The 72089-nt window shown below is 38.9% G+C and overlaps 2 protein-coding genes, 1 long non-coding RNA gene and 1 other non-coding gene across 6 annotated transcripts; 2 read left to right on the forward strand and 2 right to left on the reverse strand.

Annotated features, from left to right (window-relative positions):
- Positions 1-2383: 2383 nt before the first annotated feature.
- On the reverse strand, positions 2384-2490 carry LOC118492787. Its single transcript, XR_004894789.1, has one exon. It is a non-coding gene; the product is annotated as a small nucleolar RNA R71 (small nucleolar RNA).
- An 18344-nt stretch (positions 2491-20834) lies between these two features.
- LOC118492567 lies at positions 20835-23300 on the reverse strand. Its single transcript, XR_004894534.1, has 2 exons — positions 23151-23300; positions 20835-22420 (listed from the first exon to the last, which is right to left on the reverse strand). It is a non-coding gene; the product is annotated as an uncharacterized LOC118492567 (long non-coding RNA).
- A 5267-nt stretch (positions 23301-28567) lies between these two features.
- LOC110941428 (fatty alcohol:caffeoyl-CoA acyltransferase) lies at positions 28568-35028 on the forward strand. Its single transcript, XM_022183061.2, has 2 exons — positions 28568-29211; positions 33954-35028. Exons 1-2 carry the CDS (start codon positions 28759-28761, stop codon positions 34842-34844), a joined length of 1344 nt encoding a protein of 447 aa, XP_022038753.1. The 5' UTR covers positions 28568-28758; the 3' UTR covers positions 34845-35028.
- A 790-nt stretch (positions 35029-35818) lies between these two features.
- Positions 35819-47489, forward strand: LOC110941430. Of its 3 annotated transcripts, none has more exons than XM_035990755.1 (4): positions 35819-36651; positions 44476-44968; positions 45072-45193; positions 46725-47489. In XM_035990755.1, the coding sequence occupies exons 1-4, from the start codon at positions 36647-36649 to the stop codon at positions 47467-47469; spliced, it is 1365 nt and encodes a 454-aa protein (XP_035846648.1). In that variant the 5' UTR covers positions 35819-36646; the 3' UTR covers positions 47470-47489. The 3 variants fall into 3 exon arrangements, with proteins under 3 accessions (XP_035846648.1, XP_035846649.1, XP_022038757.1); XM_035990756.1 differs by lacking the exons at positions 35819-36651; positions 44476-44968; positions 45072-45193 and adding exons at positions 37818-38831; positions 38914-39354; positions 39437-40198 and having other exon boundaries at positions 46725-46795; XM_022183065.2 differs by lacking the exon at positions 35819-36651 and adding an exon at positions 41431-41543.
- The last annotated feature ends 24600 nt before the right edge of the window (positions 47490-72089 follow it).

The following is a 72089-nucleotide window of genomic DNA, read 5'->3' on the forward strand; positions in this document are numbered from 1 at the left end:
CCTCAACGGTACCTCCCAAAGCAAAGGAGAAGAAACAGAGTCTGAACACGCCCCGTGTCCAGCGAACACGGGGGCGTGCCCAGGAAGCAGCAGAAAAGACAAACCAGTAGAAGCTTCCATTGCCCACCACGGGGCCGTGTCCAGCGGGCACGGGGGCGTGGTGAAAGTACAGCAGGCGCATTAATTGTAATTCGCAATTACAATTAATGAAGAGAGAGAATGTCAGACGGGCACGGGGCCGTGTCCAGCGGACACGGGGCCGTGTCCAGCCTTCTGTTCAGCCTATAAATAGAGGAGCTTGGTTTCATTCTCTCTCATCCCTTGGCACACCACCTCTCTCACACTTCATCCACCACCCACCACCACCATAACACCATCATCCACCACCATCATCCATTGTCCATCGTAGAGTGTGTGAGTCGTCTCGGGATCCAAGATTGATCGTAAGAGTTCTTGACAATCAAGGCCATGTTTGCCTAAGTCTCTTATATCACTTGGTGAAGACAAATGTTTAGTATAATACTTTTTATTTTTAATCTTTTGCACTTTTTATTTGGTTTTGTATTAATGACTTTAATAACTAGTTACTTATGTTGAAGGTGATCTTTCCTTATCGTTTGTCCGTGGTGTCTTGGCATTATTTTACTGTCTATATAAAATAAAATATTTTCACCATTCATATCTCCACGGTCTATATGGAGGTATGTTGGCTACCTGGTCGGGGGTTAAGGGAACGGTTTGGTAAGGGTCTTGCCCTTGTTCAGCGTTTAGAGGTCCTGCTTGGGACCTGGGTCAAATTTAGTAGGATCTCCTTCAATGCCCATAGGTATTGGATGGCGGGGGTCCAAACTCTTTGACCCCCTCATAAGTTAACTACTATTAATACTATAACCCGGCTATTTAGGACTGTATCCTTGCTGACTCAGACTACTTAGCCGAGGGTAACGTCACCGCCAAAAGCGGGGCCTACCACAATTTGCATTAATAACTTAATTCATTATCTTTCAATAATCCGACCCTTTAGGATTGTATCCTTGCTGACTCAAACTACTGGGTTGAGGGTAACGTCGCCTTCAAAAGAGGGGCCTACTACAATAACTAAGATAATCTCTTAAACAAGTGCAAAAGTGCAAAAATAATCAAAGGTTATACTAATACACGTGTCGGATCCAAGTGATTCATCTTGTCTATCTGTTTTTATTTTATTTTTATTTTCAGCATTTAGTTAGTTTTTATTTTTCTTAGTTTAAAACATTTTTCTAACTTTTTGATTTGATTAGACGTTGAGGATAAACCGGTATTAAAAGCTCTTGTGTCCTTGGACGACCTCGGTATCTTACCAACACTATACTACGTCCACGATGGGTGCACTTGCCTATATGTGTGTTTAGTGTTAGTGAATATCGTGTTTTATAAATTTAAAACTTGGCTAAAAGTGTAAAAAAGGGGCTTAAATACTCATCAAAAATATAACACACTTCACGCACATCAAGTTTTTGGCGCCGTTGCCGGGGACACAAGGATTTTAAGAAAGTTAGGAATCAGCGGCCTAATCATATTTTTATTTTTCTTTAATTTTTTAGGATTTTTTTTAGTTTTTCATCTTCTGCAGAGCTCAGCACGGGGCCGTGCCTGGTTGGACACGGGCCGTGCTCAGCATCGTTACTGGCAGTTTTTGTTTTTCAAGTTACAGAAGGCTGACCACGGGGCCGTGCCGGTGCAACACGGGGCCGTGTCCAACTTCCAGTAACTGGGATCTGAAAAACAATCACTGTAATTCCGACCACGGGGCCGTGTTCGCTCAACACGGGGCCGTGGTGAACCTTCTGACCAACATTCTTTTCTGTTTTTATTGCAGGACTTGGAACCCGACGCCAACCTCACGTAGTGTATGAACTCCAGTTCCAATAAAGACATAAAAGAACCATTAGAAGAACCCGAACGCTTTCTCAGAAAAAGGTTAAAAGCCAAAAACCAAGAGAAGGTTTCGGGTGATCCACCTCCAATGGCGGACCAACGTACCCTTATGGATTATCTACGGCCCACCGTAGGTAATCTAGGCGCCGCTATCAATGCTCCGAATGTCGAAGCCAATAACTTCGAGCTTCGACCGCATTTGATACAAATGCTCCAAAACTCCGCAACCTTCCACGGGCTTGCGGACGAGGATCCCCATCTACATATAACTAATTTCTTAGAAATATGTGATACCTTTCGGATCAATGGAGCATCAAACGACGCCATCCGCCTCCGTATGTTTCCATTCTCACTAAAAGACCGAGCGAAAGCTTGGCTCAACGCCCTCCCAGCTGGTTCGGTAAACACCTGGGATGAACTAGCCCAAAAATTTCTATATAAGTATTTCCCTCCTGCTAAAACTGCTAAATTAATGACTGAAATTAATACATACTCACAAGAGGACGGGGAATCCTTATATGAAACTTGGGAAAGGTTCAAGGAGCTATTACGCAAGTGTCCCCATCACGGCCTCGCAATATGGCAACAAGTATCCACTTTCTACAATGGATTGTTGCCACACACTAGGCAGACACTTGATTCTAGCTCCGGGGGACTTTTAGGTAACCGACGCCCACATGAAATATATAATCAGATTGAGGAAATTGCTCAAACCAATTTTCAATGGCACACCCCCCGGGGAAATAAGTCTATCGCCCCAGGCGCCCATAAGGTCGACGAAAGCACTTCTTTACAAGCCCAAATCGAGGCCCTTTCTTCAAAAATAAAAAAATTAGAAATGACAAAAATCGTCTCGGTTATGGCTTGTGAAGGGTGTGGTGGGTCACATGAAAATTGGAGTTGCATGAAAGAAACGGATGATCAACAAGAAATGGTAAACTACATTGATAATAGACCTAGGCCGTCAGGTCCTCCAACGGGAACTTACAACCAAGGATGGCGAAACCACCCAAACCTTGGTTGGAGGGAACCCGGCAATAGTAGTAACCAACAAACCCAACGAACAAACTTTCAGCAATCAAGAAATGAGTCACAAAATTTCACTCAACAACAAGGTGGACGAGAAAGGCTCGAAGATACTATATCTCGCCTCGTCTCTGACACTGATAAGAAAAACTCGGAAAGATTTCTACAATTAGAGTCTAATTTTAGGAATCAACAAGCTAGCATTAAAAACATAGAAAAACAAATAAATCAAATAGCTCAAAACTTTTCCGAGAGACCGCAAGGCGCATTACCTAGCAATACCGAAACAAACCCAAAGGCGCAAGTTCACCTCATCACACTACGAAACCGCACCGTAGGGCCTGCAGAAGTACCGCCACCTACGGAAGAAACGATGCCAACACCTCTGCAGGAAAAGAACTCTCCTCCATCACCAGAGCCTACCAAGGCTCCTCAAGTTCCGTACCCCGGTAGGTTAATTCGTCAAAAGACCAATGAGCAATTCGCAAAATTCGAAAGTCTGTTAAAACAGTTGCATGTCAATATTCCTTTTATCGAAGTCCTAACCCAAATGCCCAAATACTCTAAATTTATGAGGGACTTCCTTACCCATAAAAAGAAAATTGAAAATTTGCAATTAGTTAATTTAGGCGAAGAATGCTCTGCCCTCGTACTCAATAAACTACCCCAAAAGAAAATCGATCCCGGAAGTTTCACGATTCCATGCTCAATAGGGGAATCACCCGTTCGCAATGCCTTGGCCGACCTAGGGGCTAGCATTAACCTCATGCCCTCATCAATGTTCAAAAGGCTTGGCTTGGGAACCACGAGCCCTACAAAAATAAGCATACAACTCGCTGATCGATCCGTCAAGTTCCCACAAGGTGTCATCGAGAATGTCTTGGTAAGGGTAAGCAGATTCGTTTATCCAGTTGACTTTGTCATACTCGATATGGAGGAAGACACCGAGGTCCCCCTTATACTAGGGAGACCCTTCCTTGCCACGGCACAAGCAGTGGTAGACATGAATGACGGGACACTCACTTTGAGGTATGGGGATGATGAGGTGAAGTTCGGAGTTGGGAAGAGAATAGAGGACGACGACCCAGTCAATTACATGAAGGTTATTGATTCGAGCCTGGATGCCGCTCTCCGACGGTGTAACATGGGAAGCTAGGCATCCCACTCAGAAGATATATAACCTCGACTCGGGTCTAGCCAAGGACCCTTATAAACGTGGCGCACCACGGAGGCATTCCGCGGAACTATCCTTAGTTTAGTTTAATCTTTTAGTTTTTGCAGAATAAAACACACTCATGGTGGTAATGGATCAAAAAGGGAACGAGAAAAATGGAACCATGCAAGAAGAACAGAGCAACCCGACAAAAATCTCCATCACAGAAGGCTCAACACGGGCCGTGCCCAACCAACACGGCCCCGTGCTGAGCCCCCTGCAGAAAATCACCCAGTTCAGGTAACTGGACACGGGCCGTGTTCAGCGGACACGCCCCCGTGTCCAGGCTTCTGTTTCAATTCTCTAATTTTTGTTACTGGCACTTGACCACGGGGCCGTGCCCGGTCAACACGGGGCCGTGTCCAGGATACCAGTAACACAAAACTTTGCTTTTAAACCCACTTTTACACATTCTAATCAACCAAAAACTTTATTTTTGGACACATTGAGGACAATGTGTAATTTAAGTGTGGGGGGGATGCTAAAACCTTGAAATTTTGCAAAATCCTAAACACAAGCCTTACACAAAACTCTATTGGAACCGCTAAACACTCCAAATTTTTTCAAAAACTTTTTCAATTTTTTTTGTTATTTACTTGTCTTAGTTTAAGTTGGGAATAACAAGTTCTAAAAAGGTTATATTTTTACAAGTTTACAACCGATAGCGTCGTGATAAAAAAAGAACCAACATAAGAAAATTATGAAACGGCATAACAAGTCTAGTTAAAAATTTGATTATATATACTTGGTCACATTAAAAAACCCATTCCCACAAAAGTGAGTTTTGAGCCTTTATTGAGCACAAAAATATACATATTTAGACTAAATGCTCATTTTTCGTTTCTTGTGTGAATAGCCGCTCGGTTCTTACAAATCTAGAACTTGCCACGACAATACATTCCCGGTCCTTACCAACTTAAACCCAAGTAAGTAAATGATGGAGGCATTAGGACTAACCATTTTCTTTCAAAACCATTATTTTTCATTTTTTATCACCTACCCAAAAATCCCCCTAGATAGCCCCTTTGAGCCTAAACCTTTCATTTCATTACCCCAAAAACCCTTTTTACCCACCAAAACCCCTTTTATTTTTCACCCTTTATTTTAGTAACAAGCTCGGTTTTTCGTAAACTCGCCTTTTCATGTGAAAAAAAAAATGATGATGAAGTCAAAAACAAACAAAAGCTATAAAAAAAAGCTTGTTTGGAGAAATACTTCAAAATAAAAAGTCACTAAAAACAAGGTATTTTACGAAAACCGACGCTTTTTACGATTTTCGCCCTTTTTACTAACCACTAACCCAACCACCCACCTTTAACCCAAGCCTAACCCTTCACCCAAAAGTCCTCTTGATATTTACAAAGGTAAAAAGTTAAAAAGGAGGAGGATTGATTGCTTGGCAAGCCTATGGAAGGCGTAAGTTTCGTGCCGCTCTCGAGTGATTCACTAAAATATACACCTTCGGCCGAGTGTTGAGTGATCTCCCATGAGGTATGTGAACTTGTATATAAATGGAATTTTAATAAGGCATGCTATGCCCAAATAAGTAATTTATCTTATGAAACGTTCAAAATAAATCATAACGAATAGGATTGTAAATAAATAAAAATAAAACTTACAAAGACCTTGGATTCCCGACACTCTAGGACAAGCTAAAAACTTCTCTTCTACCTATTCCATTTTGGAGTGTAAGCCACATTTAAAGAGTTTTGCTTGAGGACAAGCAAAAGTTCAAGTGTGGGGGTATTTGATGTGTGTAAAATGCAACATATAAATCACATCAATTAAGGCATAAAACTAACCCTTTTTGAGTACTAATGTTGGAAAAATAGTGTTTTTGTCTTCCTTTTGTATTTTCAGGATTAAATGAGCTCAAAATCACAAAAGAAGCAAAAAGACAACTAATTCTACCATAAATACAAGAAAAGGAACAAAAGTAGACTGCCCGGACCCTCAACGGTACCTCCCAAAGCAAAGGAGAAGAAACAGAGTCTGAACACGCCCCGTGTCCAGCGAACACGGGGGCGTGCCCAGGAAGCAGCAGAAAAGACAAACCAGTAGAAGCTTCCATTGCCCACCACGGGGCCGTGTCCAGCGGGCACGGGGGCGTGGTGAAAGTACAGCAGGCGCATTAATTGTAATTCGCAATTACAATTAATGAAGAGAGAGAATGTCAGACGGGCACGGGGCCGTGTCCAGCGGACACGGGGCCGTGTCCAGCCTTCTGTTCAGCCTATAAATAGAGGAGCTTGGTTTCATTCTCTCTCATCCCTTGGCACACCACCTCTCTCACACTTCATCCACCACCCACCACCACCATAACACCATCATCCACCACCATCATCCATTGTCCATCGTAGAGTGTGTGAGTCGTCTCGGGATCCAAGATTGATCGTAAGAGTTCTTGACAATCAAGGCCATGTTTGCCTAAGTCTCTTACATCACTTGGTGAAGACAAGTGTTTAGTATAATACTTTTTATTTTTAATCTTTTGCACTTTTTATTTGGTTTTGTATTAATGACTTTAATAACTAGTTACTTATGTTGAAGGTGATCTTTCCTTATCGTTTGTCCGTGGTGTCTTGGCATTATTTTACTGTCTATATAAAATAAAAGATTTTCACCATTCATATCTCCACGGTCTATATGGAGGTATGTTGGCTACCTGGTCGGGGGTTAAGGGAACGGTTTGGTAAGGGTCTTGCCCTTGTTCAGCGTTTAGAGGTCCTGCTTGGGACCTGGGTCAAATTTAGTAGGATCTCCTTCAATGCCCATATGTATTGGATGGCGGGGATCCAAACTCTTTGACCCCCTCATCAGTTAACTACTATTAATACTATAACCCGGCTATTTAGGACTGTATCCTTGCTGACTCAGACTACTTAGCCGAGGGTAACGTCACCGCCAAAAGCGGGGCCTACCACAATTTGCATTAATAACTTAATTCATTATCTTTCAATAATCCGACCCTTTAGGATTGTATCCTTGCTGACTCAAACTACTGGGTTGAGGGTAACGTCGCCTTCAAAAGAGGGGCCTACTACAATAACTAAGATAATCTCTTAAACAAGTGCAAAAGTGCAAAAATAATCAAAGGTTATACTAAAACACGTGTCGGATCCAAGTGATTCATCTTGTCTATCTGTTTTTATTTTATTTTTATTTTCAGCATTTAGTTAGTTTTTATTTTTCTTAGTTTAAAACATTTTTCTAACTTTTTGATTTGATTAGACGTTGAGGATAAACCGGTATTAAAAGCTCTTGTGTCCTTGGACGACCTCGGTATCTTACCAACACTATACTACGTCCACGATGGGTGCACTTGCCCATATGTGTGTTTAGTGTTAGTGAATATCGTGTTTTATAAATTTAAAACTTGGCTAAAAGTGTAAAAAGGGGCTTAAATACTCATAAAAAATATAACACACTTCACGCACATCAGTAACCCATTGGTTGTTTTTATGGCTCTCATCTCCCACCTAAATCACACTTAATACCCTCTTAACACCACAACCCATTTCCTTAGTTCCCGAGACATGTGAATGCTTTAATAACCAAAACCTCCACAACCATTATACATATCCTGTTCTACACCCTTACAACACCCCTCACGAACACACCTACTGTTTAAGCAACCAAGAAGCCGGAACCGTTCTGTCACTCTCGAAAACTCTCACCCACTCCCTCGTTAATTTACGGCTGCCGGAGATCGGAGTTCCAGAAACCTTGAGTCGCCGGAACCTTCAAGACTTCGCCGGAGAACGGAGAAGACGACCGGAGACCCACGGCGTTCCTTTATGTGTTCGTGTGTTCGACATTGAAGACCTTCACCGGAACCGGGTCGCACCGGGCTTAATTGTTTGGCCACGTTTCGCGTCTCTCTCTTTTCCACTCAATAAACGTTACACCTACAAGACGAAGCCGAGGCCGGAACTCGTACCGTCACCGGAGACTCACTCGCTTTGTGTTTGGTATATATTCGTTACCTTGTCGATTCATATTGATTATATACATAAGACAACAACTGTGAATTAAGAAAAACGAGTTATATAGATGATTCAAAATACTGTATTTAGTTTTCGTTCCATGTTCCTGTTCATTGGGTGTTATAATTCAAAGAAGAAGATGAACCTTTTTATTTTCTTTTCGTTCTAATTTTTAACATCCGCAAATGAATAAAAGAGCAACTATAGAATGTATTATGAAAACATGAACTGCACATTAAAATGAAGAAAATAAATTATAGTTGTAGAGTTCCCTGTTGATTTGTTTCTAATAGTGAAGATGATAATTATTAACAGTGGATGAGATAGATGTTTGTCAAGATCAAATAAAAAAAAGAAAGCATAACTGTCGGCTGGGTCTCGTCTGTTTCGACTGGGTATTCAAAAGAGACGAAACCAGTTTTTGTTTAAATTAAATAAACTCACGGTTACAACACAAATAGATAGGGGCAGTCCAGCGGTTCTTATTTTTTTAAACCAAAATCATTTCCTTTATATAACAAGGCTGTGTAATAACTTTATAATCTGATTATTATTTTCTTATTGTGAAATCTTAAATTTGTTTTACAGGCCGACCATCAGAACAACCAAAAGTTAGACGAACAGGCCGACCAGGTCAGGATGCTGACCGATCGGACAGGCTGTTCGAACGAACAGCCCAACCAATCGGACATGTCAGCCGATCGACCAGGCCAGCCGATCGGCTAGCACATGGCCCCCACACTTTAACAATTTCATGAAGTCTAGTATTGAAAGAAAAGCTGTTCGATAGGACTACGGGTTGGGTTGAATTACTCTTCGGATCCTGAGATACTATGCTTCAACACTTAATCGATTTTTCAACTCGTTCGACGTATTGGAGTGCCACCCAATCGAACATGCCATCGGATCAGGTGACATCCTGCTGAGGACTCACTACTGAAGTACCTAGCCGATCGGTTAAGCCGGCCGATCGAACGACCCGTTCGATCGATCGATCTGAAAGGTAAGGACACATCAATGTTCTCAAATACTATAACGAAAACTTCAAAAGGACAAGCCATCATACACAAACACATCCTACTAAAAGGAAGGAACAATCCACTCGAACAGGCCAACCGATCGAGCCTACCGGCCGACCGAACAGGCTGTCCGAACGGACTGTCAAACCGAACGAACAACCCGTCCGATCGATCGACCAGGCTGTTCGACCCATCAACACTTGTAATCGTTTTACGCGTTACTCATCGTTATACTATCGAACTATTCAGGCTAACCCTACTCTCAAACGCTCCCTTCAATCCATCAATCGCTGTGAGAATACTCGAACCCTTTTTGCTTTAGTACTTTTGGGTGTTACAAACGTTACTTATCTAAATCACAATCGAACACACTACTCAATCATTTAAACGCTAACCGTTCTGCATGTATTACGTAACTAAATGAATGCTTGTTGTTATGTTTACACGTGGAATGTTGTCTACCTGCCTTAACGACGATAGTACTATAGTTTGGACTCAGCACCCGTTCACACGGGGGTTGTTAAGGACAATAACTTGCATGGATTACGGTGGTAATCATGTATTGCAAACTGCTTCGGGCAGTCAACTCGCAGTCATTGGTATCGATAGTTCCATGTCAATAATTAACATGCTTCGTTTTCCTCTGTGTACATGCTGGTTATGCGTAAACTATTTCGAACTCTATATGCTATATCAAACTTGTATGCTTACCTTTACATTTTATGTATTGACTTTATTTTAACGTATGTGACAGGCAATTAGGATGCTTATCTGCTAGGAAGGCGAGCTTAGAATAAGCGTCTAGAGCATAGTTGTCTGTAGATCTTGCAGATCGAGTCTCTAGAAGCCCTTGAACAATTTCTATATTTATATTTGAATCTGAGTTGTCGGAACAGAACATTTGACTAGTTGTTATCTATAATAATTTGTTTTACTATTTGGGATACGGTATGGGACGTATTATTTAAACTGAATGGTAATGATAGTTGTTGTGGAAACTTCTGGACAATCTGTTTCGCTCAGTGCCATGCCCCGATGATTCCGCCATCGGCTGGGGTGTGCCAGATTGGTATCAGAGCCATAACTATAGGGAATTAGGCTAGACACGACCTAGTCCGGGTCGCTGTCTTAGAGACCTAGACTATAGTTAGGAACCAACAGACCAAGCTTATGTACTATATTCTATTATTCTCCGCTACCACTGCACTCGAAATTTTCAAATAGAGTCAAGCGATTTAGTCGAGATTAGGTGTGAAAACCGAAAACTCTCGACTAAATTACTTGGTCAATGCTGATTTTATCAATTTACCAATGATTTCCTCATTACTTTTAATAACGAACGAGGAGAATTATACCAAATCAGGAGTGAAATCTATATTTTGATGAATAATCTCCTCAAATTTTTGCGAAAGCAAGGAAGAAGTTGCTAAGCTAGGGGTGAAACCCTAACCTTGACAACTTGCTCCGAATTTTTATTTTATCTCACCAAGGCCTCGACGGACTCCAACGACCTGAACTCACGAGTATGACCTAGGGAATGCGTGATGAATGCCCAGGAAACGAGGCAGAGACACGATCCCGAAAGTCGAAATGTGACGACAAGTCTATTGTGAAAAGTCGAATCGCCTTGGGTAGTCAACGTCTACTAGCCACAGACAATCTATTTCTCGATTTTATGTGTTTTGATTCTAAGCCCGCAACTGCTTACTCTGATGATTCGTCGATTTTATGTGCTTTATGTGTAATTACCTGTTTATGTATTTGAATTTTTGGAGAATTATTCGATTTTGCTATCACTTCGATCGACACTCACAACTCGCATTATTCTTCTATCTCAATACGCTAACAAGTCGCTACAAATCTAAATAACATTATGCTACGATATACGCTTATACTATACTCGACATGCTATACTATGCCACTCGATATGCTATACGCAATCACTATGCACGAACGACACGCGAACTTTGAATGATAGGATCTTGAGGCAGTCAGAATGCTATATGTGCTTATAGGAGAACCACGTACTTAGTGCCTCTGTGATAAAAAAATAGGAATGTGCTTCTATGTTTATGTGTCTCTGTGTTCTACGTGCTTATGTGCTTCTGTGACTACGTGAATCTGTGACTATGTGCTTATGTGTTTATGTGATACATGTTTCGACGTGTTCCTGAGCTTTAGTAAGTAGTAGACGTGTGAGGTGAGATTCGATTTTGATGTGTCTGAGACCTACGACGATGTCTGTTGCAGACCATGTCGTCATCTGAACACCGAACCCCCCTTACCCGCCAAGAAAAGAGAGACCGTCGTCTTGCTGCAATCATCGCCAAGCAGGTGGCAAAGGCTGTGAGCGACGTGTATGAAAACGTCAGCAAATCTTCTGAGGAGTCGAGAACTGAAGCTCCAAAGGATGCTAATAAGGCTGTCTTTAGCTTCAAACAGTTCAAGGCATACGGACCAAAAGAATTCACCGGCGAAGATGGCCCAACAGCTATGTTTTAATGGTTCGATTCTATCGAAGTCACTCTGCGCCAAAGCGGCTGTCCTGAAAATCTCCGTACCCTAAATGCGACCGGCGTCTTCCAGTATCGAGCCCTAGACTGGTGGACGGCCGAACGAAACAAACGCGGGAATGATGCAGCTTATGAGCTGACTTGGGAAGAGCTGAAAGCCATCATGATGGACGAATTCTGCCTTCCCCATGAACGCCAAAAGCTGGAGGACGAGTTTTGGAACATCAAGCAGAAGGACGGAGACAACGCTGCCTTGACTGCTCGCTTCAAGCAGCTTAGCATTATCTGTCCCGATCAAGTCAAGACGCCAGACATGGCCATCAAGAAGAAAATTCGAGCTCTACCCGATTGCGTTGCCGATTTTGTTCACGCCGCGAAAACCTCATCGATCGAGGAAACTTACTTGCTTGCCGCTGAGATCAATGACAAGCGAGTAAAAGCTGGTTTTTGGGATAAGCCCTCCAAGTCTCTACATCAAGCTACTACTGCACCAACCGCTGACACCACCACTGCTCAACCATCCAAGTCATCACGCCGAAAGAAGAAGCACAACAACAACAGCTCCAGCAACAAGAACTGTGCTGTCACAACCATTGCTGCTCCTCTGCAAGCCGTACTGGCTCAGCAGCAGTCTCATCATCGACCATCACCAGTGACCAATGCACCGCCAGCAAAGCGCGCTTACACAGGTCCCCACCCGCTCTGCCCGACATGCTCATATCATCATCCGGTGGGACTTGCCTGTCGTTTATGTGCTCATTGCAATCTTTACGGTCATTTCACTGCCAACTGTCGCTATGGTCCTCGTCAAGCCCCAGTTCAAGCCACTGCTCATCAAGCTCTACTCCCAGCCCCTTAAGGCCAACACGCAGCTCAAGCGCCCGCGGTCAATGCTTGAGTCTGCTTTGCATGTGGTGACCCTAACCATTTTGCAAACATGTGCCCAAACAGGGTTGTGAAACAAGAGCCTCAGCAACAGCAACAAGCAGCCCGTGCCAGAACCTTCAACATCAATGCTCGTCAAGCCCAGGCTGACAACAACGTGGTTAATGGTACGTTCCTTGTGAATGGTATTTATGCATCATGTTTGTTTGATACTAGAGCCGATAACAGCTTTGTGTAGTTTGAACTCGAGAAGCTCCTTAGTCGTAAGTGTTCTTATCTCCCCTCGTCATTCGAAGTTGAAGTCGCTATAGGAAGAACTGTCGCCGTTAATTCTGTTCTCCGTGATTGTACTCTCGAGCTCAACAATCACATCTTCCCAATCGACCTCATTCCGATGCAACTCGGAAGTTTTGACATCATAGTAGGCATGGACTTTCTTCGCGAAAACCATGCTGAAGTTGTGTGCTTCGATAAAATGATTCGATTCTCGCTCGCGAATCGTGATTTATTATGTGTGTACGGTGAAACCGCTTCAAAAGGTCTCAAGCTCATGTCGTGTGTCCAAGCTAGCAAGTATCTCCGCAAGGAATACAGAGCTTGCTTGGCCAACATTGTAGTAGCGGAGAAAGAAAAGGAAAAGAAGGCCGAAGTCAAAGACGTCCCAGTGGTCCGTGAATTTCCTCAGGTGTTCCCTGATGATTTACCTGGACTACCGCCAAGTCGTGATATCGACTTTCGTATCGACCTCATTCCTGGAGCTAACCTCGTTGCCAAAGCTCCTTATCGACCCGCGCCATCCGAAATGAGTGAACTTTCGAACCAACTCTAGAAGTTACTCGAAAAAGGCTTTATTCGCCCAAGCACCTCTCCTTGGGGCGCGCCAGTCCTTTTCGTTAAAAAGAAGGATGGGTCGTTCAGGATGTGCATCGACTATCGGGAATTGAATAAGCTAACCATCAAGAACCGTTACCCTCTCCCTCGCATTGACGATTTGTTTGATTAGCTACAAGGTGCTAAGTGTTTCTCGAAGATCGATCTACGTTCAGGCTATCATCAATTGGGCATTCAAGAGGAGGACATCCCCAAAACCGCATTTCGAACTCGTTATGGTCATTATGAATTCGTTGTTATGCCTTTTGGTTTAACCAACACACCCGCGGTTTTCATGGATCTGATGAATCGCGTGTGTAAGCCATTTCTAGACCGTTTCGTCATCGTGTTCATCGACGATGTCTTGATTTATTCCAAATCGAAAGCCGAACACGCGCAACATCTATGTTTGGTTCTCGAGCTACTCCAGGGGAATCAACTCTATGCCAAGTTCTCCAAGTGTGAATTCTGGCTAGAGGAGGTTCAGTTTCTGGGTCACATCGTTAATAGTCAAGGTATTCATGTCGATCCCGCGAAGATTGAAGCAGTTAAGAGTTGGATTACGCCCAAGAACCCGTCTGAAGTACGTTCTTTTCTCGGACTAGCGGGCTATTATCGACGATTTATCGAAGGATTTTCTAAAATCGCTGTGCCGCTTACCGCCCTTACTCATAAAGACAAGCCTTTTGTTTGGGGAACTGAACAAGAGTCTGCCTTTCAAACCGTCAAGCATATGCTTTGCAATGCTCCTATTCTTATGTTGCCCGACGGAAGCAACGATTTCATTGTCTATTGTGATGCTTCCAACCTTGGTCTTGGTTGCGTTCTCATGCAGCGGGACAAGGTTATAGCTTACGCATCTCGTCAGCTCAAAATCCACGAGAAGAACTATACGACCCATGACCTCGAGCTAGGCGCAGTTGTTTTTGCATTGAAGATTTGGCGACACTACATGTATGGTACCAAGTGTATACGATCTTCACTGATCACAGGAGTTTACAACACATCTTTATTCAGAAAGAACTTAACATGCGTCAACGCCGATGGGTAGAACTTCTTAACGATTACGACTGTGAGATTCGTTATCACCCAGGCAAGGCAAATGTTGTCGCCGACGCGCTCAGCAGACGGAGTTATTTGATCAGTATTCGCAATACTCAAGCCCAGCATGACCTCGAAACCCTTATCCGCGAAGCCCAACATGCTTGTTTCAATGAACGCACCTTGAAGAAGGAGAGAATCTATCATGATGGAGCTCAGCTTGTGAGCAAATCAGATGGGATCTTCTATTATCTAGACCGAATTTGGATCCCTAAGCGGACCGATTTGCGAAAGATTCAAATGGATGAAGCCCACAAATCCCGATATTCTATTCATCCCGGCGGACAAAATGTACCAGGACCTTCGCTACAAGTACTGGTGGCCGGGCATGAAACGGGATATCGCTCTCTATATTGGAAGTTGCCTGACTTGTGCGAGAGTTAAGGCTGGACATCAACGACCTTCTGGCCTACTCGAACAACAGCCAATTCCGATATCAAAGTGGGAGAGTATAGCTATGGATTTCATAACCAAACTTCCGCCCACGCCATCAGGTCACGACAGCATTTGAGTTATAGTTGATCGTTTGACCAAATCGGCCCACTTTTTGCCAATACGGGAAGACTACAAGGTAGAACGACTAGCCCGAATCTACACCGACGAGATCATTTGTAATCATGGTATGCCTCGTGACATCATCTCTAACCGTGATGCTCGGTTTACCTCGCGATTGTGGGAAACGTTTCAAGCAGCGCTCGATACGTCGCTTAACCTAAGTACCGCATTCCATCCTCAAACCGACGGACAGACTGAAAGAACAATCCGTACTCTTGAAGACATGCTCCGTGCGTGTGTCATAGACTTTGGTGGTAGTTGGAACAAATACCTGCCGTTAGTCGAATTCTCGTACAACAACAGCTATCATGCCAGCATACAAATGGCACCATTCGAGGCCCTATATGGAAGAAGATGTCGATCGCCTATTGTATGGCACGAGATCGGTCACTCGCAATTAACCGGACCGGAGCTATTATAAGAAACGACTGACAAAATCCTCCAGATTCGAGACAACTTGTCGAAAGCCCGAGATAGACAGAAAAGTTACGCCGATAGAAGACGCAAGCCCCTTAAATTTGACGTTGGCGACTACGTACTCCTAAAGGTATCACCTTGGAAGGGTGTGGTTAGATTCAGCAAGAAAGGGAAACTAGCGCCTCGATATGTTGGACCTTTTAGGATTCTGGAAAGGATCGGAAAAGTCGCCTACAGACTCGAGCTACCGTAGGAACTTAGCAACGTCCACCCAACTTTCCATGTGTCGAACCTCCGAAAGTGTCTAGCTGACCATGATCTGATTGTACCTCTCGATGACCTTCAGGTCAACGAAACGCTACACTTCGTGGAAAAGCATGTCGAAATCATGGACCGCCAAACTAAGCAACTCAGGCGCTCGCGCATACCTATCGTGAAAGTCCGATGGGAAGGCAAACGAGGCGCAGAGTTCACTTGGGAATTCGAAAGCGACATGAAGGCAAAGTACCCGCAGTTGTTCAAATGAGGGTCTAGAGAGAGAAAGTAGCAAAAGGTGATTCGAGGTGCAGTGCAGCTTTCAGCCTAATTTTTGGACGAAATTCCCTAAACAAGGGGAGGCTGTAACACCCCGTGTTACCGAATGTCAAAGTCAAAGTCAAAGTCAAGATTGACTTCTTTGACTATAGTTAGTCTATTTTATGTTTGCATTCTCGTTAGTTGTATTATGTGGAGTAAGTGTTATTAATCAAAGTGATCGAGTTAATCGAAGTTTACTTATCGACACGAAACACTAAACGACTGTGAATAATAGGAAGTATCAATGCGATAATCAGTCAATAATCAAGCTAATCGAATCATCTTCGAACTTGAAACTCGAATTACGCGAACTTTGGTATTGTTATACGTGTGTGTGTGCCTTATGTGTTACTTGTGCGTGTTTACTTTATGTTATGTGTGGTGTTTAATCGAATCAAAACTCAAAACTCAATCGAACTCAATCAAAATCGAATTATGATAATTGGTGGAGAAGAGACAGTGCAAGATATAGATGCTTGTATGTAGATATAGTGGTTGGGATTAAAAGTAATTTGAATAGGAAACGCTATCGTATTCGTATCGTCTTCAATCAAAATCGAAATATCAGAAATCGTCGCACCGAACGCTCGAAACAGGCTGTTGATCGATCAGGCTCCTAGCCGATCGAACAACCCAGCCGATTGGACGGACTGTCCGATCAAGCAGGCTGTCCGATCGGGATGCCTGGCCGATCGGCCAGCCCTTTCCTCTTTGGAAAGCCTATAAATAGCCCTGTCATTGTCATTCTTTCCACTTTTGGAAACTCTCTGACCGACCAGCTCGTGCTCCTCTTCTTTTCTCAGATTTCTCTCAATCCCGGTAAGATTTCATCCTAAATCTTGTACTTTCTTGATCAATGCACGCTCCTACACCTTTCTATCTTTCAAATCTTAACTTTTAACCGTGAAATCACCAAGATTCAAGCATTCTAGGATGATGTCATCATGGTGTTCTTGAAGAACTTCATGTTTTGGCCTCAATCCACCAAGAATAGCTTAGATCTAACCGATTTCCACATAAACAAACAAAGATCTATCCTAGATCTAAACATTTACACGATGTAAAGGATTGAAAGATGGATTTTCCAACTTTCTTTCAACTCTTTTACACTCAATGCTTTCAAACCGGTAGAAACGGAGCTTGAGCCAACTCACTAATCATTCTAATAGTTGTGTGGTTCAAGATTCGGATTCTATCTACGAGGTTCACCGATTTCGGGTTAAGCTATAAACTCCGTTCCGAACCGTTCACCTGCCGGACTTGGGTGGTTCCTGTCCGAGCAGAGGAAACAGGTAAGAACGAAGGTTCCATGGTTCGACTCATTGTCAAAATACTTCGATATGACGTCAAACCATCAGAACAACCAAGAGTTAGACGAACAGGCCGACCAGGTCAGGATGCTGACCGATCGGACAGGCTGTTCGAACGAACAGCCCAACCAATCGGACATATCAGCTGATCGACCAGGCCAGCCGATCGGCTAGCACATGGCCCCCACACTTTAACAATTTCATGAAGTCTAGTATTGAACGAAGTGCTGTTCGATTGAACTACGGGTTGGGTTGAATTACTCTTCGGATCATGAGATACTATGCTTCAACACTTAATCGATTTTTCAACTCGTTCGACTTATTGGAGTGCCACCCGATGGAACATGTCGTCCGATCAGGTGACATCCTGCTAAGGACTCACTACTGAAGTACCTAGCCGATCGGTTAAGCCGGCTGATCGAACGACGCGTTCGATCCGAAAGGTAAGGACACATCAATGTTCTCAAATACTACAACGAAAACTTCAAAAGGACAAGCCATCATACACAAACACATCCTACTCAAAGGAAGGAACAATCCACTCGAACAACCCAACCGATCGAGCCTACCAGCCGACCGAACAGGCTGTCCGAACAGACTGTCAAACCGAACGAACAACCCGTCCGATCGAACCTACCGTTCAATCGACCAGGCTGTTCGACCCATCAACACTTGTAATCGTTTTACGCGTTACTCATCGTTATACTATCGAACTATTCAGGCTAACCCTACTCTCAAGCGTTCCCTTCAATCCATCAATCGCTGTGAGTATACTCGAACCCTTTTTGCTTTAGCACTTTTGGGTGTTACGTACGTTACTTATCTAAATCACAATCGAACACACTACTCAATTATTTAAACGCTAACCGTTCTGCATGTATTACGTGACTAAATGAATGCTTGTTGTTATGTTTACACGTGGAATGTTGTCTACCTGCCTTAACGACGATAGTACTATAGTTTGGACTCAGCACCCGTTCACACGGGGGTTGTTAAGGACAATTACTTGCATGGATTACGGTGGTAATCATGTATTGCGAACTGCCTCGGGCAGTCAACCCGCAGTCATTGGTATCGATAGTTCCATGTCGATAATTAACATGCTTCGTTTTCTTCTGTGTACGTGCTGGTTATGCGTAAACTATTTCGAACTCTATGCTATATCAAACTTGTATGCTCACCTTTACATTTTATGTATTGACTTTATTTTAACGTATGTGACAGGCAATTAGGATGCTTATCTGCTAGGAAGGCGAGCTTAGAATAAGCGTCTAGAGCATAGTTGTCTGTAGATCTTGCAGATCGAATCTCTAGAAGCCCTTGAACAATTTCTATATTTATATTTGAATCTGAGTTGTCGGAACAGAACATTTGACTAGTTGTTATCTGTAATAATTTGTTTTACTATTTGGGATACGGTATGGGACGTATTATTTAAACTGAATGGTAATGATAGTTGTAGTGGAAACTTCTGAACAATCTGTTTCGCTCAGTGCCATGCCCCGATGATTCCGCCATCGATTGGGGTGTGACATGAACTGCACATTAAAATGAAGAAAATAGATTATAGTTGTAGAGTTCCCTGTTGATTTGTTTCTAATAGTGAAGATGATAATTATTAACAGTGGTTGAGATAGATGTTTGTCAAGATCAAATAAAAAAAAAGAAAGCATAACTGTCGGCTGGGTCTCGTCTGTTTCGGCTGGGTATTCAAAGAGACGAAACCAGTTTTTGTTTAAATTAAATAAAATCACGGTTACAACACAAATAGATAGGGGCAGTCCAACGGTTCTTATTTTTTAAACCAAAATCATTTCCTTTATATAACAAGGTTGTGTAATAACTTTATAATCTGATTATTATTTTCTTATTGTGAAATCTTAAATTTGTTTTACAAAACTAATCATATTTTTTTTACTATGTTAGAAATATTTGTTATAAGAGAAGTTGTATATTACTATTTATATATATAAATCTCTAATTGTTTTTTGGGTAATTACTTTTTGAGTCCCTGTGTTTTAGTGGTTTTAACTAGTTGAGTCCAAAATCAAAAAGTTTAACGACCTGAGTCCCTATAAGCATTTTCTTTAACCATTTGAGTCCAAATTTCTAACATTGTTAGAATTTTTTGGTTAAGTATTGTTAAATGACCAAAATACCCTTGGACTCAAATGGTTAGAAATTTGGCTAAGTATTCTTTCTCTCTCTTGACCACAATCAACACCACCACAGCCACAACCGCCTCCGTCTCCAATCACCACCTCAACCACCACCTCCGCACAGCCACCATCCCCACCACTCAAAACAATAACCAAAAAATTTCTTAAACCTGCAAATTTCTTAAACTCTACTCTTCTTTTTCGTCTATTACTTGTCAAGTTTCCAATCAGTTGTCAATGAACAATAACAGCAAACTAATAATATCGATCATCTTTCCTTAAATTCAAAAACTTCAATGTCGATAAACACAAGTATTCGTTTCAATTCAAACCTGTTTCTCGTTCCAGATTCAATCACAAACAAAAACAATAAAACTCAGATTCCTTCTTCGTTACAACAACAACAATAACACATGTAACTTCGATAAATCTAATCAACACAAAAGAGTCCTACAACTTCAAATTCAGATCAAAGTTAACTTTTGAAGAACATTATCAAGTTTCAGCCTTTCTTATCGATGAGTTTTGATCAAGTTTCAGTAGTTAGAACAAACTGAAATCAATGAAAACTGTTCGAAATTCATCAAAACTTTATCCGAAAATCATCAAATTTGTCTGAAACTTATGTAAACTGACACGAATCTTTAGAAAATTTAACCAAATCAGTCACGGATTTGATGTAAACAGTTCAGATGGCATAAACGACACACCGAAAAGATCCAAAACTCTTGAACGAGAGAGAAACTGATTCTCAAGATCTTGAAGAACTGAAGAACTTGCACAACTGAACTCCTTGAACGACAGGATGCATGGGTGGGGAGGATAGTTCATATTATCATCATCATCAGTCGGGACTTTACAAACCCTAAGCCTGCTGATTTGTAGTTAACAATTTGGGGAAAATCAAAAATTAGGGTTTCTTTGAAATTTTGTTGGATAGGTGGAATGGGAGAGGAGACGGAGACATGGTGGTCTTGTATGCAGGCGGCAGTTGACAGTGGTGGTGGTCTCGTATGCAGGCGGTGGTTGATAGTGGTGGTTGATGGTCTGAGTTTGTGCGATGGTGGTGTAACGCCCATATTTCTTAGTCCGAAAAGTAATATTACCATACTATTATTTAAGAAAAATTCGGGCATGACCCGTTCATAATAAGAACAATTCCTTGTAGGATCGTCGTGTAAGAACTTAAAGATAACGCAGCGGAAAAATAGCTTTAAAAAATTTCTTTATGGCCTTATAACAATACACACATTCAAGAAGAAGCTTACAAAATTCACTTCCTTTTTTAATTTTAAAATTAATGCGTTACAAAATTAAGACCACGTAACCGTTCTTTCCATACAACCCTTGTTATTCGACTCGATCTATGCCCGCTTATCCTCGATAGTGGTAGAAGAAATCCATGTAGTACCTGTGGACACCACATACAACTTAACCATTAGTCATTGACAACGTCATACAACAATAATCTGATACAAATTAAAAATCATATAACATCCGACAACATAAACTTTGATTCATTCGACTATCCTCTCGGATTCCTTTGTTCCGAGTTCGGCTTCAAGGTTCGGCTTCAATTCTACAAGAGTCTGACGTTCTCATTCCTGCATTACATTTCAATCTCAAGCACATCATTAGTAACGTCCATACTCAAACGTATTGAAACCATGTATACATGCATACCTGTCCCATTCTTTTCATAGACGATAAATCCTATTTCGTGCATTCATATATTCATATGTCTGATCATACGCACCTACATATCTACATACAATCATATTTATACATACATACATACGTACATATCTGATGCATATGCTTTTGGTACGCCTAAGTGGTTAATATTTACATGTTTTAGCATCGAATTTGTATCGAGACATGTTACTTTGATGCATTTTTACATGTAGGGTAGTGGTGGAAGGTTACGTGATGATTTCGGATCATAAACCTATCACATGGAGCTTTACACACATCAAAGGAACTCAAGGAAAGTGATCTAGGCTTGTTTGGAACACCCCGACGTTCACTTTAACATGGAACCATCGTTTGACAGTGAAGCATGGGCGTTTGGGTTTCTGCCCGGCATTCCATACTCCCAAACCCGGCGTTCCATACTCCGGGTGCAGATACAAAACGCCCACTAAAACTCGCATAACTTTTAACCCGATTGTCCGTTTAACCTCACGTTTCTTCCTAGATGCTTGTAAATTCACATTCTATCATATGAACTTAAAATCCCATATCCGGATTAAGGAAATGCTTAACTTACACGCTATCGGCTTAATATTCATTTTCTAATTATTTGACCCGTTTATGTTTTCATCAAACCACTCCTTTGTTTTAACCCAAAACATACATGAACATTATATCCATAATACTCTTATATTATCTAGAGTTTCGTACTTGGGGTTTACGCAACCGATACCTGGTATTCATTAAATTCATTCATTCCATTTAAATCTACGTATCAAACTTGTTACTAAAACCTCCACTTGCGCAAATGTATATCTATTAAACCAACTCACATCTGAATCTTTTGACTATTAAACCACATCTCCGATTCCCGGATTGCGTACTTATGTGCAATTCTACCCATTAACCATTTATATTACCGTAGCCATTTCTTATACAACTTTTCGATATAATCATAAGACCTCATTTTGACCCGTTTGGTCTACTTAGAAAAATTCACCAATTTCATTCAACTAAATCCGTATTTGACATTAAACATCATGTTTAATTAATTAAAACGCTACATTACTTAAACAAACTAAGAAGTGATTACGGAATCACTTACCTCGAGTGTCCATTTCGTACATGCTTCCTCATCCCTTTTCCGTTTGCCTTCCATGCTTTCCCCTTTAAACATGATCCTAAACTTTCATACCATCAATATTACTACTTCATTAGAATAAACACACATTCTAACATTGCATTCATTTTCACATTCGTAATCTATTTTAACTTTACTCGTCAATTTCCAACAACGCAAAGTATTAACTAGAATCATATCTTTTCATTTCCTACTCACATAATAAAACACATATACAACCACAAGATCATATATGCACACAACACATATGATTTCTTCCGTACTAGTCAACTCATAATTCACGATTAACAATCATCATTAAAAATTAGCTATTTTAACCCTAATCTTGAACCCGACATCATCCTTACTAGTAACCCACAAACTTGTTCTCTTGAGCATTTCATCGAACACTTGGCGGATTTCGCATTAAAGCATAATGTACAATATATTTTCATGTTCATCTTCCTAATTTTTGTGCTCACTTGTCATTAACACCTAAATAGAAATCGCATAACTTCGCACCATACTAATTCTAACTAACAATAACCAATCACATAAATCAATACACATTCAATTTTTGCATAAGATTTGACATGGGTAGTATACCCATGTCGCCACCCTACCTATAGCAAATGGGTTTTCCCCAAATCTTCATCATAATCAAAATTTAACATACTTTGGCATCTACCCATTCATTATCACTAACATTCATGCTTAATCTTACCCTATAATCACATATTACACAAAACCCACTTGATCAAACATCATTAAAATACCAAAATTCGACTTACATGATGGTAGAAACACTAAAGTGATCGACAATCTTGGTTCATGCATTAGTTTAGCCCTTCAATCCCCCTTCAATTTGATGGATTTTGGTGAAACTAGGGTTTCACCTCACCCTCTGCCCCTGATCGATCGTATATACACACGCACACTCTATGTGTGTTTTTAATTTTTCATTCTTTTAATGTTTTAAGTTTTGCCACTTTACACATTTGGCCCCTCAAGAATAATATGTATATTATTAAGACTAAGACTATCCTTACTTGTTCATAACTAGCTTAAATTAAAATTCTCATGGAATTTGGGGTGTTACAGGTGGGGATGGTCGGGCGATGGGGAGGATGATGGTGGTGTGGTGGTGCTGATAATGGTGCGGTAGAGATGATGGCGGTGCAGTGGTGGTTCAGTGGTGGGGGTGGTGCGACGATGGTGGTAGAGAGAGATTAGAGTGTGTGTGAGAGTGGTTGCAGAGTTTCTACGTATATATAATTTATTTTTATATAGATATGTTATATATTAAAAATTGATGCATTAAAGACTTGTTTCTTATACTCTTGTGCATATAAGACTTGTACTTTGTGTGTAAATGACCAAATTGCCCTTGTAGTTAACAGACTTGATGGATGGAGTTAGAAATTTGGACTCAAATAGTTAAAGAAAATGCTTATAGGGACTCAGGTCGTTAAACTTTTTGATTTTGGACTCAACTAGTTAAAATCCATAAAACACAGGGACTCAAAAAGTACTTTACCCTTGTTTTTTTTTTATAAAACTAAGCTTATTACCATCTATCTTAGTTTGAAACTATTATAAATAAGTTCTTTCCTACGTAGAACTAAACCTATTATTGTTCTCAATAAACTTTAAAATATGAATAAATACTCAAATCATTACATCTAAATAATAAATTTGCAAACCGTAACTAATAGGAATATTGTTTAACCTATAAATAATAATGAAATTGTTATGTGATATTAAATTATCTAGGTTAACCGTTTCGTTCGTTCGGCTTTCCAATCTTACTCGTGCGTACTTACAAGAAATCGCAACGCAACCAATGTGAGTATACTTGAACCCCTTTTCCGTTTACCACTTTTTGGGGTGTAACATGTTATTTATAAACTTACACACAAACTTTATCATAATACATAAACATTTCTATTGCACGCATGCTTATTTGATTACTTGATACTTTAAACTTGGGTTGAGGACATTATGTGTTAGACTTATCATTAACTTCGTACGAGCCAAACCATGACATATATAGCGGTATAGGATTAACGACCCGCCCGTAGACTTGTGGTTATGTCATGAGCATATTGCGTTTCATTATTGGTTTGATATGTTTGACACATGCCAATTTTATAGTTTATCTCGTATCAAGAGCTTGCCACATGGAATTGTTTAAACTTATCTTTTGATACGTATGTAACAAACTTGTATACTCGCCTTTGCTTTTGCATTGAACTTTATTTTAAACATGTTACAGGTTGAGGATGATGATGCTATGAAATGAAGTAGCGTTGATGTCTAGATACACATATAGACGTTTAGGTTTAATCGTTGTATCAATTTTGATTATGTTGTATTGTATTTCCCTTGAACTTGATGTTATTTGATTTCCTTGTAATGTTGACAAATGAATTATGAAATGAAATCGGTTTATTAAATATTGTCACAAATAGCGTTATGATGTCTCTAGCAATCTTCACACTTCGTCTCATCCCCGCCATTGGTTGGGGTGTGACAAATGTCATGGATTAAGTATTCGTAAGTGTAGAATGATGTATAAACGTATGTGAAGCGTATGAAGTCATGTATAAGCGATATTTGTTTGCGAGTTTATCATATGTTTACGAGAATCACAAATACGGTATCGAGTGTATAAACGAATTAAAATGTATTAGTATGAACAAATAAGCAAAGTATAATTGTATGAAATAGTTAATTTTATTACGGTCAAAGTCTCGGATTTACAATGATGCAACGAAATACGATTACAAGAGAAACAAGTTTCCAAAAAAATAGAAATACAAGGCAAGCCTTTTAAATACAGAAAGTTACGAAAAGCGGGGCGTTACATGACCGGTCTTAAGTTTCTGAGAAAGCTCCGAATCTAAAAGCAATAGGATATTATTAAAATTCTTTGTCAAATTTAATTATTTTATTTCATTTCAATGTAACGTTTACTATAGTTTTTTGATTAAATGTCAAACTACTAAAAAATTTAATGTTTCACTTACCACGACACCTATGACGACAAATACCATTTCAAAACGACAATCTGAATCAGTCAATATGTCTGTCACTGTGCCAGGATTAGCCTTCTCCAAGTTAAACAAGTAGATAGGAAGTTCGGCAAAAGAACTTGTTGAACTTCCCTGCGAAAGTTCTAATGCGTTGCATTTTCCTCGCCACGCTTGCATGTATGATAAATTAACTTGTCTTTTATTCTAAAATCCTTTACAATCTCGGTGCAACGGTATACGCTCCCACCATCTTGTAATTGTTCTTTTAATATGCTACCCACCTCTTGTGGGTTTGCCTGACGCATGTGTGGATGTGTCTGCGTATTAGAACATGTATGTTTATTGTTAAAATGTTTAACATAGAAAACATCACAAGACTGCCGACTAGCTACCCTAAAATTCCACTCACAATTTTTGTCAACACAAGATACTTCATAACGATTGGTTGATGATCTGTCTACTTTATACGAAAAACATTCAGATAGACACATTTTTCCTAATTCAATTTTCATTTTCTACTTGTTACGGAAAGTATAACCTTCGTAAAAACGACATTTATTTTCAGACGGAAAAATATCATTATCATTTATTTCCGGTTTATCTGTTGCGCTAAATTCATTAGTGGGAAAAACACAATCATTTAAATCGGGACATTTGAAATCGTTGGAAGGAGCACAAGAAGATGAACCAACGCCATCTTCTTGCACCACATATAATTTAAACAACTCATAAGGATTTTTTCAGCAAGGGTGAAAAAAAAAATAAGATCAGAATCATCAATTATATCAATAGGATCGGTAATGGCTGACATTTTGTAAGATAATCGTGTGATGTTTCGAAAACCACATAAATCACTAACATTTAAAAAAAGTATTATAAGAAATTGTTGTAGGAGTTTCAAAGCCACGTCTAAATAAATCTGCTTGGACTACGTATTCAAGCTTCCCGTCAATGATTTCCCAATTGCCACCGGTCTAAATGACAAATCTAACAACCATACTTGAATGTAAAAGTTGAAGATAAAAGCAGTTGATAGTAAAAAATGCTGATAAATTTTGCTGGGTAGTTTTATATTACTGGGTTTTAGCTTAAAGCGTCGGGAGACTCATGGGATGCATCTGTGTACGGACAGTTGTACGGAAAGTGGCTTTATGAGTCAGCAAGGCATGGGAAGCGTCGAAAAAGGCCTTAAAAACTGACACTCTATGTGTCAGCGACGCATGGGAAGCATCAGCAAAGGCCTTCAAAAAACTGATACTCGGGAGGCGTCAACGACGCATGGGAAGCGTCGGCAAAGGCCTTTGAAAACTGGCACAGGGGATGCATCAGTGACACATCCGAAGCGTCGGCAAAAGTTTCAATGGGGGGCGTCAGCATGCTTCAGCGACGCATGGGAGACATCTGAAAAGAGGCATCGGGACTAGCGATGGGAGAGGGCTGAGCCAGGCGCTTGGCAAGGAGCCGGACGCAAGACGTTAGGAATGCATCCGGGAGACGCCTCCGATGCGTCCGGGAGACGCCTCCGATGCGTCCAGGAGACGCCTCCGATGCGTCCGCCTTCTGGAACGCCACGTGTCAATCACCTAATCAAAGACGCCACAACATGTCTTGCAGACGCATCAAGTGCATCGGGATGGCGGATGCGCTTTTCTACCGACGTAGAAGGTGGCCATTTTAGTAAATCAACTTGATTTTTGACCAATTTCGTAATTTTCCAAAATTGATGCCTATTATTGATTTTTTGTTTCACTACGCAATGATCTTATCATTGTGATGACTATTATTGGTATTTTTATTTGTCACTACCTAATGGTCATTCAGTGTGATGCCTATTATCTTTCTATTTGTCACTACACATCTTCTTTATGTAATGAAATCTCAATGATTAAGATATGCAACAAATACATTCCTACCACTACAATCGAACCTTTTTGTTTCTTGTTTTTTTAATTTACTTTCTTAAAAGATAACTTAGTTTTTTAATAGTGGCATTATTTAATATTATGGAGAATTTATATTCTACAAAGTTTCATATCGGTAATTTTCTAATAATTAAGAAATCATATCTTTAAATTTAACTTATTTGATCAAAATTCAAAAGTAATTAACATATCACAATTCTTGCACAAGCCCTCTTACCACGCCACTGTGTGGCAGTGTTAGCGAGTAACACAAAATTTCCAAACGATAAATCTACTAAACTCCTAATTGCTCATAATAATTATATTATCAACGATTACTTGATTGTCGGTACATATAATAAAATATCATGCCACCCCTTTACTCATGGGTAGGAATCTCATCCCTGTATGTATACTTTTATATACTATATAAGGTTAAAATTTAAAGATAATTAAATCAATGTTATATACTATATAAGGTTAAAATTTAAAGATATTTAAATCAATAGTGGGATCTAATCCACTACAACTAATCTTAAAAACGTATATTAAATTATTAGAGTTGAGTCGGCATGTGGAGCCGTTCAGGAAGTGGCAAAATTAACTAATTAAGACCACCCAAACTCGACCTAAGGTTGGGTTGGTACTTGGTACCTAATAACACAAAATATCTAAGTATTTAAAAAAGCTAAAAATAAAACTTAAGCCAACTATAGTATTAGTTAATTTTTATAAGTATACACCTTAGATTAGAGTGTTATTAATAAAAACAAACCAATATCACCAGTTGAAATATAAATAATTACCATTGGTTTTTGGCCTATTAATAGTCTTTTTTTTAACGGCCAATGAATCAATCAAATGAGCTACTGACGAAATTCACCCGTCTCTGAACTGGGGAAAACCTCACCTAGGGCAGAAGCCCGTGAACACTCGCTCAAAGGCACGACAGTGGGGTCTGATAAAACCCATTCAGTTCAAGGATCGAACTAACGATCGTCGCCTGCTCGTCTAGTCTCCCATCATCACCAGGTGCCGATGAAAACTAATAGGGAGAAGCAGGAATTGAACTTGTGATCTCTTGAAAACCCAAGTCTCTCCCTTACCACTCCACCACAAACTCATTGGCGGCCTAGTAGTAGTATTCTAGGTGTGTAAAATGATTTCTTTTAAGAGGTTAAGGATTCGACTCCCTACTCAGTTCCGGGGTAGATAGCGGTGTAGAATAAGAAATAGAATAAAGTGGTGCTAAAAAAATATATAAATAACTAATAAGCTGAAAGCATCATCTCAGTGGTTATAGTCTTAGTGTGTTATACATCATCCCATGTATATTTGCTCTAGATCACATCTCTAACCAATTCCAAATTCTTTACAAAACTCTCTTGCCATCAAATCTCTCTTTCTCACTCTCAACTCTTCATTTGTGTGTGTGAGAGTGAGTAACATTTGAAGCAGGAAGTATGCAAAGATCTTGGGATGAAGAGCTTCCAGATTGTTGCTATGAACAGAAGCAACCAAGCTTGATCAAACCCAGCATCCCCACCCCAAATCACATGCTTTATCTCTCCAATCTTGATGACCAAAAGTTCCTTAGATTCTCAATCAAATATCTTTATCTTTTTCAAAAGTCTGTACCCATCAATCTCCTCAAACATTCTCTCTCTAAGGTTCTTGTTCATTACTACCCATTAGCAGGGAGACTGAAAACCCTACAATCATCTCATGAACATGATGATGATGATAGGCTTCAGATTGACTGTAATGGTGAAGGTGCTGTTTTTGCAGAAGCATCTATGGATATGAGTGCTCAAGAGTTTCTTGAGGTTTCCATGAAACCAAATAAGTCATGGAGGAAGCTGCTTTTTAGGGTTGATGTTCCAACTTTTGTAGATACTCCCCCTCTGGTTGTTCAAGTAAGTGTTTTTTTTTTTTTTTTCCTTTTTTTTAGTTGTGTGATATACAGATACTGTATACCGGTACCGGTATCGAATTCTCTGAACCGATATATTTTTCGGTGTCGATTGGGTACTGACTTGTGACATTTTCGGTACCGGTTAGGCATCGGTATTTCCCGGTTTTTACATTCACATACTGGTACCGTACTGGTACCGTACCGTACCATACCGGGTATTTTCGGTATCGGTACCCACTTTTAAGGATTACCGGTATTGGTATTTTCAGTACCGGTTGGTACCGAGCTCATCCCTAGACTGTAGGAGACGATATGAGCTTGATAAGTATCCTTTTTAATTTAAAGGGGACGGGTATTATGGGCTTTTCTCACATGAACCTACTTCACCCCCGATTTTCAAACAACTGTAACTTTTTCATACGATGTTATTTTAAAAAAAACATTACACCGTTGACGATCATTTCATTCTCTTTAATTTGAGAAGACTGTTTCTATAGTTTTCTTAATTTTCAAAAATTGATTTTACAAGCTACAAAGTTACGTGATTTGTGTAACGTTATGTAATTATGTTCCAGCATGTAATTACGTACCATATGTGCAAGGCGTAACAAATGCTCAGTGTGACCCTACATCTATAATCACGTACCATATTTAACAAGTGTAATGTCATGTGATTATGCATTAGTACGTAATTACGTTATTATAGTGTTTTTTTATTGTATAATGTTTATTTTTTTACTAAAGTTATGCTTATTACGTGATTATACATTCAATATAATGAGAACTTAATTATTTATATGCTATTACGTGATTAGATAAGTAACATAAGTCGTTATATGATTATAGATGTGCTACATTGAGCATTTGTTGATACTTACACACATGATGCATGATTATTTTACATTAAGCATTTGTTATTGCTTTGCATATATGGTACGTGATTATTACATTGAGTATTTGTTACTGTTTTTGCACACATAGTATATGATTCTAGATTTAGGTATACATTTGAGTATCTGGTACGTGATTTAGGTATTCATTGATCACCTGGTACGTGATTATAGATGCAGTGTTGCATTGAGAATTTGTTGTTGCTTGCACATATGGTACATGATTTAGGTATTCATTATGTTTCAGTACGTAATTACGTACTAGAACATAATCACGTAACTTTATAGTTTGTAAAATAAAAAAAATAAAAATTAAGAAAACTATAACAATAGCATACTTGAATTAAAGAGTGAAATTTTCGTTAATACAATATTTTTTTAATATTATCGTATGAAAAGTTATAGTCGTTTTAAAATCAGGGGGTAGTTCATGGAAGAAAATACTATAATACCCATTTTCTATTTGTTTTTTCAATTGTAAGACTTTTTAAATTACGTAATTATCATTGTTTTATTTCAAGTCATTGATCTTAGTGAATCAATGGATGTGAATTTCGCGTACACTTTGTACGCCAAAATCCTCTTGTATTGTAACCTCACTCTTATATATATATGGGAGAATTCATTGCGGAACACTAAAAAAGTGAGAACCTGAGAATACTTTTAAAAATTCAACTTAACATGTTAAAAATCAACTTTTTCTAAAATAATTTCGGCGCTTTTACTTATAAATACATGTAGAAACATTTTTAATAAAAAATAAAAAAATATAAAAATGATTAAAAAACAATTTAAAAAAATATATATCTTATAAAATTAACTTAACATGTTAATTTTTTTTAATTTTTTTTTCAGTGCTTTTCCTTATAAAAATGGGTAGAAACTATTCCAATCAAAAAATCGTTTTCGTAAAAAAAAAATTAAGCCTTTTTTAACTGTTTTTTTTATATTTTTAGTTTTTTATTTTTTATTAAAAATGCTTCTAAAAGTATATATAAAGAAAAGTGCCGAAAAAAATTTAAAAAAAATTGATTTTTAACATGTTAAGTTAAACTGTTAAGAGTGTTCTCCGGTTTCCCACTTTTTTAGTGTTCCCCAATGAACCTCGCGTTATATATTACTATATAATAAAAGAAACCACTTTTGGGACACTTTTATCATATTAGGCCATCTCTTATAAATAATTATTATTTTAGTTTAATCTCTTATATATAATTATTATTTTAGTTTAATATTATTTAGTTTAATATCTTATATTATATATAACCCTTCTACTAAATATTATTAGTTTAATATCTTATAGATAATTATTATTGAGTTTAATCTCCTTCTCATTTATAATATTATTTATTTGAATTAATCATATTTGAACGTTTTGTTTAGTTTGGTATCAAATATATTTTACGAAACTTAAAATAAAAATAACTAATATTATTTATCATTTATATATTTACGGAGTTTTAAATAAAGAGTTAAATTTATTGAGAATTCGTTAACAAATTTTGCAACAACAGAATAATCTATTTTTATCACGAAAACCAAACTTTATATTAATATATTAAATATTTTTATTTTCACTATACAAAATTACATTTACTCGACCCATGTAATACATGAGGTTTTTTAAGATATAACTTTTTATTATTTGATATATAAAATTAGATTTATTGAATTCATACAATACACGGGTTTTTTAAGGATATATATTTTTTTATTATTTAGTACAGAAAATTACACTTATTCAAACCATGTAATGCCCATATTTATAAAGATGTAAATTTTTTTTATTATTTGGTAAACAATATTACATTTACTCAATCCGTGTAATACACGTGGTTTTAAAGATATAACTTTTTTATTTGGTATATAAAACTACATTTATTCAATCCGTACAATATGGCTCTCATAGATGTAACTTTTTATTATTTAATATATAAAATTATATTTATTTAACCCGTGCAATAAATGAGGTTTTTAAAGATATATTGTTTTATTATTTAGTATATAAAATTTATTTATTCAACCCGTGTAATACACGAGGTTATAACATAGTATATATACTATGTTATAAATAAATTTATTTATTACACGGGTTGAATAAATAAATATTACACGGGTTGAATAAATAAATTTTATATACTAATAATAAAACAATATATCTTTAAAAACCTCATTTATTGCACGGGTTAAATAAATATAATTTTATATATTAATTAATAAAAATTTATATCTATGAGAGCCATATTGTACGGGTTGAATAAATGTAATTTTATATAACAAATAAAAAATTTATATCTTTAAAACCACGTGTATTACATGGGTTGTATAAATGAAATTTTATATACCAAATAAAAAAATTACATCTTTAAAAATATGCGCATTACACTGTTTGAATATATGTAATTTTCTATCCTAAATAATAAGAAAATATATATCGTTAAAAAACCCCGTGTATTGTACGAATTGAATAAATCTAATTTTGTATATCAAATAATAAAAAAGTTATATCTTAAAAAACCACATGTATTACATGGGTCGAGTAAATGTAATTTTGTATAGTGAGAATAAAAAATATTTAATATATTAATACAAATTTTGGTTTTCGTGATAAAAATAGATTATCATGTTGTTGCAAAATTTGTTAACGAAGTCTCAATAAATTTAACCCTTTATTTAAAACTCCGTAAATGCATAAATGATAAATAATATTAGTTAATTTTATTTTAAGTTTCGTAAAATCTATTTGATACCAAACTAAACAAAACGTTCAAATATAATTAATTCAAATAAATAATCGAGTAAATGTAATTTTGTATAGTGAGAATAAAAAATATTTAATATATTAATACAAATTTTGGTTTTCGTGATAAAAATAGATTATCATGTTGTTGCAAAATTTGTTAATGAAGTCTCAATAAATTTAACCCTTTATTTAAAACTCCGTAAATGTATAAATGATAAATAATATTAGTTAATTTTATTTTAAGTTTCGTAAAATCTATTTGATACCAAACTAAACAAAACGTTCAAATATAATTAATTCAAATAAATAATATTATAAATGAGAAGGAGATTAAACTAAATAATAATTATCCATAAGATATTAAACTAATAATATTTAGCAGATGAGTTATCTATAATATAAGATATTAAACTAAATAATATTTAGTAGGAGAGTTATCTATAATTAATTAGAAGAGATTAAACTAAAATAATAATTATCTATAAGAGATTGTCTTATATGATGACAAGTGTCCCTAAAGTGGTTTCTTTTATTATATAGTAAAGATTAATTAGAAGATATTAAACTAAATGATAATTATTGAAAGATTTTAGATTTGATTAAATATTATTAATAATAAGAATTTGTATTAATTTTGATTAAATATTATTATTTTTAGTATTATTAATAATTTTAATCAATTAAATGAGAGAATGACAAGTGTCTCAAAACAGGTTTCTTTTATTATATAGTATAGAAGATTGATATATAAGATTATTTTTTCTAGTGAGTATGTAGAAAGTTTAACACAATAAGGGTTATTTAAATATTTGGTTTAAAGTAGGATGGTAGTAACTTTTGACGTTCAAAAACAACACGTAATATAATTTACAAAAAGTATATTATTAATATTAATATTAATATTATTATTATTATTTTAATTATTATTAATCTGAAATTTTACTTTAACTTGAGCATGCTAGCTAAATTTTAATTTTTAAACTTGGTGATATTAAAACTTTTAAACTTAGTTCTTTAGTTATGCATAATGTTCTAAGGAACCATGTAAATATATCTAAATTACCTTTCGATAATCCACTAATCAATATTCTTATTCTTTAATCATCACAGGTGACAAAACTTCGTTGTGGAGGAATGATCTTGTGTACAGCCATTAACCATTGTTTTTGTGACGGCATTGGTACATCACAGTTCCTCCATGCTTGGGCTCATCTCACCACCAAACCAACTGACAGTGTGCCCATAACCCCATTCCATTCTCGCCACGTGTTCAAGCCACATTCACCCTCTTCACACTTACCATCAGTTCATCCTGCATATACCAAAAATGCCACTAACCAAGCTATCTCCCTTAACCACTATTTACCATCTCAGCAACTAGTTCCTGTGTCATTGACCTACACTAGCTCTGATATCCTTTCACTCAAAAGTCAATGTGTGCCATCAATGAAATGCACCACGTTTGAGGTCTTAGCATCTCACACATGGTGTTCATGGGCTAGATCACTCAATCTAGCACCATCACTTGAGGTGAAGCTCCTGTTTTCCATGAACATTCGAAATAAAGTGATTCCTAAAATTCCGGAAGGGTATTATGCCAACGGGTTTGTGTTGGCGTGTGCGAAGACTAGTGTAAAAGAGTTGGTTAAGGGTGATTTGTACCATGTTGTCACACTGGTTCAAGAAGCTAAGTCAAGCCTCACCGATGATCGCGTAAGTGGGATCTTAGAGTTGTTGAATGACAAAAGTGTGAAAACTGATCTGGCTACAAGTTTAGTTATATCACAATGGTCTAAACTTGGGTTAGAGGACTTGGATTTTGGAGAAGGATTGCCTTTGTATATGGGCCCTCTTACTAGTGACATCTATTGTTTGTTTTTGCCCGTCGTAGGTGATTCTAGTGCGGTTCGAGTGCTTTTGTCGTTGCCCAAGAGCGTCGTGAGCAAATTCGAGTATTACATGAAGAAGTTTCTTGATTCAGACAACGAGGTGGCAAACTAAAATGATGAGGGTGTGACAATATTGTTCAGTGAACTTGATTGTAGCACACCATTAACAAACACATGTTAACGACTCTTATTTTCTATTTCGTGGTGATGATGCGTGTGAAGCATACGTAACCATTGGGATGCGACACATGTATTTTATGCTATAGGTACGTATGTGGAGTTTTGAGATTAGTTTAGGTTTATGGTATTTTTTTTTAAATCGATTTGGGTTATGGATGACCACAAACATAACTTTTCCGACATCAATTCATTTCCATGGCAAGCGGACTTGGCCAATCTGCTATCACGACAAGCGTGATGAAGTCTGGAGTTAGTTCCAGTGCTAAAAGGTGGGGGATGCCGATGTTAAGAAGTCCAACCACCATCTCCAACGATGGCGGATAGGGTTCCCACGGTATTTTGGCCACCCAGATTTGGCAATGCACGTTTTACTCTTGCTTAGATCAGGACACGTATAAATGGTTGTGACTTTTCTGACCACTCCAACTTTTCCGGCGAAATGGGTCAAATTGACTTGCCATGATGAGTGATTCAATTCGGAAAGTCCAAGTCTGCTTGTCGATCCAGCGGACTACCCATAAGCCGAAATGATTTATAAATAAATCCTAATAACCAAGTAGAGGTTTGTAAGCCCACCATTTCTAGAAAAAAATCATCAAACGTGACTCGCATATTTTTGGGCTGCTATAGAAATAAAATGATATGTATAGCAGTCTGATCTTACAATTCGCATTGAACGCGCGTTACATTCTATCATAAAAATAAAAGGCTCTCACTATCTGCACACCAAGTCAGGCTATCTGCACAATTAGGGTTTGCATACGCTGCGTATTGGTCAATACGCAGCGTATAGGGTTACCTGAATACGCTGCGTATTGGTCAATACGCAGCGTATATAAGTGGTAGGTGGACGACCAGACAGTCAAACCTAGTACCATGTCAAATCAGTCTTACATAGGGTGCGTATTGATCAATACGCATCGTATTGATAGACTGATTTGACCTGATACGATGTTGTCCAGGGCACGTGAATAAAGTAATACGGTGAGTAGGGATCAATACGCTGCGTATTGACATGCCAGATGAAAGTCTATTTATCCCTCCATTCATATCTGTTACCCATCACCCGACATATACTTTGCTTTCCTTTTCATCTTCTTCTTCAGTAAATTGTTAGTTTTTGGTTCAACCTTGTTAAAATGTCATCATTTTGGAAGGATAATTATTTCGGTAATCGTTATTCTAACGACACATGGGGATCAAATGCTGCCAATGAGGAGGAGGAGGTTGTGTCTGGAGTCCCTGTTAATCAAGAAACACAGTTGCCAGACTTGAACAAGACTCCCACTCCACCTGTTGATGAACCAAATTACCCGGCGCATCAAGTGTGTCCAGATTACGGATACGGGTATGAATCTCCGTACGTGCAACAAAGTGGATACGGTGTTGAGAATGCACCTGTTGATGAACCATATTACCCGTCGCAGCAATCGTATCCGGGTTATGGGGTATACGGGGATGAAGGTGGATACGGAAGTTACAGTGGATACGGTGGTGATGGTGGATACGGGGGTGAAGGTGGTTACAGTGGATATGGGGGCTACGGTGGATACGATAGATATGGGGGTGACGGTGGTTACAGTGGATACGGGGGTGAAGGTGGTTACAGTGTATACGATAGATCTAGGGATGAAGTTGGATACGGTGGATACGAAGAACATGGTGGATATGGTTATGAGTCCCGTAACACATCACTTTATGAACCATCTACCCCGGGCAATCCATTTCAAGTAAATGAGGTATCACATTAAAATAATTATTGTTATTATTATTATAATTATAATTATAATTATTATTATTATTATTATTATTATTATTATTATTGTTAAAAATAATATAATTATAATAATTATTGTTATTGTTATTATTGTTAAATACTTTAATTATAATTATAATTGTAATTATTATTATTATTATTATTATTATTATTATTGTTATTATTATTATTATTATTATTATTATTGTTGTTGTTGTTAAAAATATTATAATTATAATTATTATTATTATTAAAAATTGTATTCTTTTTATAATAATAATCTAGTTAGTCTAATTAACAAAATGGTTAGTTTAAACCTAACTTAGTTAGTTAAATCATAGTTATATCCTAACTAGGTTAGCATTTAATACAAGGGACCACTAACTGAGTTAGAGAACTCAGTTAGTCCAGTTAAGTGCCAAAAACAATATAAAGTCCCTGAAGTTTCAAATTTTACGAAAATAGTCCCTGAAGTTTTAAAAAATTGACAAAACAGTCCCTAAAGTTTTGAAAATTGACAAAAATGGTCCCTGAAGTTTCGAAAATTGACAAAAATGGTCCCTGAACTTTCGAGAATTGACAAAAATGGTCCCTGAACTTTCGAAAATTGACAAAAATGGTCCCTGAACTTTCGAAAATTGCAAAAATGGTCCCTGAACTTTTGAAAATTGACAAAAATGGTCCCTGAACTTTCGAAAATTGCAAAAATGGTCCCTGAACTTTTGAAAATTGACAAAAATGGTCCCTGAACTTTCGAAAATTGACAAAAATGGTCTCTGAAGTTTCGAAAATTGACAAAAATAGTCTTTGAAGTTTCAAAAATTGACACAAATGGTCCCTATACTGTTCAGTTAAGTATGCTAACTGAGTTAGTGTTTAAAGATGAAATCTTTATATGAAAGTTAACCTTGTTAAATCATTCTGTTAAAATAGTTTCAATAATAACCATATTAGTACCTGAAGTATGAGTTTCGATTATATTATTATTATTATTATTATTATTATTATTATTATTATTATTATTGTTATTATTATTATTAATGTCTTTTTGACACAAATGGTCCCTGAAGTTTCGATTATATTATTATTAACGTAACTTTTTTTAGCGTTTCATGTCTCTAACTGATTTGAAGAATTGGGTACAAGAAACAGGAAAGGATAATGGTTACGTAATTGTTACCCGCCGATCAAAAAATATTGGCGGTACTACTGGGATGGTATGGCTTGTGTGCGACCGTAGTGGTGAACACCGTAGTAAAGCAACAGTTAGGAAAGCTGGTAGCAAAAAAATCGGCTGCCCATTTTCATTACTCGCCATCCGGGACGTGATGAACGACACGTGGGAGTTAAAAGTGGACTGTGCGAACCATAACCACGAACCTACGACGAGTCTGTTGGGCCACGCTTTTGTGCGAAGATTTACTAAAGCCGAATACAAGCTAGTGGAGCAGCTAACTGCTCAAAACATGGAGCCACGTATCATATTTCAAACCCTAAGAAAGCAGTTCCCCGACAGCCTGCACGTTCAGAAAGACGTGCAAAATGCGGTACAAAAAATTAGAGCGACAATAATGGACGGAAAGAATCCTATTCAGGCACTGGAAAGCCTGCTGCATGACCGCCGATTCATTTACGACACCCGACAAGATCCCAAAACAGATGTCGTAACAGAGATTTTCTTTGTTCATCCTTATTCAATCACTATGTGGCGTGCATTCCCGCACGTGATGTTGATCGACGCGACCTACAAAACAAACCTCTACAACATGCCATTTGTCCAGGTTGTGGGTATGACGTCGACTGGGAAGTCTTTTTGTATCGCACATGCCGTTATTTGTAAAGAACGAAGGGGTAACTACGTGTGGGTGCTTGAGCGGATCAAGTCAATATTGCATGAATGTATGATGCCGCGTGTGATAGTCACGGATAGGGAGCTTGCCCTAATAAACGCGTGTTCTAAAGTATTCCCGAACGCAAAAAGGCTTCTATGCCACTTTCACATCCAACAAAATATAGCTAGAAAGTGCAAGTCAGGGTTCGATAAAGAAGATTGAGGGAAATTTATGTCGTACTGGCGGACATTGTGCGAATCTTCATCAGAGGCCATGTACAAGTACAACTTGGAGAAAATGTATAACCGACTCGTGGTTGCCAACCGAGAAAGTAAGTGTTCCTTCAACAAACGACTCACCCAATCTATTATATTTCACACACGCTTTTACATTTCATTATTTTATTTTTACAGGTGTCTATGATTACGTCTACGAAAACTGGCTCAAAGACTATAAAGAAATGTTCGTTTATGCGTGGACCGATAAGTGTCGCAACTTTGGTCAGCGCACCACCAACAGAGTTGAGAGCCAGCACGCAAATTTAAAAAGATACATTACGCGCGGGAGTTCATTGGAGCGAATAGCAAGATGCATCATTGATATAGTTGAAACTCAGTACGATGAAATACAAAAAAGTTTCACTGAGAGCATCGAAAAAACGATGAACCACCACAGACACCGAATGTTGGACAACCTACGTGGAAAGGTTTCCCATGAAGCACTTGATTTGCTGGAAAAAGAGCTACTGAGGAAGATGGATGTGTTGCGGAAACTTAACGCATCATGTGGTTGCCATATGTGGCTTAGCAAAGGATTGCCGTGTGCTTGTAGGCTGGAAAACTACACACGTACAGGTAAAAAATATTAAAACCACAAACCTTTTGTTATTTTGTACGATTTAGCTGTTTCTCACACCGTATTAACTTAACTGTGCAGGGCGTATAATACAACTCGACGAGATAGATGTATTCTGGCGTAAGCTTGACTTGCTCCCTTGTAAACTGGTAGACGAGGAGGTCGATATTGTAGCAGAGCTCAATAATGTGCGGCAACATTTAGAGGCGCAGTCCCCCGTTCAGCAAAAGAGTATTCTTTCAAAGATAAAAGCGGTTTTCACCCCGAAATCGTCAACCAAGAAACCACCGATCGTCCAGCAAAACACTCGCGGTCGGCCTACATCAAAGAAAGTACAAGAAAGGCTAGATGAAGCTGCGAGGTTAGACCAAGCTGCGAGATACAGCTCCTGTGGCGAGGACAGCAACGTAATTACCGCTTCCCCCAAGCATAGGTACGATTTACCCCGACACAGCTCATACGTACCGTCAGAGGGCTCTCGTGGAACTGGTTCGTTTGTGAAGTCTGAAAAACCTAAAATGCAACCAAACAGTTCAACAAGTTCTAAAAAGAAGGAGACGAGGGATGATAAGGTTTTTCCATTAATAAAGGGGGACGAGCACTTGTTATGCATTAAGAGGTTTAAGAATCAAATTCCATCAGAGTTTCGCTCTTACATATCGCGTATACAAGATGTGACCCCAGACGGTCATTGTGGGTACAGGTCTGTGGCTGTCGGGTTAGGTTTTACGGAACACGCATGGCCCAATATTCGAAGAGATTTACTACTGGAGATTGACCATAACAAACCGCGTTGGAAGCATGTATTCGAAACATATAACGAAGGAGACTTTAAACGAATACGTAAGAGTATCGAATGGCATTCAGTGAAAGGGTGCGATCAAAGTCACTGGATGGAAATGCCCCAGGTAGGGCTTCTCATAGCGCAAAGGTATAATATTGTCCTCCACGTGCTAAGCATTGAATGGAGCTCTACCATCTTCCCATTAACGGATGCCCCACTAGATCCACGACCTCAAGCGATAACGCTTATACATGTTCACGGGGGACACTTCATACATGCTAAGTTGGAAGGAGACTACCCCATGCCTTTAGTGAACCCGATGTGGTCGGCACATCGATCAATAGCTGCGAAACGGTGGGAAGAAATGTATACACCGCGGTTAGAGCACTACTACGAGTTAATGCATCCTAAATCAGACCGAGACAAAGACAGAGAACCGAGTTTAAATGTTATCGAAGATTAAGCGGAAACTTGTATTTTTGTAAATTGTAGAAATTTTTTAATTTATAAAGTTTTTATCATTTTTAATTTTTATAATTCAAATAATATCATTTTTAATTCATTTATAATTTATAATTTATAATTTATAATTTATAATTTATAATTTATAATTTATAATTTATAATTTATAATTCAAATTTTTATAAACATAATTTTTGGATTATTTTTAGTTTCTCTAAATACAAACCAAGAAAAAAAAAAAAAAAAAAAGGTCTTCTAAGGTGCGTAGGGATCCCTACGCATCGTATGTTATCCAAATGACAATAAAGCCCCTCTTTTGGCTTCCTTTAGCCTCAGAACAAGGGTAAAAAGGTAAAATGAGGCTAAACAAGGCAGCGTATTGATCAATACGCATCGTAGGTTAAAGGCGGACAATTTTCCCCCCAAATTGAAGTTTGAAAATATAAATATGTTAAATTACGATTTTGCCCTTCTTTTAGGGCTATACGAGGCTAAATATAAGGGCAAAAAGGTCATTTTCGGACCTTTATATACGCTTCGTATGGGTCTCTACGATGCGTATATAATTTTCATCATGATGACCTTTATGCCCTTCTACAGATGCTTCGTATAGGCTAAACAGAAGGGTATAAAGGTCATTGTGATGACCTCTTATATACGTATCGTAGAGATCAATACGAAGCGTATATAGAGGTGGACAATGACCTTTTTGCCCTTATACTAAGCCCCGTATAGCACTGATAGAAGGGCGAAACCGTAATTTCAGACTTGGGCATACGATGCGTATTGATCTCTACGATGCGTATAGGTTCTGATATAAATCAGGAAAACCCCTACGCAGCGTATGTTCTTCCCCAAATTACATACAAAACCTCTACGAACCCCTACGAAGGCGACTACGTATTTCCGACCGTATACACGCGAATTCGAAGTATAAACGAGGTATATACTCAACCTATTTAAGTAATTTTGATTTTTTTGGTATTTTATCCGTAAATTAGGGCTGTATCATAGGTAAATTAGGGTTTACAGTGAATTAGGGGTGTTTGTTTGATTTGTTTGCTTAGGGTTTACAGTGAATTAGGGGTATTTGTTTGATTTGTTTGATTAGGGTTTACAGTGACCATTTTTGTAAATTTATCAAACCTCAGGGACCATTTTTTGTAAACTTATCAAACCTCAGGGACCAATTTTGTAAACACATCAAACCTCAGGGACCATTTTTGTAAATTTATAATCCGTAAGGCGCGTACGGGCCAAACGGGCAACGACGGACTTAGTTTCGACGCTCGTTAGGCCCGTACGCGCCTTACGGACGACGTCGACTAAATAATAAAAAAAATATTATTTAGTCGACGTCGTCCGTAAGGCGCGTACGGGCCTAACGAGCGTCGAAACTAAGTCCGTCGTTGCTCGTTAGGCCCGTACGCGCCTTACGGACGACGTCGACTAAATAATAAAAAAAATATTAATGGCGCGTACGGGCCTAACGGGCAACGACGGACTTAGTTTCGACGCTCGTTAGGCCCGTACGCGCCTTACGGACGACGTCGACTAAATAATAAAAAAAATATTATTTAGTGTACGTCGTCCGTAAGGCGCGTACGGGCCTAACGAGCGTCGAAACTAAGTCCGTCGTTGCCCGTTAGGCCCGTACGCGCCTTACGGATGATAAATTTACAAAAATGGTCCCTGAGGTTTGATGTGTTTACAAAATTGTTTCCTGAGGTTTGATGAATTTACAAAAATGGTCCCTGGTGTTTCCAGGATTTAATAAAATGGTCCCTGGTCAATTTCTGAAACACAAGGGACCATTTTATTAAATCCTGGAAACACCAGGGACCATTTTTGTAAATCCTGGAAACACCAGGGACCATTTTTGTAAACTTATCAAACCTCAGGGACCAATTTTGTAAACACATCAAACCTCAGGGACCATTTTTGTAAATTTATCATCCGTAAGGCGCGTACGGGCCTAACGGGCAACGACGGACTTAGTTTCGACGCTCGTGAGGCCCGTACGCGCCTTACGGACGACGTCGACTAAATAATATTTTTTTTATTATTTAGTCGACGTCGTCCGTAAGGCGCGTACGGGCCTAACGAGCATCGAAACTAAGTCGGTCGTTGCCCGTTAGGCCCGTACGCGCCTTACGGATGATAAATTTACAAAAATGGTCCCTGAGGTTTGATGTGTTTACAAAATTGGCCCCTGAGGTTTGATGAATTTACAAAAATGGTCCCTGGTGTTTCCAGGATTTACAAAAATGGTCCCTGGTCACTTTCTGAAACACAAGGGACCATTTTATTAAATCCTGGAAACACCAGGGACCATTTTTGTAAATTCATCAAACCTCAGGGACCAATTTTGTAAACACATCAAACCTCAGGGACCATTTTTTTAAACATAAACTTAAATTGTTTTTTTTTATTATTTAGTCGACGTCGTCCGTAAGGCGCGTACGGGCCTAACGTGCGTCGAAACTAAGCCCGTCGTTGCCCGTTAGGCCCGTACGCGCCTTACGGATGACGTCGACTAAATAATAAAAAAAATATTATTAAGTCGACGTCGTCCGTAAGGCGCGTACGGGGCTAACGAGCGTCGAAACTAAGCCCGTCGTTAAAATTTTAACGACGGGCTTAGTTTCGACGCTCGTTAGGCCCGTACGCGCCTTACGAACGACGTCGACTAAATAATAAAAAAAATATTATTTAGTCGACGTCGTCCGTAAGGCGCGTACGGGCCTAACGAGCGTCGAAACTAAGTCCATCGTTGCCCGTTAGGCCCGTACGCGCCTTACGGATGATAAATTTACAAAAATGGTCCCTGAGGTTTGATGTGTTTACAAAATTGTCCCTGAGGTTTGATAAGTTTACAAAAATGGTCCCTGGTGTTTCCAGGATTTACAAAAATGGTCCCTGGTCAATTTCTGAAACACAAGGGACCATTTTATTAAATCCTGGAAACACCAGGGACCATTTTTGTAAATTCATCAAACCTCAGGGACCAATTTTGTAAACACATCAAACCTCAGGGACCATTTTTTTAAGCATAAACTTAAATTGTTTTTTTTTATTATTTAGTCGACGTCGTCCGTAAGGCGCGTACGGGCCTAACGAGCGTCGAAACTAAGCCCGTCGTTGCCCGTTAGGCCCGTACGCGCCATAAGGATGACGTCGACTAAATAATAAAAAAAATATTATTTAGTCGACGTCGTCCGTAAGGCGCGTACGGGCCTAACGAGCGGGACGGGCTTAGTTTCGACGCTCGTTAGGCCCGTACGCGCCTTACGGACGACGTCGACTAAATAATAAAAAAAATATTATTTAGTGTACGTCGTCCGTAAGGCGCGTACGGGCCTAACGAGCGTCGAAACTAAGTCCGTCGTTGCCCGTTAGGCCCGTACGCGCCTTACGGATGATAAATTTACAAAAATGGTCCCTAAGGTTTGATGTGTTTACAAAATTGTTTCCTGAGGTTTGATGAATTTACAAAAATGGTCCCTGGTGTTTCCAGGATTTAATAAAATGGTCCCTGGTCAATTTCTGAAACACAAGGGACCATTTTATTAAATCCTGGAAACACCAGGGACCATTTTTGTAAATTCATCAAACCTCAGGGACCAATTTTGTAAACACATCAAACCTCAGGGGCCATTTTTTAAACATAAACTTAAATTGTTTTTTTTTTTTTTTAAAACAGAAAAATATATATTTTTAAACAGAAAATATATATTTTTATGCTTTCACTTGTCTTTATGCTTTCACTTTGTAAACAGAAAATATATATTTTTAAACAGAAAATATATATTTTTAAACAGAAAATATATATTTTTTTAAACTTAAACTTAAATTGTTTTTTTTTTTAAAACAGAAAAATGGAGGAAATGGATTTCGAAGTAGATATTCCGGAGCAGCCGCAGCGGAAACGGCGGGCGCGTCCACCGCCAGATCCTCTAGAGAATCACCCGTATTTGGAGTTTCCTCTGGAGTCCGAGGCTGCGCTCCGTTGCGAGAAGCTTCGGAAGATGCATATTGGTGAACACTTTGCGGTTTCGTGGAAAACCCTCCGGAAGCTTGAGGTTGAAGATTGGGTGCGGGGGTTTGTTCCCGTTGATTCACCGTGGGATCGTCTGTTTGAGCTATCGTTTACGCCGACCTACAGGGAGATACTAGTCGAGTTTCTGTCGTCGTTCGAGTTTCATCCTCGTCGGCCAAATGAGGTTGTGGACCCCGCGCAGCCCCCTCCCCCGCCCGAGGTTTCTTTTCGCATGGCTGGCCAGGCGCGCGAAATGTCACTTGCACAGTTTGCGGTGCATAGCGGTTTGTATACGGAGGCTGAGATTGCTACGGATCTTTATACGAAGGTACGTTTAACACAAATTTTGTATTGTTATTATTATTATTTTTAATATATAACATTTAAGATTTAATATTAATTTAACGTTTAATAAACATTCGTGTAAACAGGGGCTCGTAATGATTGATAAACCCACGCTATTAGGGTTTTGGGATCTGATCGCGGACATCCGTCATTGGGACCACCACCAATCCAAGGGGAGGAGTACGCTGATTGAGGATCCGCTCTTCAGGTACGTTAGTTATTAAACAGTTTTTTTTAAACAGATTTTTTTAAAAGAAAATTTCTTTTTTTAATTATTTAGTTGATTTTTGTCAATTTTTGAAACATCAGGGACCATTTTTGTAAAAAATAGAAACTTTAGGGAACAAAGTGTAAATATATCAAACCGTCAGCCGTTTTTGTAAAAAATTGAACGACGTCTAAACCGGCAGCCGTTTGGGGCTGGGTTTGCAGCCGTAAACCGGCGTTTAAACGGCTGCAAACACAGCCCCAAAGGGCAGCGATTTCGCAGCCGTTTGGGGCTGCGTTTGCAGCCGTTTAAACGCCCGGTTACGGCTGCAAATGCCGCCGCAGACGGCAGCGAAAACGCAGCCGTTTAAACGCCCGTTTACGACTGCAAACGCAGCCGCAAACGGCAGCGAAATATCTGCCGTTTGCGGCTGCGTTTGCAGCCGTTTAAACGCCCGTTAGGGACCTACGCGACTTACGGTTCGACTTCGACTAAATAATAAAAAAATATAATTTAACGACGACGATCATAGTTTTGACGCTCGTAAGGCGCGTACGGTCCTAACGAGCGTCGAAACTAAGTTCGTCGTTAAAATATATATATTTTTTTTATTATTTAGTCGAAGTCGAACCGTAAGGCGCGTAGGTCCCTAACGAACGTCGAAACTAAGTTCGTCGTTTTATATTTTAACGACGAACTTAGTTTCGACGCTCGTTACGGACCTACGCGCCTTACGGATCGACTTCGACTAAATAATAAAAAAAGTATAATTTAACGACGATCTTAGTTTTGACGCTCGTAAAGCGCGTAGGTCCGTTCGAGCGTCGAAACTAAGTTCGTCGTTAAAATATATATTTTTTTATTATTTAGTCGAAGTCGAACCGTAAGGCCCGTAGGTCTCTAACGAGCGTCGAAACTAAGTTCGTCGTTTTATATTTTAACGACGAACTTAGTTTCGACGCTCGTTAGGGACCACTTGTGTCAATTTTTGAAACATCGGGGACCATTTTTGTAAAAAAATTGAAACTTCAGGGACCAAAGTGTAAATATATCAAAAAAGGGACCATTTGTGTCAATTTTTGAAACTCCAAGGACCGTTTAAACCAAATTTCTTTTTAAACAGGATTTTTTTTAAACATATTTTTTTTTAATTTTTTAGTCGAAGTCGAACCGTAACCGGCGTTTGAACGACGTCTAAACCGGCAGCCGTTTGGGGCTGCGTTTGCAGCCGTAAACCGGCGTTTAAACGGCTGCAAACACAGCCCCAAAGGGCAGCGATTTCGCAGCCGTTTGGGGCTGCGTTTGCAGCCCTTTAAACGCCCGGTTACGGCTGCAAATGCCGCCGCAGACGGCAGCGAAAACGCAGCCGTGTGCGGCTGCGTTTGCAGCCGTTTAAACGCTCGTTTACGACTGCAAACGCAGCCGCAAACGGCAGCCGTTTAAATGCCCGTTAGGGACCTACGCGACTTACGGTTTCCATTTAATCGACGTCGTCTGATTATTATTTACTGACTGGTTTCCATTTATGCAGGTATTTGCACAAGATGATTTCCACTTCGATCACTGCTCGAAACAAAAGCCGGGAGTGGTGTACGAGTGGTGACTTATTCTTTTTGTATTGCCTCTTATACAAGAGGCCGTGCGCTCTCGCCTACGGGTTGGCGCAGTATTTCGCCTCCGCGCATCATCGACAGGAGCGCGGAATGCTATTCGGCGGCGCTTACGTGACCAAGATAGCCCATTCGTTGGGCTATCATCCGGAGAACGACCGCGGCCGTGTAGGCCCGGCGGCACAGCCAAAGCAGATGGGGATGAACACAATAAACGGGATGCATATTACGAAAGACTTTCCATGCGGGAAGCGGTTAAAGAATCTGGACGGCACGCAATACCAGCTTAAGGAACTGCCAGAAGAGTTCCCTCTGATTTATCCCCCGCGGGATCCGGAGCCGCCGGAGCCGCATGACCCGGCCGCCGTTCTTCCGCGGCCACCACAGCCGCGTGGACCACCCGGGGCGCCCCAGTTCCCACGCCATGTTATGCCCGGTCCTGACCCGTCACATGAGCGGCTGCTTCGAAACGTTGAGAGAAACAATTATTTGTTAGAGTGGGTGGCTGCGGCGCTGCAGCAGCAGCGACAGCATGACGGGTTACCTCCACTACCCTTCATTGCGGATGCGGACTGGGATCAGCATCAGCGGCAGCAGCAGCAGCATCAGGAGCAGCAGCAGCAGCATCAGGAGCAGCAGCAGCAGCATCAGGAGCAGCAGCAGTAGTATTTTATCATTTTGTTATGTATGTACAAACTTTGTAATGTATTTTGTTATGTATATATCAAACTTCGGTGTAAACAGTTTCACATATTTTGAAATGTTATATTTTGAAATTCAGGCAGGTTATAAAAAATTCTGGCAGGTTATTTAAAGTGTTTTGTCGTTACGGACTTAGTTTCGACGCTCGTTAGGCTCGTACGCGCCTTACGGACGACGTCGACTAAATAATAAAAAAAATATTATTTAGTCGACGTCGTCCGTAAGGCGCGTACGGGCCTAACGAGCGTCGAAACTAGGTCCGTCGTTGCCCGTTAGGCCCGTACGCGCCTGACGGACGACGTCGACTAAATAATAAAAAAAATATTATTTAGTCGACGTCGTCCGTAAGGCGCGTACGGGCCTAACGAGCGTCGAAACTAAGTCCGTCGTTGCCCGTTAGGCCCGTACGCGCCTTACGGATGACGTCGACTAAATAATAAAAAAAATATTATTTAGTCGACGTCGTCCGTAAGGCGCGTACGGGCCTAACGAGCGTCGAAACTAAGTCCGTCGTTGCCCGTTAGGCCCGTACGCGCCTTACGGATGACGTCGACTAAATAATAAAAAAAATATTATTTAGTCGACGTCGTCCGTAAGGCGCGTACGGGCCTAACGAGCGTCGAAACTAAGCCCGTCGCTAAAATTTTAACGACGGGCTTAGTTTCGACGCTCGTTAGGCCCGTACGCGCCTTACGGACGACGTCGACTAAATAATAAAAAAAATATTATTTAGTCGACGTCGTCCGTAAGGCGCGTACGGGCCTAACGAGCGTCGAAACTAAGTCCGTCGTTGCCCTTTAGGCCCGTACGCGCCTTACGGATGACGTCGACTAAATAATAAAAAAAATATTATTTAGTCGACGTCGTCCGTAAGGCGCGTACGGGCCTAACGAGCGTCGAAACTAAGTCCGTCGTTAAAATTTTAACAACGGGCTTAGTTTCGACGCCCGTTAGGCCCGTACGCGCCTTACGGACGACGTCGACTAAATAAGAAAAAAAATATTATTTAGTCGACGTCGTACGTAAGGCGCGTACGGGCCTAACGGGCGTCGAAACTAAGTCCGTCGTTAAAAGTTTCGACGCCCGTTAGGCCCGTACGCGCCTTACGGACGACGTCGACTAAATAATAAAAAAAAATATTATTTAGTCGACGTCGTCCGTAAGGCGCGTACGGGCCTAACGAGCGTCGAAACTAAGTCTGTCTTATATGTAGTAACTGCGTACAGGCCTAACGAGTGTCTCTGGAATATAACAGGTTCTGTGTGAATTTAAAGTTCAGAAGGCTTTATACGCTGCGTATTGACCAATACGCAGCGTATACGAAGTGTCAGTATACGGTGCGTATAGGTCAATACGCAGCGTATTAGCAGTTACTACATATAAGAATTAAGTTCCATGTTCTAACAGCTCCGGAACGGAGGATAAACTGGTTAAGGCGTTACGGTTCTAAATGATAGGTCACGAGTTCGATACATGTTAAGGGCCGGTTCTTTAAAGAAGACCCCCATTTTATATTGATTTTATATATATTTACACTTTGGTCCCTGGTGTTTCATTTTTTATAAAAATGGTCCCTGAAGTTTCATGAAATTACAAAAATGGTCCCTAATATTTGATAATTTAGATAAATGGTCCCTGATGTTTCCAGGATTTACAATAATGGTCCCTTATGTTTCAGAAATTGACACAAAATGTTTTCAGGTATGAAGTGTCAAATTTTACTAAGTTTATATACGCTGCGTATTGGCCAATACGCAGCGTATAGAAACCTGGCAAAAATTTGACACTTCAAACCTACCAAAATGACCCCAAATGTGCATCAGTTTTGTATATGCTGCGTATTGGTCAATACGCTGCGTATAAAGCCTTCTGAACTTTAAATTCACACAGAACCTGTTATATTCCAGAGACACTCGGCCTGTACGCAGTTACTACATATAAGACGGACTTAGTTTCGACGCTCGTTAGGCCCGTACGCGCCTTACGGACGACGTCGACTAAATAATATTTTTTTTTATTATTTAGTCGACGTCGTCCGTAAGGCGCGTACGGGCCTAACGAGCGTCGAAACTAAGGCCGTTTAACGACGGGCTTAGTTTCGACGCTCGTTAGGCCCGTACGCGCCTTACGGAGGACGTCGACTAAATAATAAAAAAAATATTATTTAGTCGACGTCGTCCGTAAGGCGCGTACGGGCCTAACGGGCGTCGAAACTAAGCCCGTCGTTAAAATTTTAACGACGGGCTTAGTTTCGACGCTCGTTAGGCCCGTACGCGACTTACGGACGACGTCGACTAAATAATAAAAAAAATATTATTTAGTCGACGTCGTCCGTAAGGCGCGTACGGGCCTAACGAGCGTCGAAACTAAGTCCGTCGTTGCCCGTTAGGCCCGTACGCGCCTTACGGATGATAAATTTACAAAAATGGTCCCTGAGGTTTGATGTGTTTACAAAATTAGTCCCTGAGGTTTGATGAATTTACAAAAATGGTCCCTGGTGTTTCCAGGATTTACAAAAATGGTCCCTGGTCAATTTCTGAAACACAAGGGACCATTTTATTAAATCCTGGAAACACCAGGGACCATTTTTGTAAATTCATCAAACCTCAGGGACCATTTTTGTAAATTTATCATCCGTAAGGCGCGTACGGGCCTAACGGGCAACGACGGACTTAGTTTCGACGCTCGTTAGGCCCGTACGCGCCTTACGGACGACGTCGACTAAATAATAAAAAAAAATATTATTTAGTCGACGTCGTCCGTAAGGCGCGTACGGGCCTAACGAGCGTCGAAACTAAGTCCGTTTAACGACGGGCTTAGTTTCGACGCTCGTTAGGCCCGTACGCGCCTTACGGACGACGTCGACTAAATAATAAAAAAAATATTATTTAGTCGACGTCGTCCGTAAGGCGCGTACGGGCCTAACGAGCGTCGAAACTAAGTCCGTCGTTGCCCGTTAGGCCCGTACGCGCCTTACGGATGATAAATTTACAAAAATGGTCCCTGAGGTTTGATGTGTTTACAAAATTAGTCCCTGAGGTTTGATGAATTTACAAAAATGGTCCCTGGTGTTTCCAGGATTTACAAAAATGGTCCCTGGTCAATTTCTGAAACACAAGGGACCATTTTATTAAATCCTGGAAACACCAGGGACCATTTTTGTAAATTCATCAAACCTCAGGGACCATTTTTGTAAATTTATCATCTGTAAGGCGCGTACGGGCCTAACGGGCAACGACGGACTTAGTTTCGACGCTCGTTAGGCCCGTACGCGCCTTACGGACGACGTCGACTAAATAATAAAAAAAATATTATTTAGTCGACGTCGTCCGTAAGGCGCGTACGGGCCTAACGAGCGTCGAAACTAAGTCCGTTTAACGACGGGCTTAGTTTCGACGCTCGTTAGGCCCGTACGCGCCTTACGGACGACGTCGACTAAATAATAAAAAAAATATTATTTAGTCGACGTCGTCCGTAAGGCGCGTACGGGCCTAACGAGCGTCGAAACTAAGTCCGTCGTTGCCCGTTAGGCCCGTACGCGCCTTACGGATGATAAATTTACAAAAATGGTCCCTGAGGTTTGATGTGTTTACAAAATTAGTCCCTGAGGTTTGATGAATTTACAAAAATGGTCCCTGGTGTTTCCAGGATTTACAAAAATGGTCCCTGGTCAATTTCTGAAACACAAGGGACCATTTTATTAAATCCTGGAAACACCAGGGACCATTTTTGTAAATTCATCAAACCTCAGGGACCATTTTTGTAAATTTATCATCCGTAAGGCGCGTACGGGCCTAACGGGCAACGACGGACTTAGTTTCGACGCTCGTTAGGCCCGTACGCGCCTTACGGACGACGTCGACTAAATAATAAAAAAAAATATTATTTAGTCGACGTCGTCCGTAAGGCGCGTACGGGCCTAACGAGCGTCGAAACTAAGTCCGTTTAACGACGGGCTTAGTTTCGACGCTCGTTAGGCCCGTACGCGCCTTACGGACGACGTCGACTAAATAATAAAAAAAATATTATTTAGTCGACGTCGTCCGTAAGGCGCGTACGGGCCTAACGAGCGTCGAAACTTAGTCCGTCGTTGCCCGTTAGGCCCGTACGCGCCTTACGGATGATAAATTTACAAAAATGGTCCCTGAGGTTTGATGTGTTTACAAAATTAGTCCCTGAGGTTTGATGAATTTACAAAAATGGTCCCTGGTGTTTCCAGGATTTACAAAAATGGTCCCTGGTCAATTTCTGAAACACAAGGGACCATTTTATTAAATCCTGGAAACACCAGGGACCATTTTTGTAAATTCATCAAACCTCAGGGACCATTTTTGTAAATTTATCATCCGTAAGGCGCGTACGGGCCTAACGGGCAACGACGGACTTAGTTTCGACGCTCGTTAGGCCCGTACGCGCCTTACGGATGACGTCGACTAAATAATAAAAAAAAATATTATTTAGTCGACGTCGTCCGTAAGGCGCGTACGGGCCTAACGAGCGTCGAAACTAAGCCCGTCGTTAAAATTTTAACGACGGACTTAGTTTCGACGCTCGTTAGGCCCGTACGCGCCTTACGGACGACGTCGACTAAATAATAAAAAAAATATTATTTAGTCGACGTCGTCCGTAAGGCGCGTACGGGCCTAACGAGCGTCGAAACTAAGTCCGTCGTTGCCCGTTAGGCTCGTACGCGCCTTACGGATGATAAATTTACAAAAATGGTCCCTGAGGTTTGATGTGTTTACAAAATTGGTCCCTGAGGTTTGATGAATTTACAAAAAGGTCCCTGGTGTTTCCAGGATTTACAAAAATGGTCCCTTGTGTTTCAGAAATTGACCAGGGACCATTTGTGTAAATCCTGGAAACACCAGGGACCATTTTTGTAAATTCATCAAACCTCAGGGACCAATTTTGTAAACACATCAAACCTCAGGGACCATTTTTGTAAATTTATCATCCGTAAGGCGCGTACGGGCCTAACGGGCAACGACGGGCTTAGTTTCGACGCTCGTTAGGCCCGTACGCGCCTTACGGACGACGTCGACTAAATAATAAAAAAAATATTATTTAGTCGACGTCGTCCGTAAGGCGCGTACGGGCCTAACGAGCGTCGAAATTAAGTCCGTTTAACGACGGGCTTAGTTTCGACGCTCGTTAGGCCCGTACGCGCCTTACGGACGACGTCGACTAAATAATAAAAAAAATATAAGAATTAAGTTCCATGTTCTAACGAGTGTCTCTGGAACATAACAGGTTCTGTGTGAATTTAAAGTTTAGAAGGCTTTATACGCTGCGTATTGACCAATACGCAGCGTATACTAACTGTCAGTATACGCTGCGTATAGGTCAATACGCAGCGTATTAGTAGTCACTGCATATAAGAATTAAGTTCCATGTTCTAACAGCTCCGGAACGGAGGATAAACTGGTTAAGGCGTTACGGTTCTAAATGAAAGGTCACGAGTTCGATTCATGCTAAGGGCCGGTTCTTTAAAGAAGACCCCCTTTTATTCTGATTTTATATATATTTACACTTTGGTCCCTGGTGTTTCATTTTTTATAAAAATGGTCCCTGAAGTTTCATAAAATTACAAAAATGGTCCCTGAAGTTTCATAAAATTACAAAAATGGTCCCTGATGTTTGATAATTTAGATAAATGGTCCCTGATGTTTCCAGGATTTACAATAATGGTCCCTTATGTTTCTGAAATTGACACAAAATGTTTCCAGGTATGAAGTGTCAAATTTTACCAAGTTTATATATGCTGCGTATTGGTCAATACGCAGCGTATAGAAACCTGGCAAAAATTTGACACTTCAAACCTACCAAAATGACCCCAAATGAGCATCAGTTTTGTATACGCTGCGTATTGGTCAATACGCAGCGTATAGGGACCTTGTTTTCTGTGCAATGATTGGTAATCAGGCACTGAGATCTATGGTTTATCTACGCTGCGTATTGGTCAATACGCAGCGTCTAGGGTTTACCTTATAGGCTGCGTATTGACCAATACGCAGCGTAGATAAACCCTAACTTTTGCTAGAGTTTGGTGTGCCAATAGGCACTTTAGTGTGCCAATAGGCACACTCAAATAAAATGACATACTTCTATCCTTTTATGAACTTTCTATGTAACAGTTATTATGAAGTTACTGGCTAAATACAAAATTACACACTGGAATTATTAAGCATAAACAATATGCATTGATGACTTCGTGACATTAAAATCAAATAGTTTTGATGCTCTAAACACTCTCGTTATATGATATTTTAAGGACTTTTTAATGCTCTTGTGAGATCATGAGTCCATACAATCCTTATATTGTCAATAGAACAACAATGAACAAGAAAGGCCTTCTTATGGACACAATGGTGATTTTATCACCAATATCTATTATCTAGTCCTCATATACAACTAATTGCTTGAAAACATCATATCTTTATATACGCTAGAAACACGGAGAATGTATACTAAGAGTAGGATACATCTAGTATATTATCATATGCTAGGAACATGGAAAAGTTATACTAAGAGTAGGGTACATGCTAGTATATTATCATAGTTCTATCGTTCCTAGGTCGATTGTTATTATCTGACGACCACAGTTAATACCACGTTTCTCGCTAATAGCCATAGTACATACAACAATTTGTAAAACTAGACCAACAACCACATTGCTCCAAGTATTATAGACATTTTGGCCATTCATGCTTTGGTTCAAGGTTCCAAGAAGAGGAAAAAAGCAGTCCATGCAGTCATCCTTATTACGATATGGAGCATTCTGTAACCAGTTGGCGATTAATCAAACTCCCCCGATAATTGCGAAAGTTATTGAATAAGTAAAATCCATAGGTTTTCTGTGGATTAGATGCAGATCCAAAGAACTTTCTATTACTTGGAGAACTTTGATATCTTTGTATACTTCTTTTGTTTTGCCCGTGTCCTCTGCTGTAGGACTTTTTCTGTAGTTGGTTGCGAGATATGCGTTTGTTTTAGCTTCTTGTTAAGTTGGTGATATAATAAGATTTATATTGAGCGTTCAAAAAAAAATGTTAGCCATACATGAACTATGGTTCTCATGTTGTTGTGCATCAAAAGTCTTTCCCATGATTTCTTCATACATAAGGGTGTTGGGAATAATCTTGATCAGGTCAACGGTACGGGTCAAATAATTAGAATTGGTCAACAGGGTTTTTATTTTAAGTCACATGTTTCTAATGTTTGTAGTGTTTAATTGGGTCGTGGGTCCATTTGTTTAGTTGAGTTAAGTCGTGGGTTAATGGGCTTAGTTGGATTTGTTCAGATACATCACGTCGCAAGAGTCTGTTTAAGTTAGGGTTTGAGTATGAATGTAAGCAATCAATTTCAGAAGTAAAAAGTTTGCTTATTAAATCCATTTCATTCACTAAACAACACTTTGATCTGAAGGGTTGAACCAACAAAGGGTACACAAGATGATATTCACTTTTCATCTTAATCTAAACATCCAAACACCAATTTGTTTGATTTTTTTAAACTAGTTTTCTTAAAATATGTTATCTGGCAAAATTTGAAAATCATGTTTTCTAAGCAAATAACCTTATTAAATTCCATTTTTAAAGCGTTTCCATATTCTTTTTTTTAACTACAAAGACCTAGGACACCCTTTAACACCTTGACAAATGGATCACTCTTCTGTTTGAAGAGCAGAGCGTGGTCCAGACGGGACTCCACCCCACGACCTCCCATGAAAAAGCCATGATAGGACCAAATGGCCTTTGGTCAAATATTTCCATATTCTATTTTGAAAGATTTATAGAACAATTAAGGCAAAGTACTTCTATAAGTAGCAAGTCGTTCGTATATGGTGTTTGGCAATCTTAGTCAAAGTAGAACAAGGTTTTTATAACTCCATTTTAATTCCTCATAAAAGATGACTAGTTTAGGATATTTTTGATACAATAGTATTATACCCACAAACGGTTTTGTAAAACTATTTATAGTTCCTATATAATCTAGCATTGTTTTCATAATATATATAAAGGAAATCAATTTATCCCCAAATTGTATATACAATCAAAACATATCTTGAATCATGTTTCAACATGCACGATTTTAAAACTCCAAAAGTGTTTCCGAAAATAAATTGTATAAGAAAGAAATTGTTTATTAAACAACGTTTGCGAGCAAAACTAGTTTGAATGTAAAGATAGAACTATTAACATGAAGCACTACACCAACAATGATTCTAAACAAAACTTGTTTGAACCAAAGCAAAAAAATAAAATAAAATTGCTATTGGTTAGAACCTGGTTGAATCTAATATCCATATAAAAACTAAAGTGTTTTTAAGAAAATTGGTTAAAGGAAAACTTGTTTATATGATTTTTTTTGTCTACAATAGGATATTAGTAAAGAACTAGGATACACCTCTCTTTCACTCTTTCTACACATGTGCGTACACGGTAAGATTATCAATCAATTAATCGAACTCAGTAAATCCCACAAATAGCAAAGCTATTGGTAGGATCTGAGGAGAGTGAGATATAGGCACACCTTACCTCTATCACTAAGGATAGAAAGACTGCTTCCAGAGAAACCCTCGACACCAAAAACATATAGTAGAAAAGCGTGAAACCACACATATCTTAAAATAATAATAATAATAATAATAATAATAATAATAATAATAATAATAATAATAAAAAATGGTGGATAGGTAACATATATGCAAAACACAATCAATGCACAATCTGCCTAGACCATAAATAGACGTTGAACATCTGTTCCAATGCTCAGACCTAATGAATCTACTCCTAAAAGTTCTTAACCTTAATCATACATCTCCATAGACCCCTATCCTGGACCATGTCCTCAGAGAGGTGTAACTCTAGAAAAACTTTCCTAATCCGCTCATCCCAAGTCAACTTGGGCCTACCTCGACTCCTCCTCCCTTCCACAGTTAAGCCTTCTACTGCTCTAACTGGTGCTATCAATTGTCTCCTCTTCACATGCCCAAACCATCTTAATCTTCCCTCCTTTATCTTATCCGAAATAATAGCTACTCCTAACCTTTCCTTAAAATCCTCATTACTTATCTAGTCTAACCTTGTATGCCCACACATCCACCTTAACATTCTCATTTCTGCTACCTCCATCTTGCGCGCTTGTGCTTTCTTAATTGACCAATAGTCTGTCCCATACAACATAGCAGGTCTAATCGCAACCTTATAAAGGTTCCCCTTTAATTTAGTTAGGAACCTTTTGTCGCACAAAACCCCAGTTGCTGCTTTCCACCTACACCAACCGGCCTGGATGCGATGTCCTACATCGCTATCTATCTCCCCATCCCTTTAGACAAACGATTTTTATATACTTAAACTTAGTAACCTGCGGAACCCCTTGACTGCCAATAGTAATTTAAGTGTCGTCGCCCTCGCCGGCACCACTGAAATTACAATAAGGTACTCAGTCTGTGGAATCCCTTTGCACACGGTAAGATTATGAGAGGAACAAATGTCATTAAGACGTCAAGGACCCCATCGTTGCTAGATTTGTGGGTTGGGGATGGACCTTTGAGGAATATATTTCCGGATTTGTTTGGCTTGGAAAAACAAAAGTGTGTATCAATCGAAGCAAGGATGGTTGAACGAGAATGGAAAAATACTCCACATGCGGCTGCCCAGATCCATCAATTACAACAACAAACAAATATAATATAAACAATTACTTTGGAAAACTGGTTTGATAAGTGGATTTGGAAACCCGCAAGTGATGGAAGTTTCTCGGTGAGTTAAGTTCGTGACTCTCTAAACCATTTGGCGATTCTGTTTTACCCTTACAAATGGGTTAAATGGGCTCTAAAGAAAGTAAATATTTTGTGGATGGCATGGAGTGCAAAACCGATTAGCAATGATGGGAGGTTTAAAAAAAGGGGTTTGTTTCTCGTTCTTCAATTTGTAAATTATGTGGGGAAGTGGATGTGGGCGCATATCATTTTTTCACGAGTTTCTTTGTGTAACACCCCAAAAACGGGTTGGTAATAAAACCACGTTAATATCGAAGAGCGGGTAAAATACCGTTATGGTAAAATATTTATACCAGATAAACATTGGGATTTAATTAAATAAATATAATGTTAAGTAAAAAGTGAACAAATACTTTTTAGTAAGTAAAAGTCTATAAAAGGCTCGGGTCATAGGGGCTTGAATTAAGTCGGGTTGTTAATCTCCTCGAAAACTAGTAATTTAACTAGGAATATTTAACCTAGTTAAATACATGAGATATGTGGATAAAAGAGGGAATGGTGTCCTAATCATAACAAAACCAAACCATAGGGGCTAAAATGGGTTATGAGCAAATGGATGGAAACCTAAAGATAATAACACAAAACACACACACAAAAGTGTGTGTGTGTGTGTGTGTGTGTAGGTTGTGTATAGAGAGAGGGGGGAAGAAGACTCTTCCAAAATCTTGAGAAAATGTCCAAATTGAAGAAAGATTCATGGTGAAATCGATGCATGACCTTAGATTCGAGATCATCTAGGCTTGACAAGCTGAAGGTATGTTACAAAACTTGAAATGATGAATTTTGTGCGAAGGTGGTAACCTTAGGTCATGAAATTGATAGTTTGATGAAATTGATGATGAAATTATGTTTATAATCATCACACATGCTAGTATATGTGATATACTCAAACAATTTAAAGGTTTAAGCATGTATTCATATATGACTAAAATGAGTTTAGATGATATGATGAAATTGATAGTGTTGTAAGGTTTATAACCACCATGTTTATTTGTATGAGTGAAATACATGAACAATTTAGAGAATTTACAGTGTTTATACATGAAATGAAATGGGTTTTGTATAATTTGATGAAATTATGTGTTATTGGTGTAAAATATGCTTGAAATCATCATGTTTACTAGTTTGTATAAGGAATTTGATTATATTAGGTGTTCGGATGAATGTATAATAATATCATGAAATGGATTTTTACATAGAGATGAAAATCCTTAGTTCTAGCATGATAGATGGATGAACTAGTATTGGTAATTAAAAACTAAGTTAACTTGATGTTAATAATTGCATGAACTTGTTAAAGTGAAGGAAATGAGATGAATTTGGTTGAGTAACTTAGTTAAAATGGTGGTGTAAAAATAATGACTACCGAGTATTTGATAGAATGCCTAAATGAGTTGTTGAACTTATTAGTGCATTTACATAAGTTAATAGGAAGTTTGACTTTTAAAAGTCAAACTGACCTATGATAGGATCAAATGGTAATTTTGACATAAAGTCCGTAAGGTGGGATAGCCGTGATAAAGGATGACTAATCTAACCATCTTGCGAATGTTAAATGATAGTTGACACTTGACAAGCTAGGTGGAAGCTTGGAAAGGAACGGGTCAAACGGATCAAAGACGTGGGAAAAAGCATTATCGGATGCAAAGTAAGTAAACTTTACAACTCTTAGAACAGAAGCTGTTTAAAAACATAAATGATGTTTGGAAATTTTTATAGATTTTTCTAAAGTTGTTTGACGAGGTTTTCGCGGATGTTTTGTCAATAAATTAGTTGTTGACAGCAACAGTTCCACTATTTGCATAAATTATTTCGAGTTCTTAACCATCGAGTTTTAACACGATATTTGGCCAGAAGTTGTTTACAAACATAAATGATGTTTGGTAATTTTATAGATTTTCCTAAAGTTGTTTGATAAGGTTTTCGCGATTGTTTTGTCAATAAATTAGTTGTTGACAACAACAGTTTCGCTACTTGCAGAAATTATTTCGAGGTCTTAACCATCGAGTTTTGATACGATATTTGGCCACATAAATGATGTTTGGTAATTGTTATAGATTTTTCTAAAGTTGTTTGACGTGGTTTTCGCGGATGTTTTGTCAATAAATTAGTTGTTGACAACAACAGTTCCGCTACTTGCAGAAATTATTTCGAAGTCTTAACCATTAAGTTTTGACACAATATTTGGCCAGAAGTTGTTTAACAACATAAATAATGTTTGGTAATTTTTATACATTTTTATGAAATGTTCGATGCGGTTCATGCCGATGTTTTGTCAATAAAATAGTGGTTAACATAAAAATGTTTGATAATTTTATAACAAGTTCAAACGCCCACTATTTTAATCTAAACCTTTAAAGGTCCCCCGATTGCAAAAGGGCTAAAGTTGACTAAAATGCCCCGGATGATGAATCGGACAAACTACCCTTAAAGGTAGAATAAAAATGATTCTTATAATTGCAATAAACATTTCGGTAGCATAAAAGTGGAGGCGTAAGCCTTTTGGCTTAATGCCTACTAATGGGTCGTTTTGGTTAAAATGCTATACCGGAAAAAATCAATGAAAAAGATAAGGTTTGTCTAACGTACACAACCATAATCGAGTTGCGGTTGATGGATATAATTAGTATTGTCATACCCCGATATTTTCACGTTTCACCGGTGGGTCCGGTGGGGGATTATCGTGACGTAGTTGGTAACATTACAGTCAAGCAACACAATATTTAAATGCACAGCGGAAGCAAAAGATAGATATATTTCAACCGAATGTAAATTGTAATATCAAGTATCACAACAGTTCAAAGTAATCCACAGGGGGATCAAAAATAAATAGGAAACATTGTTCAACAGTTTTGACATCCAAGCTTGCGAGACTTATTGGGGACGCTAGGAGAAAGCCAGCCTAGTTCGCGTAGTACCTGCACTTAACCTTTTTGGTAAAATACGTCAGTTTACACTGGTAAATACATTCAACCGACTATTTTGAAAAGTTTAATAAAATTGGTTTGAATGCACGTGGCACAAACTTTTATAACCTGGGATAATTATTTGAATATAATACTTGTAAACGATTTACATGTTTCTTACGCGTTCAATAGCCCGATCCGTAGACCGGGTTAAAGATCAATAGACACACCACATTATTTATTCATTTATGCACTGACGGGTGTACGCCTACACCCCGTGCTCAGGTCGTGGCCATCTCGTAAGATGATGCTAATGATATCCGGGACATGGTCATTAACCCCCCAAAGGCTTTAAGCAAACAAAACATTTCAAAACGGAGCATATCAATGATTTAACCTCTAATCGATTAAAGATTCAATGCTGGACCAAGCGGTATTTTATATACCGTACCCCAAGCCCGTATAAGGGAAATTAAGTTAAAAGTATTTACCTTTGCAAGTATCAATCACAAATAGCAAGTGCGTGTAGCTTTTACCAGGTCTCCTATTCTGGAATGAAGGTTTATAATAACCTATCAGAATCCTAACGGGTCTTTTAATTAATCCTAAACTTAGACCGATTAGTTTTAACGAAATATACGGTTCGAACGCGCGATTAAGCGAAGACCGGAATAGAATGTGATTTAGTCCCGACAAGTTTGAAGACTTTTATAATATGGGTAATCCAACCACATTCTGGATTTTGAGTTAAAAACGACAAGGTTTGACCCGTTTCGGCTAATTTATGTAAACTAGTTACATAAACTGAACCGTACGCGTAAATAGCGTAACGGGTAACCGTAAGAGTCCTATACAGGTTTCCTAAGTTAATATGCCCTAATTATGTTGTGATATCAGTAGGATATCTCCCATTATGCCCAAAACGAGTTTAATCCCATAATAAGCCCCGTAGTGGTATTTTGGTCATTTTAAAGATTTATAAAAGTGATTAATTGTACTTCTGATGTTCGGGTCTGAAGTAATCAGTAAAAACCACTTTCTTTAACAAGTTATATCAGTAGGCAATAAGCCTTACTTGACAAAATGGTTTTAAACTCAAATTATGCGTTTATTTACGCTTAAAAGGCCATTTAAAGCGATTTCCGGGTTCTACAGGAAATCTGAGTTTTCCAATCAGGTTATAAGGTTCAAATTACTTAATTTATTATGTGAAATCAGTAGCAATTGGATTGGCGTCAAATACTATGTAGAACTCATTTTATAACCAAAAAAAGGGTATAATCGGCATTTACCGAATCAAGGTCATAACCTTAGGTTATGAGCAAGTTAAAAATAATTAAAAATCTTTAAAAATCCCAAAATATTATATTACATCAGTGTGTAAAAGGTTTGGTGTTGAAATTGGGTTTAGATAGGCTTTACGCTAAGTGCGCCGTTTAATTAACAAAAGATTTCTTAAATGCGCTATTTAGCATAACTCCTATTCTAGACCTCTAACTGATATGAAATTTCAGGGACATGTTTATAAATCAGTAGCAAAGATTATTGTCCTCTCACATTTCCAAAATTCTCGTTTTATGGTCGAAAGGGCATTATGGTCAACATTTAAGCATTTAACGGAAAGGTGCAAACGACTCGGACAAACAATGAACCAGTCACAGAGGGTTATACTATCATGTAACCTGGTCCTAAGGAAGTCAGAAGGCATTTCTAAACTCTACTAAAATGGGTCAGAACTGAAGTCAAAGCAAAAGTCAAAGTTTTGCGACTTTCGGTTCCGAACCGGGTCAAAATAGAAAAAATTGTCGGATCAAACAAGCTTAGACCAGTTATTATACTTATTACCAAGTTATATGAGTGATAAAATAAGTTATATGCCTTCTACATTGTTCATTATGCGTTAATTCGAAAATTAGCATTCTGTTGACTTTTTCTAAACAACTTTGACCCGACATTTAATCTAGTTAGAGTGGGAATCAGAGGGTGCCCTTTTGAGGGTTTAAAGCCCACATGATTACCAACTTATAACTACCTTTGATTCGACTAATCACTGGACCATTAATGATTAATCGTTAAGTCAACCATTAATTACGACGGTTTAACTTTTAAGCTAAAACTAAGCAAAAACTCAATCAAGGAAGGTCAAGCATACTTACTGAAGTCCTATGCACGATTAGGAAGGCCTAGGGTCTGCTCTTAAGCTCCAGGAAGCTCCAGAAATGCAGAAGTGATGAGTGAACACAATGTTGAACTCAAAGGCCTTTTATAGTGTTCTTGATTGCTTAAGATCATGACAAGCAGGTCTAGCATGGATCCCAGATCATTACAAGTGTTTCCTAGTGCCTAGGGATTGTTAGGGGTCGCCCATGCTGCTGAAAAGATCTGTTAAAGTCAGTTAAAAGCTAAACAGTGCTGCTACCAACGTTTTCTGTATCTGGGCGTCTCACGCGGCCCGCGTAAGCCTTGTCAAGGCCTTACGCGGCCGCCTGAATCATTCTGACAGATTTCAAATCTTTTCACTTATTGCAGGTTGGCTCTTGGCTCTTCGAAAGGGCATTCTTTGCATTATGAGCCCTTCTTATTTACGTATAAGGGCCTCGAGACTTTTACCCACTTTGTTAAGTCCTTGGTCACTTTGTTATTACCCGAAAAGTCATAATTTTCAACGTTGATGCTTTTAACCCCTCATGTACGAATTTGATCATAACTTTCTCATTTTATAACGAAACTTTATGAAATTTTTATCATGCATTCTAGTGAGTATTATTCACCGTTACAAAGCTTCGGGTTTGCTAAAAGGTCACTCAGAGGTATAACTTAAATATGTTGACACATTTAACCCCTGTAGTTTGTAATCTCTCACTTTCTTTCACATTTAGCTCCGTATGATCCATGATTTATTCGTTTGAAGGTATGAGCATCATGTAGGGTTACTGTAAAATATATTTATACCTTGTTGACATTCTGAATCCTTGAATTCACATACTTTCTATGTTTGTCAACTTTAGTCCCTCTAGAGTATTCTTTCTCACGTTCTAGCTTATGACACGTGTCAATACATTATAGGACGCAAATTTTTGAGGTGTTACATCCTCACCCCCTTAAAAGAAATCTCGACCTCGAGATTTACTGAAACAAATGAGGGTACTTTTCTTTCATTGTGGACTCTACCTCCCACGTGTACTCGGGACCTCTACGGGCATCCCATTTTACCTTTACAATAAGTACATGCTTCCTTCGAAGCTTCTTAACCTGTCGATCCTCGATCGACACAGGTTTTTCAATAAACTTCAAGCTCTCTTCTATGTGCACATCTGTATGTGGTATGACTAGTGATTCGTCAGCGAAACATTTCTTCAGATTGCAGATGTGAAATACATTGTGAATACCACTGAGCTCTTTAGGTAAGTTTAACTTATAGGCAACTGATCCGACACGTTCGATGATCTCGAATGGTCCTATGTATCTCGGGCTTAACTTGCCTTTCTTACCAAACCGCATCACTCCTTTCCACGGTGATACTTTAAGCAACACTTTATCACCTACCTCGAATTTCAGAGGTTTACGCTTTAGATCTGCGTAGCTTTTCTGCCTATCTCGGGCAGCTTTCAGACGGTCACGAATCTGGACAATCTTGTCCGTCGTTTCAAAGACTATTTCTGGTCCTGTCAGTTGGACATCTCCAACTTCCGCCCAACAAACGGGCGTTCTGCACTTCCTACCGTACAAGGCCTCAAAAGGCGCAACCTTAATGCTGGTATGGTAGCTATTGTTATACGAGAACTCGATCAATGGCAGGTGGTTGTCCCAACTACCACCCAAATCAATCACACATGCTCGAAGCATGTCTTCTAAAGTTTGGATAGTACGCTCACTCTGCCCGTCCGTCTGAGGATGGTAAGCCGTACTGAAATTTAAGCGCGTGCCCAAAGATTGTTGGAAACTTTTCCAAAAATGTGACGTGTATCTAGTATCTATGTCAGAGATAATAGACACAGGCACGCCATGTAGAGATACAATTTAATCTACGTACAATTGGGCTAACATGTCGGAGCTATAGGTCTCCTTAATGGGTAGGAAATGTGCTGACTTAGTCAGTCTGTCTACGATCACCCATATAGTATCATTTCCTTTCCTTGTCTTTGGCAACTTGGTGATGAAATCCATCGTCACCATTTCCCACTTCCATGTGGGAAGTTCAGGCTGTTGCAGCAAACCTGACAGCTTCTGATGTTCAGCCTTGACTTGCGCACATGTCAAACATTTAGCTACATACTATAGACTTCTTCAAGCCTATCCACCAAAAGTTTGCCTTCAAATCCTGGTACATCTTGTCAGCTCCAGGATGAACGGAGTATTTGGAACTGTGGGCTTCCTGGAGGATAACATCTCGGAGTTGTAACAACTCTCACCAAAATCAATACTTATTATGCTAATTGTCTAGTAAGGAAACCCTAATTGAGAAACCCAAGTAATTCTGCATAAACCCTAAAATTTCCGGAACAATCAGAATCAGGATCAGGGCCCCTAAAACTCAGGGGGGGTAAACCCTAGCTGATAATTATCCTCCGAATACGTTGTCTAAATTGAGAATTCTTAAACTGTCGACTCACCAGGCCTATACCAGTGACTAACCTACCCTACCCTAAATGGACACCCCAGGCGATACGCGGCACGTGACATGGATTCTTCCGCGACTAGCGGGAGGCGCCAATTTTGGGTATAAATAGAGGGGCCTGGCACTTGCATTCTGTTGATTGTTCGACGTTAAAATTCAAAATATACTACGAGATATTAGCTGATTACTATAAAACACACACAAATCACGAAGTGCTGCCGCAAAACAGGGTAATAACTCGATCGCTATTACGATTCAACGTTCGATCGATTGAAACTATCCAACGATTGTCTAAGTGCTGCTCAAATTGAGTTTATACTTTGTTATTCATCGTGATTTCGACTTGAATGTTTGAGTGCTGTTCGAACTCGGACTATACTCTGTCATTCGTTGTGAATCCACTGAATTGTTAAGTATTGCACTTGTAAATCATTGTGAGGGTTTAATCTCGTGAATTGTCGTAACTGCTGTATTAGTTACTAACCCGTTTGTGTGTGCATTATTATTTAAATTAGGTTAATCAAGGCTAATCAGTACGCTTATACTCTGCTCGTTAAATCTGCAATGTGAGTCATTCTCTTTTTATCAACTGTTTTACAATACTCCAAATTATTTTCCAAAGTTATAATTACAGGGATTAAGTCTTTGTAATCGCCAAGTTTACAGCCAGTATGTGGGGTATTGTGCACATTACTACTGTTTGTATCATTTTAGGTGAGCGAGCCTAAATCATGATATACACTATTAGGTAGTCGGACCTAAATAGTGATTAACGTCACTTGTGGGTGCACGGACCCAACAGTGATATGACCACAGTCACAGATCCGGTCGAGTGACAAATACTGTGGGTAGTTGGTTGATATGGAAACATTGTAATCGCTCTTAATACTGTATATTATAACAACGTGTCATTTTATTTAAAATGAATGATTCACTCAGTATTTCCCTGCTGACAAAACCTTTTTCAAACATGTTTCAGGTGATCTGTTGTGATCCAAGAAAAAGTGTCGTGAAGCACTACAAGCTTAAAGAAGTGGCTCAATGTAAATAAATAAAGAAACATGTTTTGAGAAATAAAGATTTCCCAGTGAAATCACCTTATTGTAAATTATGGGATTTATCCCTAAATTATGAAAACGGGCAGTTTTAATATTAAAAGATCCTGTATTAAAAAGACTTCCGCTGTCACCTAAATTAAATACCACGGGATTCCTGCCTCGCGGCCCTGGACCGGGTCAAACCGGGGTCGAGGGCCGTGACAGGAAAAGGTGGTATCAGAGCCACTGATATAAGCTTACTACTGATTTAAGCCTATTAAAGTAATTGAGAAATACTTAGGAATTCTAATTGCCATTCTGTGAAAATATGTTTTATTAACTGATTAATTGTTAAGTTACAGTATGAGTAAACAAAAGCTTTCTGCTATCTACCACACATTAGATACTGCACCCACAGAAAAAAGGAACCTCCTCCAAATACCCAGCAGATCTGGAAGAAGGGATTTTTGTCCGTAAGGCAAATTATGAAAATCCTCTCACCCCAGATAAAGAAATTCGATTCTTAAGAAGGGACAGGAGAAAATAAAGAAACCCCAAGTAAAGAAAGTGAGGTTTAATCCAGAAATCCATGAATTAGGCAATAGTCCACCTTGGGAAGACAAATTAGATGAAAAAATGGGTAAATCTTTATATGCTAGCTACCGTAGCAGAGAATGCAAACCTCTAAACTATCCATAAGCCTGGTCTAGTAGAAAATTACTACCCAGTAAATAAATAAATAAATCCTAGTGTGTTCTCTTTCCTGTTATCTTTTGTACAAATAAGTATGCAATAAAACTGCAATGTTTATTTGTAAAACATTGTTCCAAAGCTTTAACTTAGCATTTTTGTGCATTTTTGCATATATGCTATACAGCATGAATGAGATATCGGAAGCATTTCAGAATCTCAACCTCTACCAGTACCAATTGAAGTCTCCCACGACTTTACTGGTTATATTGCTGACATAGAGGAACCTCTGGAATTCCAAGCTCCACCGCTGGAAAAAGCAAAACCTAAAAAGAGAAGAAGATATGTAGGATGGAGGAAAGTGCGCAGGAGAAAGCCAGCCACTAGGAAACTCCCCAAAATAGAAAACTCTATAGACAAAGGAAAAGGAATCAAAACCGGAGAGAGTTCTAAACCAGTAGAGATAGAAATCAGGAAAGATTCTAAACAAAAAGGAATAGAAATTGGAGAGAGCTCTAGACAACCTGAAGAAATCACCTTTCAAGACGAAATAGACCGTCTACTGGCAAATTGTGATGTCATTAGCCCTATCCATAATAATCTATATCCTTACCCGGCCGAAAACTAACTTCATGTAAATCTGGAACCAGCTATTCCAGACCCCCTAATCCACACTCGACCTTTAGGCCAAATGGAAGAATGGTGGACAAATGACTGGCAATTCCAAAATATGATCAACAGTCCTTATTCCTTCCTCCCACAGTTTGATCCAGAACCTATCCCCAATCCTCTAATGAGCAACGAAAACTTAGCCGAACTTCGTCAGTTCGGTGAAGAGCTAATAGGTACAGGGAATAGGATCCGGGAGATGGGGGAACAAGTCTCCTGGAAATACGACGAAAGGGAGCGTCGCTACTAAACTGCCAGTGGACCAAAGAATAGTGGGGTTAGGAAGAATGTTTGTATAATAACAGTAGTAGAAAAATATAACTTTGTAAAATGGGAAATAAAACAGTGTAAGATAAGCAGTGTGTATGGATGCCTATATAATCTATAACACAAAATAGAAGTCGAAACATCGACAATTTTGACTCTATACATGTGTGTTGTGAAAAAAAGATTTATGTGATTACTTGCCATTGTTTTAGTTACAATCATTTGATACTAATAGTTATATCTATAATAATTATTAGATGGAAAATGCTAGTAATGAACCAGTTAATGAAGGGAATCAGTCTGAGCAAAATCAGGAAAACCAATATATGACTAGACAAGATATTGAAAATATCATCACTCAAGGGATAGCTAATGCTATTCCTGCAATCATGGCTGCTGCTCAGAAACCTGTTGAACCACAACAAATCATTCCTAGTAAACGTACTCAGGAAGACAATTTTAGTCATAGTGTAAATGAGGCGGTAATCATGACGATAATAATCCACGACAGGCTCCACTTCCTAAGAAAATGAAAGTTGCAATGCCTGGTTGCACTTACAAAGAATTCCTTGCTTGCAAACCTGCTGAATTTGCAGGCAACGAAGGAGCAACTGCAGTACTGCGTTGGTTAGAGAAAACCGAAGCAGTAATTACAATAAGTAAGTGTGCCGAAGAAGATCAGGTTATGTATGCGTCAAATTTGTTCAAAGAAGGGGCACTAGAATGGTGGAACACCGTATTACAAGCAAAAGGTAGAAGGATGGCTTACGCTATGAGATGGGAAGAATTTAAGAATCTTGTAGAAAGAAAGTATTGTCCTGAATATGAAAAGGAACAAATGACAAATAAGTTCCTAAATCATCGTATGACAGGTGTAGATTGTCGTGGTTATACTTCGACATACTTTGAGTATGCTAGAGTGGTACCAACACTGGCTTCGCCAGAATCGGTACTTATTTCCCGTTACGTTTGGGGATTAATTAGTGAAATCCGTAACATCGTTAAAGCTGCGAGACCTCGCACTATTGACGATGCTGTGGAATTAGCTAATACCCTAACTGATGAGCTGGTGCGTGCAAGAGAAGAAGAGCGAAAGAAGGAATTGGCCCAAAAGATTACCCAAGGATTTCGTATGGGTAATAATAGCAATAAATTCAAGAAGAGAGGAACGAGGCAAGCTGCAAATCCGCCTTTTTGCAGAAATTGCAAGAAGAATCACTTTGGAAGATGTAATGTGACCTGTAACTTTTGCAAAGCTATAGGACACCGGGAAGAAGAATGTAGAAGGAAAACAATAATTTGCTACAACTGTGGAGAACCTGGACATTTTCAAACAAAATGCCCTAAGCTAGCAAAACCAGCAGATAATAAAACTAAGACGGCCGACGGAGCTACCAAGAAGAATGCACGAGCATTCCAGTTGACTACTCGGGAAGCGGAACTCATTCCAGATGTGATAGCCGGTACATTCTTAGTTCATGACGTTTATGCAAAAGTATTATTTGACTCTGGTGCAAACCAAAGTTTTTTCAATACTTCATTCTGCCAAGCTCTTAATTTACCCTTAACCACCCTTAGGCAGATTTTTACAGTCGAAACGGCAGATGAGAGTTCTGTTAACATAAATAAGGTGTTGCAGGAAGGAAAGATAGAACTTTTAGGCCATAAGTTTTCTGCAAACTTGTTACCTATGAAATTAGCCGGATTCGATGTAGTATTAGGAATGGATTGGTTAATAGCCAACCATGCTCGAATCCTTTGTGATAAGAATTCCGTAGAAATCCGTACTCCCACAGGAGAGGCCATTTTAATTACAGGAGATAAACCTCGAAAGCCACTGAAATTCATTTCAGTAATGAAGTTGGCTAGTTATTCAAGAAAACAAGAAATGGTGTATATGATTTCTGTAATCATTAACACTAAAAGTAAGGAACTCCAGGACATCCCTATAGTCTCAGAATACCCAGATGTCTTTCTAGAAGAATTACCTGGGTTACCACCCGATAGAGAAGTAGAGTTTAGAATTCATCTAATTCCGGGTACTACACCAATAGCCAAGGCATCTTATCGATTAGCACCCACCGAAATGCTAGAATTGAAAAAGCAGTTAGATGAATTATTAAGCAAGGGATTTATACAACCTAGTTCATCCCCATGGGGAGCACCAGTGTTGTTTGTGAAAAAGAAAGATGGATCGATGAGAATGTGTATCGATTATAGGGAACTAAATAAAGTTACAATTAAGAATCGATACCCATTACCTACAATTGATGATCTTTTTGATCAACTTCAAGGTGCTAGGTAGTTTTCTAAGATAGACTTAAGATCTGGATATCACCAGCTGAAAGTACAAGAAGAAGACATACCTAAAACTGCTTTCAGAACTAGGTATGGCCATTATGAGTTTACAGTCATGCCCTTTGGACTAACAAATGCCCCAGCAGCGTTTATGGACATGATGAATCGGATCTGTAAACCATATTTGGATAAATTTGTAATCGTATTCATCGACAATATACTTATTTATTCCAAAAGTCAGGAAGAACATTGCGAGCACCTGCATGCACTCTTAACTTTGTTAAGAAAAGAAAAGCTTTATGCCAAATTCTCGAAGTGTGAATTCTGGTTACCAGAAGTGCAATTTTTAGGTCACCTGGTGAATCACGAAGTAATTCACGTAGATCCTTCTAAAATAGAAGCAATCACCAAATGGAAGGTCCCGCAAACAGCTATGGAAATTAGAAGTTTTTTAGGCTTAGCTGGATACTATAGACGCTTCATTAAGGATTTTTCCAAAATAGTTGTACCCTTAACTAAGCTGACCTGTAAAGCAGTTAAGTTTGAATGGGGACCTAGACAAGAAGAAGCTTTTAAGATTTTAAAGCAAAGGTTAACAAATGCTCCAATTTTAGCTTTACCCGAAGGAACAGAAGATTTTGAAGTATATTGTGATGCTTCAAAATTAGGATTCGGATGTGTGTTGATGCAACGCAAAAAGGTAATTGCGTATGCTTCCAGACAATTGAAGAAGCACGAGGAAAACTACACGACTCATGATTTAGAATTAGGAGCTATAGTTTTTGCCCTTAAGATTTGGAGACACTATCTGTACGGAAGTAAGTTTACTGTTTATACAGATCACAAAAGCTTAAGGTACATATTTGGGCAAAAAGAATTGAACATGAGGCAAAGAAGATGGATGGAAATTCTAAGTGATTACGAATGTGATATTCAATATCACGAGGGAAAGGCAAACGTAGTCGCAGATGCCTTAAGTCGTAAGTATTAGGAGAAGCAAAAGCGAGTCCGTGCTCTTAGATTAAATCTAGAAGTAGATTTAATGGAGCAATTGAAGAAAATTCAAGAAACCGCAATCAAGGACGATGCTGAAGAAATGAAAGGATATGTAAAGGAACTGGAACAAGGAAGTGATGGAATTTGGAGATTCCACAAGAAATGAATTTGGGTACCTAAGCAAGGAGAATTAAGAAATAAGATTTTAGAGGAAGCCCATAAATCTAGGTATACCATGCATCCAGGTAATAATAAGATGTACCAAGATTTAAGAAATAATTTCTGGTGGATAGGTATGAAAAAGGATATAGCTAGTTATGTATCTAAATGTCTTACCTGTTCACAAGTAAAAGCGGAACATCAGAAACCTTCAGGACTACTACAACAGCTAGAAATGCCTGTATGGAAATGGGAACTCATAACAATGGATTTTGTTACTAAGTTACCCAGAACCAAAAAAGGTAACGATGTGATTTGGGTAATTGTGGATCGATTAACCAAATCAGCTCATTTCCTACCTATGAAAGAAACCTTTAGCATGGAAAGGTTAGCAAAGTTGTATGTAGACGAAGTAGTATCTTTACATGGAGTTCCACTCTCCATTGTATCAGATAGGGATAGTCGTTTCACTTCTCATTTCTGGACTAGCTTCCAGAAAGCAATGGGAACCCGACTAAATTTGAGTACATCATATCATCCACAAACAGATGGACAAAGTGAAAGGACGATACAAGCCCTGGAAGACATGCTTCGAGCATGTGTAATTGATTTTGGTGGTAATTGGGATAGCCACTTACCCTTAATTGAATTCTCCTATAACAATAGTTATCATTCAAGCATCGAAGCTGCTCCATTCGAAGCACTGTATGGACGCAAGTGCAGAACCCCAGTTTGTTGGGCAGAAATAGGAGAAAGCCAATTATCAGGTCCAGAAATTGTGCAAGAAACTACTGACAAGATAACTCAAATCAAAGCATTGTAATCGCTCTTAATACTGTATATTATAACAACGTGTCATTTTATTTAAAATGAATGATTCACTCAGTATTTCCCTGCTGACAAAACCTTTTTCAAACATGTTTCAGGTGATCTGTTGTGATCCAAGAAAAAGTGTCGTGAAGCACTACAAGCTTAGAGAAGCGGCTCAATGTAAACAAATAAAGAAACATGTTTTGAGAAATAAAGATTTCCCAGTGAAATCACCTTATTGTAAATTATGGGATTTATCCCTAAATTATGAAAACAGACAGTTTTAATATTAAAAGATCCTGTATTAAAAAGACTTCCGCTGTCACCTAAATTAAATACCACGGGAT

This window comes from Helianthus annuus, chromosome 5 (genome assembly GCF_002127325.2).
Source record: "Helianthus annuus cultivar XRQ/B chromosome 5, HanXRQr2.0-SUNRISE, whole genome shotgun sequence".
In the NCBI taxonomy this organism is placed as follows: Eukaryota; Viridiplantae; Streptophyta; class Magnoliopsida; order Asterales; family Asteraceae; genus Helianthus; species Helianthus annuus.

Bases quoted from the DNA above. Each gene is read 5' to 3' on its own strand.
- LOC110941428 (XM_022183061.2), top strand. From the start codon at position 28,759: ATGCAAAGATCTTGGGATGAAGAGCTTCCAGATTGTTGCTATGAACAG. The intron at 29,212-33,953 runs GTAAGTGTTTTT...TAATCATCACAG, and splicing joins CTCCCCCTCTGGTTGTTCAA to GTGACAAAACTTCGTTGTGG.
- LOC110941430 (XM_035990755.1), top strand. The intron at 44,969-45,071 runs GTACGTTTAACA...TCGTGTAAACAG, and splicing joins CTACGGATCTTTATACGAAG to GGGCTCGTAATGATTGATAA. The intron at 45,194-46,724 runs GTACGTTAGTTA...CCATTTATGCAG, and splicing joins ATTGAGGATCCGCTCTTCAG to GTATTTGCACAAGATGATTT.